This window comes from Physella acuta, unplaced genomic scaffold (genome assembly GCF_028476545.2).
Source record: "Physella acuta isolate Inbredline_101_S28 unplaced genomic scaffold, ASM2847654v3 ptg000139l, whole genome shotgun sequence".
NCBI classification, from domain to species: Eukaryota; Metazoa; Mollusca; class Gastropoda; family Physidae; genus Physella; species Physella acuta.
In genome coordinates, this window is record NW_026731658.1 from 212,019 (window position 1) to 284,107 (window position 72,089).

At 33.1% G+C, this 72,089-nt stretch overlaps 4 protein-coding genes and 1 long non-coding RNA gene across 8 annotated transcripts in view; 1 reads left to right on the top strand and 4 right to left on the bottom strand.

Annotated features, from left to right (window-relative positions):
* Window positions 1–3,909: 3,909 nt before the first annotated feature.
* Window positions 3,910–10,496, bottom strand: LOC131935251 (uncharacterized). Its single transcript, XM_059291612.1, has 6 exons — window positions 10,488–10,496; window positions 10,189–10,348; window positions 9,698–9,857; window positions 7,556–7,779; window positions 5,688–5,735; window positions 3,910–5,143 (listed from the first exon to the last, which is right to left on the bottom strand). Exons 1-6 carry the CDS (start codon window positions 10,494–10,496, stop codon window positions 4,305–4,307), a joined length of 1,440 nt encoding a protein of 479 aa, XP_059147595.1. The 3' UTR covers window positions 3,910–4,304.
* Window positions 10,497–11,094: 598 nt separating this feature from the next.
* On the bottom strand, window positions 11,095–25,110 carry LOC131935252 (putative serine/threonine-protein kinase DDB_G0270146). Its single transcript, XM_059291613.1, has 13 exons — window positions 25,050–25,110; window positions 24,579–24,721; window positions 22,107–22,229; window positions 21,434–21,569; window positions 19,489–19,663; window positions 18,011–18,234; window positions 15,534–15,700; window positions 14,817–14,936; window positions 13,790–13,919; window positions 12,575–12,785; window positions 11,825–12,052; window positions 11,351–11,477; window positions 11,095–11,133 (listed from the first exon to the last, which is right to left on the bottom strand). Exons 1-13 carry the CDS (start codon window positions 25,108–25,110, stop codon window positions 11,095–11,097), a joined length of 1,884 nt encoding a protein of 627 aa, XP_059147596.1.
* An 8,488-nt stretch (window positions 25,111–33,598) lies between these two features.
* On the top strand, window positions 33,599–37,953 carry LOC131935242 (uncharacterized). The gene is made up of 5 exons (XR_009385912.1): window positions 33,599–33,629; window positions 34,964–35,124; window positions 35,983–36,108; window positions 36,444–36,603; window positions 37,899–37,953. It is a non-coding gene; the product is annotated as an uncharacterized LOC131935242 (long non-coding RNA).
* Window positions 37,954–45,342: 7,389 nt separating this feature from the next.
* Window positions 45,343–57,439, bottom strand: LOC131935257 (uncharacterized). Its single transcript, XM_059291625.1, has 9 exons — window positions 57,400–57,439; window positions 56,906–57,025; window positions 54,030–54,224; window positions 53,384–53,516; window positions 52,946–53,254; window positions 51,425–51,514; window positions 49,927–50,036; window positions 49,464–49,664; window positions 45,343–47,792 (listed from the first exon to the last, which is right to left on the bottom strand). Exons 2-9 carry the CDS (start codon window positions 57,023–57,025, stop codon window positions 46,152–46,154), a joined length of 2,799 nt encoding a protein of 932 aa, XP_059147608.1. The 5' UTR covers window positions 57,400–57,439; the 3' UTR covers window positions 45,343–46,151.
* Window positions 57,440–60,065: 2,626 nt separating this feature from the next.
* LOC131935258 (putative PE-PGRS family protein PE_PGRS24) overlaps window positions 60,066–72,089 on the bottom strand; it is a 12,561-nt gene continuing 537 nt past the window's right edge. For 2 of the 4 annotated variants that reach the window (XM_059291627.1, XM_059291626.1), the window contains exons 2-17: window positions 69,350–69,466; window positions 67,603–67,689; window positions 66,911–66,940; window positions 66,521–66,538; window positions 66,230–66,256; window positions 66,038–66,076; window positions 65,440–65,487; window positions 64,721–64,768; window positions 64,380–64,394; window positions 64,162–64,188; window positions 63,561–63,584; window positions 62,510–62,722; window positions 62,325–62,378; window positions 61,416–61,555; window positions 60,814–60,922; window positions 60,066–60,191 (exon numbers count right to left, since the gene is read on the bottom strand). In XM_059291627.1, coding sequence (XP_059147610.1) covers window positions 60,187–60,191; window positions 60,814–60,922; window positions 61,416–61,555; window positions 62,325–62,378; window positions 62,510–62,722; window positions 63,561–63,584; window positions 64,162–64,188; window positions 64,380–64,394; window positions 64,721–64,768; window positions 65,440–65,487; window positions 66,038–66,076; window positions 66,230–66,256; window positions 66,521–66,538; window positions 66,911–66,940; window positions 67,603–67,689; window positions 69,350–69,377 — 912 coding nt within the window. In that variant the 5' untranslated portion in view covers window positions 69,378–69,466 and the 3' untranslated portion in view covers window positions 60,066–60,186. Of the gene's footprint in view, window positions 60,192–60,813; window positions 60,923–61,415; window positions 61,556–62,324; window positions 62,379–62,509; window positions 62,723–63,560; window positions 63,585–64,161; window positions 64,189–64,379; window positions 64,395–64,720; window positions 64,769–65,439; window positions 65,488–66,037; window positions 66,077–66,229; window positions 66,257–66,520; window positions 66,539–66,910; window positions 66,941–67,602; window positions 67,690–69,349; window positions 69,467–69,866; window positions 70,012–70,051; window positions 70,169–72,089 lie in introns of those variants that run through there. The other 2 variants (XM_059291630.1, XM_059291629.1) reach the window with 2 other exon arrangements.

Genomic DNA, 72,089 nt, shown 5'->3' on the forward strand with positions numbered 1-72,089 from the left:
TATATATATATATATATATATATATATATATATATATATAAATATAAAAACTTTAATCTGTAAGGAATATTAATTAAGAGTCTATAATTTCTACGAGGTAAACTCTTGCTGCCATCAGGCAACAATTTCTTTTATATGCTTTTTTATTTCACTCTTTTGTTATGCATGTTGTATGTGGCTAATCAATAACTTAATGTGTGACCTCTTCTCATGCAGCAGTTTTGTTCAAACTTTCCAACTACGTTTGTCTCCAGTGACGGTTCAAGGCTTGTTATTTTTAAAATTATTTTTTAACAGTAAGTTAGTCATCAGAATTGCATATAACATTACTACATTTATAATAAAGGGGAGATAATTAAATTACATACTAACGATTTAACTGTAGGTTGATTTATTGCCTGAGAGTCGACCATGGACTAAGAAGGGGCAAATAATTGTCTAAAATAGTTCGCTATATACTAATTTGGATTTTAAGCGAATGACTAAACTGTGAAAAATAAAACAAGCATAAAAAAGATGTTAATAAACAAGCGTCTTATTTTTTAAAATTTAGTAGCTTTTGGGATCTCTTACATCTTTTAGAGACCAGATCTTTTGCTTAAGGAAGAACGTTTGTTCTTTTTTTTTACTTTCTAGTATGTGAAGTATAGAGGAAGCATTGTAATCGTGCAAAAAAATCGAATTTTATTCTCGACGTTAAACATCTCCCTGCAATTTTTCCGTACATCTCTGTGTGTGTATGTGTGTCTGTGTGTATGTGCGTCTGTGAGCACGATACATTGAGTACCGTTACAGCTAGGTTGATGAAATATCATATATAAATATCATATCAAATTTGAAGTTCTGTATCAACTTTTCTGCTATTTCCGGTAACCGAAAGTGGAACTTAAAATACTTTATAATTTTTAAAAGCCTATCACTTGAGTACTTTTACTGATAGATGAATGAAGTTTTACATGTAAATAAACGATTCAATTCTCTACATTGTATCAAATTTTGAGTAATTTCCATTGAACGGAAAACGTAATTAACGCTATTTTCGATTTCTCAAAATAAAGTACTAATAATATTGAACACTATTATACACATTGTTTGGCGTTCACTTGGTGCGCAATTCTTTTTTCTACGAGATTCTGTTCTACTAGCCGACGGTACCCGTTACACGTGAACCATAAGCCTATATATTTTTAATGTTAAACGTGTTTGAGATGCATATTTTATAAAAGAGTTATTGATCAAAACGCAGTATGATTTACTGTACGTTTAACGATATTATTGACAAAGAAAATACTGAACCAAATATCTAAAATTCCGGCACATTTTAAATAACATAGGCTACCAATTCTTATTGGAAAAATCAAATTGTATACATTATTAGTCAGCACAAAACCATATTAAATGAACACACTGATTAAGAGATTTAAATGACTCCTTTTAAAACCCGGCTGTTCAATGGTATTTCTATTGTTTTTTAAAGTAATTTGTATTTCTTTGGGCCGAGAAAATTGTATACAGTTCATAGCATACGTCCCGATAAGTTGATCTATAGAACTAAATAAATGTTTTATTAAATAGTTCATTTCTTTGCATTCTAAAATTGGAAGATGACAACATTTTCTTTGTGTTCTTTACGTAATTTAAACAAGTGGCATGTGATGTCATTGTTTATTGTGTTCTTTTCACAACAATAAACGCTTTCCCGGTTGTATTATGCCTATATTTTTATTTTCCTTCTTTAAAAAAAAAATTAGTTTATACATTTATAACATCAGCCATATTAATTTCAACAAAAGCCCGTATCTACAATTTTTCCATACTGATCACATCGCCTAAAAAACGTGCAGACAGACAGAGAGACATACACTATTTTCCATGTAAGACTCATTGTAAGATAGAGTCAATCAAAAAGGAAATAATTCAATTCGTTTAATTAAAACAGCGTTAAACGTAGTTATTAATTCTTAATTTCTTCAGCGATTGATACAGGACAAATGATCTTAGGACAAATGATCTCAGACAAAATATCTCACGGACAAATGATCTCAAGACAAATGGTCTTAGGACAAATGATCTCAGGACAAAAGATCTCAAGGACAAATGATCTAACGGACAAAAGATACCAGGACAAAATATATCAGGACAAATGATACCATGGACAATTGATCTCAGACAAAATATCTAACGTCTTCAGATGCCTCAATATGTTTAACCACTATAAACCTCAATTGGGGGGGGGGGGTTGTCCAGGAGGTTTATATCGCGGGGGGTTTTTGTCCAGGGGGGCTTATGTCGCGGGTGGTTATGTCCAGGGGGTTTATGACTGGGAGCCATTCGCACGGGGGGGGGGGGGGGGGAGAGAGAGAGATAGCGAGAGAGAGAAGTACGCACATGGGCTTTTATATATTAGGATTTTAAAAAGTTTAAGCAATTCAAAATGGATTTTAAAACATGTCTATATTCCGAGTTGCATTCTTGTTTTTTTTTTTTTTTAGACAGCAGACTGACGAGGAAGTGAGTGTAATAAGAGCTTGTATATTCAATATATATGAGACTATATGCATTCCCCGTGGTGTTGTGTAAGAATATTCGAGAAAGTTTAGGAGAGATCACTCCCGATTTATTTTCATTGTATTTAAAAGGTTATTATTATTGTGGTTTTATGTTAGTTTTATTACAACTCAAATCAAATGACACGGATCACCGGCTCAGGAGTTGTGCTCCCATTAGCCAGGCCGGCCTCCACGCACCGTACTCCGACTAACTGGCTTTTTGCGAGTTGTGGGCAGCTCGAAGATGTCGGGCTAAACACTGCGCTTCGGTCGCTTCCCTTCCGTGGGTTCCCACCGGGCTTGCCTTCCCCATCACCCGATGCAGGACGTCGTCCCACCATCGTGGTATCCAGCTAGATCGTGGATGGCATTATTACAACTAAACGGTTAGACGCCATTTTTTTTTAAAATTTATTTTATAAGAGCACTAGAAAAAGTACTCACTAAATTCGGTGGTATGAAGAGTCACCGATTAAGACAATTTTTTTTATTATTTGTTACAATATTTCCAATATTTAGTTTATTTGTTTATTTTTTTTTAAGATTCCTGTTTTAAATCGCTACCATGACAATTCATTTTTTATTCTTATCCGACTAAAATCAGTTGCTACCAATCACTATAATAGATACACCTTTGCTAACAATAAAGCCATATCAGAATCTTTCAACTGTGTTTTAAGGTTTGTTTATCGATTTAGAATTACATCCATTATTCGTTACATATTAATATAAAATATTGCAACATTCACGCACATGTTGGTATGTAATAAGCTTGAAAGTAAGTTTGTGTTAAATTATTCTGTTATTGTTAGTGTTCCTGTTAGTTAATAGAGATAACTCAGCATGGTATACTATTTTTACGGAACTACAGCCCAACACGAATTACAAATGGATTACAAGCCTTGAGATCAGTTGATAAGAGTGGCAGGAGACAGTTAATCAGGCCCCATGTTCTGCAAGGAGCGAAAAGTTAAACAAATCTAAATTGATACCATAAATGACTTAGAGTTGGTTTAATTTTTTAATTTTAATTTTATTTTTAGAAACAGTTTGAAACGAAATCGTTAAAAGATAATGACAATCGCGTTTTTTGTACATGGACACATTCTTATAATTATAAGCAGTGCTGTATTTGTAACAATAACTTTGTCGGAAGCATTGAAAGGAAGCGTAAACTCTTAAGTAACAAAATAATGACAAAATGATTTGGAAAACAGAAAAGTGAGTATTTTATTTATGATGTGCAAATAGAAACAAAATTTCTTTGGAAGAACTAAAAAATATTTGTAATATTACCTTATATATATATATATATATACATATATATATATATATATATATATATATATATATATATATATATATATATATATATATATATATATATATATATATATAGGCCTATATGTTAAATGCATGTTTACAAGTATACATATTACACGTTTTGATAAATGGATGCACTCACATAATTTCCTCGCTTTTGTCCGTTTTGTATTTTGATTTATTCAAAGTATACTTCAAGACAATTTTTAGACATATTTTACCTTCTCATATTAGTAATCTTCAATTGATAATTAATGCACATGATACAAAATTTTGTTAACTCTATTGATATCTTATTTGTTATTTAAATTCTAACACATATCAAATTGAACAAAGATTGTATCATTCATATCAGAAAATGTGCACTGCAACATACATTATATTTTAATTGTAATATTAATTACTTGAAATAAGTTAAATTTTGAAGTAATGTCAACAATACCATGAGCTGCTACAGTTGGCGTCACGCTCCTTAGTCACGCCACTGTGGGTGTAATTAGTTGAGTAAGGTTTCAAGCCTATAACATATACGGGGGCTCCAACACAACCGTTACATGAAGGGTTGGTATAGTACAGTCGGGAGCTGAACTTCTTTTGTTGTTTCTGTCTGTCTGCCAACATCCCCAGCGTTAAATGTTTTGAAGCACCATGAGGATGTGAAATCATTAAAACAGTTTTATTCACAGTTTCATCAGTATTGTATTTCTTATACATTTTCTTGCATAGACGGCTGTAATTTCGAAGCTTAAATTTTAACGTGTACGCCAGTTGAATATCGTGAGAGTAACAGACCATTACACATCTGTCTCGCTTCTTTGATGTGATGGACGTTTTTAGTCCTATAAGTTCTTTGATATTGTGAGAACCATCGTGATTAACAAAGCAGGTTGTATGTCGAGCTTCAGAATCACCAGACACCAGCTGTGTTGATGTAATGATGTAAAAAATTGCCCACGATGTTGAAGGCGCTGCTGTTTCACAACATGCCGGACATGGGCATTTGTCGTCATCAACGTCATTGTAGATATCGACAGAATTGACGAACCCAGTCCCATATTTATCTGTATCGAATAAGACTTGTACTTTGACAGTCAAGGCTGCTAAATTTTTAACAAGTTTTAGAAGTTGAGTATCTTGTGCGGGCAGTTGATTAAGTGTTAACCTTTGAACTTGAATAAAATCTCTGTGATCTGGATTCTTATTGCATAAATTAAATCGCTGTAACAATTTGCAGTGTACGTGTTGGTTCTGTTTAATATCGTTTGAAGCATCTAAAAAAAAAAGATTGAAGACGTGGCTGTAAAATATACCTTGTTATGTTCAGAAATCGAGTTAGCATGTCTTTAGATCTTGGCATAGAAATAAATATTGTGGTTAGAGTAAGCTTAACCATCTTACTTTCCCCAAACGTGAGTCAGGTACCCATCAGAGCTGGATAGACTCAGGGACGTTGACCTAGCAGTCGAGTGCTCTCTTCCACTCGACCACGCCGTCCACACATTTAAAAATGCTTATATGAAAATATCAATATATTTATTTAAGACAACTGAAATGTTTATATATATATATATATATATATATATATATATATATATATATATATATATATATATATATATATATATATATATATATATATATATATATATATATATATATATATATATATATATATATATATATGCGTGTGTGTATGTGTTATAAAGCCTTTAAAATAACATAAACCATTCTATTATACATACATTTTCAATTTGATAAACACTCTAAATTTACATACTAATATTTGAATTTCAAATTTACAAAAAAAAACAGTACCTAATTCTCCGTCAGAATCGTTGCATTCTTGATTGCACTGAGAGAATTCTGTTTAAAATAAAATTAAAGGAAGTAGATTAGCATCATTAAACAATAGTCTACAGTAAAAAAAAAACACATTTTCTGATTGAGAATTATAAAAATATGTAATAGAAACCATCATAGTACACAAAAACCAAAACACTACTCAGAGAAATAATAGTCTACTATTAAATACTCTGAATAAGTTTATAGATCTAATTAAGTAAGCCAAGCAAAGATTTAATTGTGCATTAGAAAGCTTTATATTAAACATGCTGTCAAATTATGTATTTACAAATTAGATCGGTTTTTGTGGCACTATGTTGCTGTTCACTATAAATGTAACTTACTACATGCTGATAACTAATCGATTCCATTACATTTAGTATCCGCCTATAGATACATTTTTAAAATGTGTACGTCAGGGACCAACATTTTTAATGCCCCACATTTTCTTTTATGATCGATAATTAAATCTTTTCCCCTAATTCTTATTTTTATTTATAGTTATTTCAATAGTAGTGTATGATTTTTTTTCTATTTTTAGTGCATTATTGCATTAAAGCTTGTTATTAAAACGTTTTTTTTTTCAGTAATTTAAATATTTTAAATTCACAATAGAGTTGTTTGATTAAAAACAACTGCGCACCTAATGAACATGATGACGCGTGTCTAATAGTGCGGAATATTTAAATTGGACAGCCCACTAATTTGGACAAAATTTTAGTTTATTCATAAATAAATTAATCGGCAACCAACAAAGTCAAATTAAATTCATGTTGCATTGTCTTCATGTCTTGACCCAAGTACCAACTACGAACCGTATCTGTCAGTTAGAAGTGCCCGTAATTTTGCTCGGGCGTTTTGATCTAGACAGACTTACGACAGACAGAGGAATTGAGTTAAATAAAAGCTTGTAAAAAGGTTTTCATAAAAAACGTTTTTAATAACAAGCAGTTATGTAATAATGCACTAAAAATAAAAACAAATTATACACTACTACAATTATACAAATAACCATAAATGCAAGCGTGGATCGCTTTAGTAACTATTGGATACCTTTAATAATATTTAGAAAGAGACCCACGCTTTTCTTTATAGAAATGTAAATAGTAATGTATAATTTATTTTCTACTTTTTAGTGCTTTATTACATAACAGCTTCTTATTAAAACGTTTTTAATAAAACAGTTTTGGTACTTTACATGTTTTATTTACACTACTGTGGCATGAATAAAGACCATTGCGCACCTATTGAACGTGATGTCGCGTGTCTAATAGCGCGGAATAATTTGATGAGTCAGCCTTCTAATTTGGACACAATTTTAATTGATTCTTAAAAAATTAATTAGCAACCAATTATGTCATATTCAATGTCATGTTGCATTGTCTTCATTTCTTGACCCACGTACCATCTACGAACCGTATATGTCAGTTAGAAGTGCCTGCATTTTTGCTCGGGCGTTTGATCCAAACAGAAAGACTGACGACAGACTGACGACAGACTGACGACAGAGGAAGTGAGTTAAATAAAAGCTTGTAAAATTCAAACTTCATGCTGTGGTTTTTAATGCATATAGCATGCATACTTTTCTTGCAAGTTAGTTGTTCTTTTATTTAAAAAATAGTGTTCATTTTATAAAGTCCAACGAGTATTGCAAAATTAAAAAGGATTGCAAAATAAAAAAACCGTAAAGTAAGTCACCCACCATGGAACATGATGATAATATATTTTATGAAACGGTTAAAATATTTTTTTATAAAATAAAAAAGCAACAAAATGAGCATATTACATTATTTAGTATGAAATCTAGTAAATTACGGTAACTTTACATCAAATTCACATACCTAAAATAAAGTCATGATTCAACAGTTCTTCAGCGGTAGGACGAATATTTGGATCGACTTGAAATGTTTGAGTCAAAAAATCTTTGAGTGAACCAGACGTAGATCCTAACAGCTCTGATGGAACTTGTGTTAACGTAGATATTTTAAATAACACGTTTGCTGAACTACTTTTATGGAATGGTTTGTGTCCTGTAACCATCTCAACAACTGTAGCGCCAAGACTCCTTAAAAAATAAAATGTACAGAAAAGTAGTGTAATTATACGAAAGCGTAATTATAGAAAGCAAGTTTGTATGCTGTCAACGATAGTAAACAGTACAACTGTACCGTTTTATGCTATAATAATAGCAGAAATAGTATAGTTCAAGCTGTTAAGGGTCAGAGAAATGTTATGCTGGAAATATTTAGTACAAGTGTATATTTCCAACCGCTCAGTACGCTGATACATGGGCAAAATAAAATACTTTTATGATAATTCATATGTATAGTCTACTGCCACGTGAGCTCAGCTAAGAGCAGTACAATTATTAGTAAAGTAGAGTAATGTCTTAAAATGCAGGATGAAGTAAGTCACGGGTAGTACGAGCTTTTAAGGTAAAGATTATAATTGTAATAGACAGCAGCGCTTAGTAATTTAAATCAACATGTGGCATTCTTTGTAAAATCTTCAGGCCCCATGATTAAGCTACAGCTCAATGCTTTATAATGATAATGTTTTTAACCAGGTCCGATGAACATTTGACTTTGAAAAGATTTCACGGTCGGCAAATGATATTACAAACAGTTCTGTTAACTACGTGACTATTTGATGTGCGGAATTTACGGACTACAGTAAGATCAGTTTAACGACAACAATACAAGAAAAAATTATCATACATTTTCTGAGTTACAAATAAAATACTTAAAAAAAACTTTTTAAAAAACCACGTTTTTCTTGTGGACTAAAAAGTAGAAAATAAATTTTTCTTTTGTGCTTCCTCGAGCTGTGCAGATTCTTGTGATGACTGACAAAAAAGGTGGGTACGTTCACCATCAAATTTCCCGACCCATCTGCCCGACCCACGTTTTTTGTCAGTCATCACAAGAATCTGCACAGCTCGAGGAAGCACAAAAGAAAAATTTATTTTCTACTTTTTAGTCCACAAGAAAAACGTGGTTTTTTAAAAAGTTTTTTTTAAGTATTTTATTTTCTCCTTTTTAGTCCGTTGCTACACATGAAAAACGTGGTTTTTAAAAAAAGTATTTTATATAGTTTATTTTCTACTTTATCTAATGACTTGATAAAGTATGACTTGACTAAGTGTTTATAAATACACGGACTAAAAATCTTGAGCGACCAGGATTCGAACCTGGGTTGTCGCGGCCACAACGCGAAGTACTAACCACTATACGATCACGGCCAGCGCGCTCACATCGATTGGGGCCGAAGTAACTGTGTCAATAGGCCTCCAGTCTTGTCGGTATCTTTAGAAATCATGTCCTCAATTTTATGGTCCTTGGGGCGTAATTAAATTAAGCTAATTACGGTCTCTAATTGCTAGTTTTTATGATTGCATCTGAAATTGTTAGGCGAAAGTAGCCTGCATGCCAAATTTCAGATCTGTAGAGCAATCAGAAGTGGGCTAATTTTCGATGTCAATTTTAACAACAAACAAATCCACAAACGCGAAGCTGAGTTAAGAAAAACGTGTTAAAAATAAATAAAATGTCACAAAAGTGAGAATCGTTCAGGTATCCGAAGGTCTACGATTGTTCACGTGGAGCAGCCACCACAAGTTACAGGACTATGTCGGTAGAAAAACACAGTAGTAAAACAAGTGAAAGATGGTGAGACCGAGCAGGTCCTTTTATCGCCTTCCCAGCGGACCAAGCACCTTTAAGACTCGGAAATTTGAAATATCGTTACTCTAACCCGGCTGGACGGACTAGCGGAGTCCAGTGGCAGGTTTAGAGGTCGCTGCAGCGTGCCATGGAGGGAAGCAGACTGGGATCAAAGAGTGAGTATGTGCGCAGGTAGTAGTGGCATTTGCAACATAATTATTATAAAACGTGTCCCGTTAAATAGTCAATTTCAATTAGCAATGTATTTTATGTACGACCGAAATTTAAAAAATGCAATCAATTGTTAAAAACTCAAATTACCATACATCAACCTTGGAGTCAAAAGGCAATGAATTTATTATCTCAGGAGCCATCCAATGTGGAGTTCCATTTTCAATATTTGTTATTTGTAAGCCCGTTTGTGAGACCCCGAAGTCAGCAATTCTTATTTTGGAGTAATTTTCCATTAAAATATTATCAGCTAGTAAAAAAGAACATAAAAAATTATAATGAATGTAATAAATTTCTTACGTTTTCTGTTGTTGTTTCTTTGCTAAATATTATATTTAAATATGAGTCTTAATTAATAGTCTGTTCTCTTATTTTCCTTTAAATTGTAATAATTCAAAATTGATTGTTGAGTTTGCTGAGTTAAAACATTAAACTATACGAGGAATTAAGATTCACATATCATATCATTGAAAGATACACTAAAATAATTTTATTTTTCTGCTATATGTTTGGAACAGCGTATAATATTTTTAATTTTTAATTGTTTCAAATGTCTTAAATTTAAGACACACAAATGTAACCTTTTATATCCATATGAACTATAGAACGTTCATGAATGTATTGAAGTCCATCTAGTATCTGACAAATGTACAAAGAGATCTGTTTCAAACTGAGGACTGGTTCTAAATTGTTTTCTTCCTTTGGGTCACATTTCTGTAAGATTAAATCTTTTAAAGTGCCCTAAATATAAAAAAGCTTTAGTTAAGCATGTGTCTATTTTTCTAGTAAATATGTATCGACATTTTGACAAAATCAAATTTTAAATTCCCGTACAACAAATCTAAAAATAATTTCCTCAATATAAAATACGTCAACTAACCAAATACATGAAATCCATCATAATTAAAGGTTCAGCACCGTGGTTACAAATCCCGTAAAAGAGAACTATGTTGCTATGTAACAAACGTCCGAGAGTTGCGATTTCGTTCATAAAAGCAACTTTTTCCTGAGAAAAACACACACACATATATATATATATATATATATATATATATATATATATATATATATATATATATATATATATATATATATATATATATATATATATATATATATGTGTGTGTGTGTGTGTGTGTGTGTAAGTGCCTGTGTCATTGTACGTGTGTTCGTGTGTATTTGGTTATATGTGTGTGTCTGTGTACACATGTGTAAGTTTACCACTATTTTGCTCTTCTCATAACACCTGAGAGCTTTTATAGCAAAACATAGTTGATTAGATGTTTGTGTCTTTTCCATTTTGTAAACAACACCGTTGCCGCCTTGTTTAACAAATGCCAACGAAGCGAGCTTTATATGATTTATGGTTGATGCTACGTTAGTTATGTTGTCCGTAGTAAACACCTAAACGAAACAGAATAGTTTATTATGATTTTAGTAAGTTACAATAAATTACAAATTATTGTTGACGCTTCTAAATTGATAATTTAATGTTTCTTATAGTTGGATAGGTTTACATTTACAATCTGCAAATATTAATTATTATGAGTTACAACGGTTTGAATTTACTAATGTGCTTTGTCAAACGTCACTTATAAATATACGACACGTAGCCACTGATAAAAAGAACACTGACACGCTTACCTACTGCTAATAATTTGAAAACAATTCATTATCTAAACCAATATATTCATGGTATTGTTTACAGTATTAATTATATGTATAATTATATTTTTTACTAACCTGTGGTAACTCTTCTGTTTTAATATTTATAGTGATCTCTATATCGGAAAAACAATCAGGTGTACATGTTATTGAAAGATCGGGCGAGGAATCTGCTACCCTATGAAAAAATATACGTCCAGAAACGCTGTGAAAAGTGAATATTGTTTAAAAATTCAATTAAAATTAATTAAACATTTGTAGAATTTTTATTCAAAACATTAATGTAATATATATATATATATATGGTTTATAACCTTACATTTTCAGTACAATTACAGTTGAACAGGTGTTGCAACTCACGTTTTTAAATAAGTACATATTATTGGGTTCGAAATGAAGCAAAACAGATAACCATATAAAAATTTCAGACATTTTCGCAATAGGGATCAAACTATTTTCTGAGATCATAATAAACTGTTTTCACTTTTTTTTAATACTGTTCAAAATCTGTTTATATATTATTTCGCAACATGAACATTAATTAAAACGTACTTTTTTAGAAATGCATGTTTGGTTAACAAATCAGTGGCTGAAGGTCTTAAGCTGGGCTGAGAATGGAACGTATTTTGCAGGAAGTTTCTGATGGCTGGGGAAGATTGTTCTGGAAGGCTGAAGATTGGAGGCTTGTCTGAGGCCAGTTGAAATGTTATTTGTTGCTCTTCCAAGTCTATAAATGGTGGGTTGCCAGTGACCATCTGGACAACAGTGCAGCCAACACTCCTGGGGGTGGGGACAGTAAGAGTTTTATACCAACTAGTAGCAAATTAAGTTTAACATAGAAATAACTTGTAAATGCAACCACATGCAAGAGATATACATGTAGTAATAATTTTTTTTAAAATCTGTTACATTAATATAAATTAAAACAATATTTTTATTGCAATTGCACAAAATTAATAAATAATTTTCACGAGGTAATCACTTTATTTTCAACAGAAATTATAATTTCAATAAGAGACAAACACAAGCTCATTCTGATTTTATTTAAACACTATTTTTTAAACTTTCAATAAAACAATAACATAAATTATATATCGTTACTCAAATTGAAAATACTATACTATAAAAAAGCAATTACTCTTCATGACGAGATACAGATAGTATATTACTTAATCCCGTTCTTTTAAACGCAATGCTAAAAATATGTTACAAAAAAGTATGCTTTGACATTTTAAAAAAAAATTGTAATTCGAATTACAAGTTACAATGTTTGTTTCAGAGTTGACTTAAAAATCCACTTACCATATATCCACTTTTTCATCATAAGTACTGCCATGGTCATCCATAATTGCGGCAACCATTTCAGGCGCCATCCAGTTGATGGATCCAGGTGAGATCAAATCAGATTCCTGCTTCAGTAAAATTTTGACATTCCAGTCATTACGGAGATTTTTGGACACACCAAACCCTCCAAGTTTGACATTCTCCTCAGATTCAAGGAAGATATGTTTACCTAAAGAGTTCAACATAAAATAAGATAAAACTCAAGACAGTGTAAAAATATTCATTATCATTTGTCAAACTATTAACTCTAGATATTACAGCATGGTTGAATGTTTGAATGCTCATTTTCTAACCCAGAAGTCTAGATTACAGATCCCGGGCTTGATTCAGTACAGTATACATGAGGCCACCCACCTCTAATGACGACCTGAATCAAGTCAGGGAAAATAAAACTGGCTGGCCACAGTGCTGACCACACAATCTCTTAATTAGCTGAGCTCAAGGAACAGATAAACATCACTTGATCTACCCCATTGTTAGACAGGTCTGATAGGGAAACATTTATATCATTGTATAAATTGTAGCGAGCTATAAATATGACCATGACTCTTGTATTAAAGATGAAGATCTATTATATTACTTGAATGTAAACCAAGAGAAGAAAAAAAAGAATACAGTAACATAACAGAACATTTTTTATAAAAAAACACAAACCTTCTTTCATTATGACCTAAAAACTAATTAATCAAATAACCGTATGTTTTAACATTTTAACTTTATCTATTTATTTATTGTTTTGAGTATAATTTAGGATGTAAACTATTTATTTTCCAGTGCGTGTATATATATATATATATACACGCAAACGCTGGTCTAACATAATCTCAATTGAAAAATTAATTGGAGAGTATGGAATCAGTTTCCAAGTTAATTGAAAAAAGAAGATGGCAATTGGTGCGGCACATCATAAGAATGAATCCAGAAGACATCACAAGAATTGTTATAAAATCATGATTTTAAATTTGTGTGTTTGAGTTTAAGGAAGGTTCATATTTCATGCCAAATATCCTGCACGAAAAAAAATGAGGCATAATTACTAGACAGAAGATAACAGAAGAAAAAGATTATGTATATGTTATTTGCTTATGATTCATTAAGTGTTTAATGAAATAAATGAGAAAATAATGAGAAAAACCCTGGTAAAAATATTATCTAAAAAAAACAATTAACTACCAGAGATATCCCTGTGAATGACATTGTTGGCATGGAGATATTGGACACCTTCCAGGATGTCTTTAGTAAACTTCTGGGCCTGTTTTTCCTTCAATGGTCCTTTGGTTTTGATGTAGTTCTCAAGAGACCCCTAAAATACATTATTAAATTATTTAACTAACTCAAGAACATAATAATATGATTGTTTTATTCCTCTACACAAAACGGTATAATTTTTTTTTTTTATTTAGCTACCTCAAAATAATTTTTATAAGATGACTTTATCATAGTTACTTCAGTGTGGTAAGAATTGTTCTTTCCCAATGTACTGCCTATCTTTTTTTGCTTAAATATCCAAACAATTCAATAATTATTTGCCCATTAATAAGGAAATAATTGAATCAATGACAATTTTGGGGAATTCAAGAAGATTTAATTGTCTTGTACTTAATTAATTTGTTACATTGCAGCTGTTATAGTATGTGTTAATGCATTTCTCATATGCCTAAAGGTTTATAATGCATCAGTCTTGTAAAGAAGAGACTTTCACATCACCCACTTATAGAATTAACAACACACTGTCATGTTTTGGTAGATTTAATGTTAACAGAAATATTAAAACTACTTCTGTTTTCATGTATTATCTATAATATAAGCTGAGATGGCAAGTTCCCTTGGTGCGACCTTATGTTCTTCTGTCTTCGGTATTGCCACTGTGTCTTCACTTTTAGAGCTGGAGAATGTGGTCATGCGTGGGGAGTGATCTCCCTGGGCGTGGATGCTCGGGAAAACATGTTCAACATGCATGGGAAGGATGAAGGCTCTCCTTGGCGCAAATGGCAGGGGAAGCATGTTGCTCAACAGCGATTTAAATTACACCATGGAGAAGGGTGAAAGGGAAATTTGCCGGACAGCGTTGCATAATTTCTAATTGCAGTAGCGAAGCATGGGTTTAATCTAGTCAAATATAAAACTAAACTCAATAAATTAACTAACATGTTACGACAATTAGAACTATCACTGCAGATTTATGTTAAAACATTTCTACCATTTTCATATATTTCATGAAAACTGACAGTGTGATTCCTGACTCGCAGAAACCGTAAAATGTGACGATCTTTTCATGTTTGAGTTTGGTCATCACATCTGTCTCATTTCTGAATAGTTTCTGCAACACAATAAAACATATTAATTAATTATCAAACCTAAATCTAATTCATTAAATTTACTTGCAAATAATTAAATACATAGCAAAAATACAGTATCATAGATAGCCCTTAGTAAACACATATTGTTATAGAATGTCTACAATTAGGTTTCCCTTCATCAAACAAAAGCTCTATTGTAACATGTAAATGTGGGGTGGCGTGGCGTAGCAGTAGAGCGTTAGACTGCTAACCCGAAAGTCTCGAGTTTGAATCCAGGTTCAAGTCAGTAAAACATCCCTGAGTCCACCCAGCTATGATAGGTACGTCATCCACCTTAGGGAAAGTTCAGGTGGCTGGGCATACGGCAGACCACACTATCCCTTCATAGAGGTCAAACAAACAGGTGAACTATAGTGTCCTTGCCTCATGGACCGTCAGTTTATAAGTGGAAACTATGTAACATTGTTGTAGTACGTTTATAAAATATTATGTTTTTCATAATTTTAAACTATAAATGCACATCTTTAGGTCTTCACATTTGTATTCTGTAAAATTGAGATAAAAATATCAGATAGGAGTTTCACAATAAAATTTGAGTCACTGACGCTAGACATTACCAATAGCAAATCTTTAGATGTGATGGTTGTAATCATCTCTTTAACAACAAAAGATTCATCGTCTGGATTGTCCTCATCTTGTACAATATAAACATCACCCTGTGACCCAGTACTGACAAGTCTGCCTTTTGTCCACTTTTTGGGAAAATCCTCAGATAGGTTACTCACTGTAGGGAATTTAAAAAAAAATTAATGGAACGTAAAACTATCATAAGTATGGTGTGACGGTAAAACCATCTCGTGCAAGCACCTCTCCCGTCAGGGGCTATTATAATTTCCTTTCTCCACCCCCCTCCCCCCAATTGGCTACATGACAGGATGTGTGTGCAGGAAGTGCGACACGAGAACCCGTGAACGATGTTACAGGGTCGAGACTCGGAGCTCCACACAGATCGCCTCCTACCTGGTTAACGACCCCAGCGGTGTATGAAATGTACCAGTAGTATCATCGTATAAAGATTGATGACATCTTTCTATGTACTCTTCATGGAGAAACCTACGTGTTAAAGCGGAGACTTTGAAAACCAGACTGGATATCGGATTCAGCAATAAGTATATCATTGTTTATACATTGACATTTGTTCCATGTATGCTTCATGGCGACACTAACATGTTAAAGCGGAGACTTTAGCGAACCAGCCTACACCTACATGCTAGAGTGGAGACGTTAAGAAACCAGATACAGGAGACTTGCTTTTTGAAGTTGAGACGTGGTGTGCTGAAGCGGCTTGTGTCGGAACCACTGTGTCGGGACCACTCAAGCCCTGTGTCGGGACCACTCAAACCCTGTGTCGGGACCACTCAAACCCTGTGTCGGGACCCTGTGTCGGGACCACTCAAACCCTTTGTCGGGACCACTCATGGCTGTGTCGGGACCACTCAAGCCCTGTGTCGGGACCCTGTGTCAGGATCACTCAAACCCTGTGTCGGGACCACTCAAACCCTGTGTCGGGACCACTCAAACCCTGTGTCGGGACCACTCAAGCCCTGCGAAGAGACTGCTGCGTACAATCTCTGTTTGTTAATCAGACAATGTGTTATTCTAGTTGATAATAAATTTTGACGTTGTACCCGTAGGAATTATTAAGTTTTTTTTTCTTTTCGGTATTATCTACCGTTAACATATGGTACACTTTTAACACCAGTGTGCCCATCCGGTAAGTGAAGTTGAATATTTTCAGTTTATGTTACAATTAGTGGTGCCAGTATGCTTCAACACAAGGTTAACTTTTCTCGACCTGTCTAAGACTCCGCTAAATGGACACCAGCGAGTTGACGAGATTCCTTCTATAGTGTTGTTGACATGGAATAAAAACGTGCTTTTTAGATTTAGACTGTAAAAAAATAAAAAATAAAAACTTAAGCCTAAAATTTATTTAGAAATTTTATATTTTTAGAATAAATGCTATGAAAGTTGCAAATCCAGAGAACTTGAAAATAATTTGTTGAGTTTAAGGCTACATTTCTATTTATTTTCATCAAGCCTAAGTTATTACCGAATGTTTCACTTTCGTAAGGCAAATATTGATTGGCTGTACAGTAACTTAGTGATCGATAACTATTTGTTTACACAACTTTACAGATCAAGTTTTTTAATTAACAATGCAAATTTAAACCCCTGACCTAGATTTTCTATTTTTAGCTTACAATGTGTACAATAAAATTTATGGCGGCCTATCGAATAGCAGGATGTCATGTTTATGTCGCCATAACACGTGAAAACCAATCTTTAGTAAAGTCCGAAAAAAACCAGACAGACAAGATTTTATAACCATATTAATTGTAACTACGCCGTGCATGATTTTTTTATTAATTTATGGACCTCTCAAAAACCTTTGAGACTTTTCTCGCTGGCGTCCATTGACCCATTGGTTTCCTAAACATTGTGCCATTGAGCGAACCTGGAGCTTTTTAGTTATGAAGCCACAGTGTCTACCTGTCTATAGGTTGACCACACTATCCCAAAATTATTTTTTTTCTTAAATCAAAAACTAATATTTTACTATTGCCACTTATCCCACAGGTAAACTCTTTATTTTGCCCATTAAACAGTCAAGTTCAAAGGTGTAACTCACATACATATGACACGGATAATTAGGTTACCAAATGATCGAAAAAAATATGGCGCTGGATGGGGCACGTCCTAAGAATTAATTCCAATAACATAGCAGGATGGCGCTAAACTGGACTCCTCAAGGAAAAGAAAGTGGGGAAGGCCAACGGGTACGTGAAGGCGCAAGGCGTGAAAGAAACTGGCAAAGGCAATTGTCCAAGGGGATCGTCTCGAAAATTGCGAAAGATAAAAGTAGAGGGAGCTGTCTGTATGGCTCCATGTGTCATTCGATGAGTGCGGTGTTCACAATATATGATTTTTTAAAATTTTTCCAGTTAAATTAATATTTTTTTTCAAGACATTAACTACAGAAAACATGAAAACTTTTAAGTAAAAAGCCAAATTTAAAAAAATGATTGATTACCTGCTATAAATGTGTCTTTTAACAGTTCCTCAGATGTCGGACGTTCCTTGGGATCTAGTTTAAATATACGATCGAGAAAGTTTCTTAAAGCTTCTGAGGAATTTTCTGGAAGTTTGTACTGAGGGTGATCACCACGACCTATTTTAATCAGTGCCTGAAAGGGGGTTAACTCTGGGAATGGCGGCGACTTGGTGGCCATCTCTACAACTGTGCAAGCAATGCTCCTGGTGATTTCAAACAAAACGAAATGTATGAATGAAAAACGCTTGTAGATTTGATAAATAATAATTTCAATCGAATAAATTAATAGTAGTAAATTAATGATGTTTTCGGTAAAAAACGTGGGCCTACACCTCCGTTTTTCGCAACCCCCAACACTCTACTTGCGCATTACTTCCTTACCTTTGTTAGTTGCATGCCAAGGCTGCTGCAGTGATCTCTAACCCGGCCTTTATTCTGTCTAGTCGGTTTTGATCTACAATTTGAACAATCCCAGAAACGAAAAAGTCCATGGAAAATATCCACCGTCATAAAAGGGCAGATAACCAATAATTCTGCCTTTTACTCTGACCATTGACTTGCTCAGCGCAATGCACCCCAACCCCATTATGGGTATAGGTGCGCCTAAGACACACTCTGTCACGTGCAGTAAATTCTTCTTAACAGAATGCATTTAAAGATAACACCCTTTTATTTCCATCTACTTTTTATTGTTAACATCTGCTGTATTGTTGCAATTATTCACGCAGCAAGTAGTTCTATATCTCCCTCAAACTGAGTTTTGTTAAATGATTATCTTCTACTAATATATCATAACAGATTATTAAATAATACACATTATGTAATGTTTTTATCTTAGCGATAGTAGGCCATGTATTCTATTACATCGTAGTATGTTGGGACGTATCCTACCCTGTGGCAACTACAAGGCTAAGGTAGTGGGTACGCGCTGGAGCTCTGAGCTATTACTAAGTTTTGAGTATGTATAGCCCTAAAAATCTTTAACTGCGGTATCAATTACTGTGTGCAACACCTGTTTATAAACGTTTATATGTTATGTCATAAAACAATCAACACATTAACCTCTAATGGGTAACTAATGTTTCTATTTTACCATTAGTCTCACCATTATATTGTTCTGTTACACTTAAGTGTAGGCTACAATAGAAACGTGTCTACGATCCTATCGGTTGAATTACATTATTTTAATGATTGTTAACTAAAATATTGTGATGTAAGGAACTGTCCTGTCAAAGCTAGTCAAATAAACCATATTGCATGCTCAAAACTAAGGCAGCGGGCCTATACTAATTTGCTCATTGAATATGCCTATAGATCTATAAAGTCAAACTACGAATTAAATAAAGTATAAATATTTTTTACTTTTGAAAATTATTGATTTTCGGCTAATATTTGTAACATTGAGCCACATTATGCATACTATTTAAACGTATAATAGAAATATCAGCACAAGGTACCAGATATCAGCTTTGACATCATGGCAGATTTCTCCAACAGCACAAATCACTTCTGGTGCCATCCACTTGTACGAGCCCATATTGGAGCGAGCGCTGGTGCTTTCGTGCAAGATTTTTGATAAACCAAAGTCAGACAAGCGGACATTATTCTCATCCTCCAGAAGCACATTTTTACCTGTAATAAAGAGTGCATAGCATCATTCTAACAATGGGCTTTTTCAGTCAATAAATGTTGTTACATAGTCAACTTAGAGTTGCATTGTTGTTCATGTGTGCAGTCTCTGACAGTGTATCGTTTCCCGACCCGTATTCAGGACGAAATCATATCCGCATGTAAATGAGCATCGAGATTTAGTTTAAATAGGTTTTCATTTCCACATATTAGATATATTTAGTTGAATAAAAAATAAGGAAGGGGAAGTGTAAAATAGTGAAAAATGATATTTTAGCTGTATAGAACAGAGTTTGAAAAGATTTTAAAAGAATTTCGGAGAAAGGCTATTGAAGAGTAGAGGAGTAATAGTATTCTTAGTTAGAGATATAATGAAGTAATCTGACATATTTAAAAAAAACAGTCATTTCTGTTGTGGTACTATTGAGTAAGTGAAATATATGCATTTAAAAAAAAATATTTAGATTTAATTGTATAATTTAAAAAGACCCCGGCGTGAATTTTTCCATAAATGCATTAAATATTTAACAAATCATGTACAATGTTATAAAAATATATATGTTTATACACAATTTAATGCACTATCTTTGTTGTACCTTAATAAAGATTTTCGTCTTTGACTTTTTAAAATAATTTACGTAACTGGACAATTTTTAAACAAAGGCAAAACAATTTGGCTTTTTAACGTGGTTAAGGGGGTAGGCTCCAGAAAAAACCAACTTCTTAAGTAAAACCTTTTATTGATTCATTTGTGTATATCCAACTTAGGGTACTTGAAGGAAAATATTTCCATGTATCAGGGACTTTTTTGAAAATATGGTTGCCATGGCAACGGCGGCCATCTTGAAAAAAACATCATTTTCTGGAGTTCTAAAATTTCATAAACTAACATAAATATCGGCTATATAACCATTGATCCTTCTTGTACTAACGCTAATAGAGTCAGCTGGCTAGTTTTTGTAACAGAAATCACTCTAGAAATTTTTTTTTTAATTTTCAAAGTTTGGTGTGACGAAATTCCAATGAAAATAATGCTAAATTCAATGGAATTTCACCACATATTTTTTTGAAAATTTGAAAAAAATATCTCTAGCTGTTTTTTGGTTACAGAAATTAGCCAGCTGACTCTATTGGTGTTAGTACAATAAAGATCAATGATTATATGGGCGGTTTATATGTTACTTTAGGAAATTTTAGAACTCCACAAAAGGTAGTTTTTCCAAGATGGCCGCCGTTTCCATGGCAACCATATTTTCAGAAGAGTCCCTGGTACATCCAAATATTTTTCCTTAAGTACCCTAACTTATACATACACAAATAAATGAAAAAGGCGTATTACTTAAAAAGTTGTTTTCTCCGTTTTTTTCGGGAGCCTATCCCCTTAAGTAGACATAAACAAAAACGATTGGCTAGTATAAATTTCAAGAAAAGTAAAGTATTATTTTTATAAAATTAGTGTAAGCAGTAACAGAAGCTATACTTTAAACATTCTTTTTAACTTTTTTTTTGTAAATCAATTGCACTCCGCTATTAAAATTATAAAGTGCATTTATTTTTATATTTTAATACCTGTTCTCGTGACATTGTTACACACGAGACAGATAATTAAAACACGCTTCAACTGAGTTTAGGTTAGGTTGGTATTTAAGTAATGTTGAAAATAATTTGCTAGGTGGAAATAATCAATTAAAAAACAAAAACCCACAATTTAGACATATTTTACGAAAGGATTTTTCAAAATGTTTCTATATTTGTATTTTAAACCAGTGTTACCTTTTATGTTTCTATGTATAATACTAGGCTTTTGAGCATGTAGATAGTTGACACCTTCCAAAATTTGCCTGGTGAAAAGTCTAGTTTTCTCTTCAGATAATCCATTTTCTTTCGCTATATAATCAGCTAATGAGCCCTACAGATTAATATAAACATATCAGTGACATACAGAGCTTGTTTTTTATGAAAGTGATTATTAATTTTCAATTAGTTCCTTCTGCTTGATGAATTGATTTTTTTTTCGTTAACTAAAAATACAAAAACATTTGATATTATAATAAGGCTGAATTTTAATTTTTAGTATCTGTTTCGACGCTACAAGTCAACGTGGAATGTTAGACCACAGAAACTGTGCATAATGTTTTTGTGTTAAATCAAGCTTAGAGAAAAAAAACTTTATTATTCAAATGAATAAAAGCAGGACTATATTTTTGATTATATATAAAGGAATAATGTAAAATTGTTTTAATCACAAACAAGCAAATTTAATATGTCTACAAATCGCAACTTGAATAAAAGTAAACATGTCTTTAGTTCTTTAAGCATTATTGTGATAGTTTTATTTTTTAAATAATTTAAAGAAAAGTGTTACAATAAACGATTTAAAGTTTCACTATTTAAAGTTCAAAGACTGAATTCTAAAAAGATGACCTTTGCGACGGTCATTACCGACCTTTTCCATGTAGCCAATAAACATGTAAATTGTATCTTTCTTTTTGACCGAGCCATAGAATGGAACGATTCTTTTATGGTTGAGCAACCTAAGGATCTCTATCTCTCTTAAGCTCTGAGTTTGCTGAAAGTGAGTAAAGAATTGCTAAAATCATCATTGCAAAACATTATTATTTAAATTAATAACATTCTAATAACATTCTAAAATTAATGTATATTAAATGTATATTGAACGTATATTACAGTAAAAATTTTATATATGCAGTTTTATGATTATCATACTCAAACAATTAATTTTCACGATTAAACCTTTTACCATCTTAATAATTATTATTGTACAATTAGCTAAAAGAACACCGTCTAAAAGTCAGCAACTCGATAGAATAGAAAGAGTATACCTTAAACCATAAAGTAGAAATTATGTAATGGATTTTAAGTAAAATTACTATTATCTTACCAAGACTAAGAATGTACTTTAGTTTCTTAGTCTAATGAGGGGATGCTAATTCAATTCTACGTTTTACAATATTTGCTTCTGTGTGATTACCAGTATGGCTATATCAAAAGTTAAATTTAGCTCGAAGTGCTAAATGCACATGGGAACACACAGACTCAGCCATATGCAAATACACTACAATCTCTATTCCCACCCACCCCCACCCGGTAATTATAAAAATTCGTAATGTCCAGGATTCTCGTCTTTGCAATAAGGTGCTGAAGAGGGAGTATTTATACACCCCCCATCGTAGAGAACATGTTACCAAGTTTGGGGAGGTCTTAAAAACATGGAGTTTTATTTGGGGCTCTTTGGGACACAGAGGCCAAGGCCCCGGTACGTGAATTTGGTAGTCCAAATCAAGAAACAATACAATGTAATGCTAGTCTAAAAGGTTGTGCGCGCTGTGATAAGGCAGAGAGACAAACGAGTCGGCAACAATGGATCACAATTAGCATATGAACATAGTGGGAACATTGTACCAGTAGTCCACACTACACAAGATCCAACGGAAAGGCGTAATCAATCGGCATGGGAGGTCGATAAAAACACTGGTTGTTAAAAAATGAGGATCGGTGTCTGGCATTGTTACACCAGCTTGGTCAAGCGGGTACCAGCTCCCGTACAACCACTTGTCAGCAATGTTACCAGCTTCCCAAACCCTGGGAATTGAGAAAGAAGTTAAGCGAGACATAACACAACTGCACAAATGAGTCCAGTCAGTCCGTTACGGAATAATATGAACACATTTTGGTCTGGAGGAGAGAATATTCCTCAAACGATAATGTGCAATGAGTTACTAATGATAGTTTGTTTAATAGCAAGGTATATGAGCAGATTTTTTTGCAATGAGTTCTAACAGAATCTGCTAATGTAACACTTGCTAATACTTATTATACAAGTTACTGGCAAAATAATACGTCATATATGCTATTGACTCCATTTTCGCACATGGCATAGAAATTCTACAGAAGCCAAAAAGAGGAATAGACTAAGTTTAGAATAACATTATTCCCTCCAGAAAATTTTCAAACCATAACAATACCTAACTGGCTAAGTTACGTATGTCAAACTCAATTTTTTGTTAAATGGTCTCAGGGCTACTATTACTACAGTTATTATGTTAAGAACTCTAGATTCTAAGATAGTGGATACCAAATTTGTTCGTATATCTCAAGCTGTAAAAAAACGTTATGACTATTTTATATGTATTCGTAGTGAAATACGTTTATTGGTCAAAAAAGGCCCGGGGGTTGAATGGCAGGATGGGGGGGGGGGGTCAAAATCCGGTGCCGTTGAAAAAATATCTACTTGATAGCTTTCAATCGATAAATGAGATATGCTGTGTAATATTAACCTCTATAAATTGTAGGCAGAATTAAAGGGCTTAAAATGTACTTTTTAATGGTATTATTACTTTATGAGCCATTTTTATTATAGAAAAAAAAAGAAATGAATAGCTGTTGTATCTAGGCGACGCGGGCGAAAACGCAGTTTTTCAGCTATTTGAATTACCTACTAAAGTTAAATTATAATCTAATAACTTTTATTCATTGGGTTGCGGGTGGACAAGGGGCATTGTCTTCTGAGATAATATCAGCGTGAGACAAAGGAAAAGGGTGAATTGACCATTGGATAATGCCCTGCTATTGTCTAAATCCTTACCCATGACACTAACCAGGACCGTACTAGAGCCCTAACCCTAACAGCAATATTCACAGAACAAACACCATAACATATAATACAGCGTCTATGTATATATATATATATATATATATATATATATATATATATATATATATATATATATTATATATATATTATATATTATATTATATATATATTAATATATTAATATATATATATATTATATATATATATATATATTAATATATATATATATATATATATATATATATAGAGAGAGAGAGAGAGAGAGAGAGAGAGAGAGAGATCAAAAAAATAACATTTGCTTACTTTTTCTTTGTCAACCTGAACTTCTTTCCCTACAAATTTTTTATCTTGTGGGTGATCTTTGTCCACTACAAGAAACACAACTCCAAATTGTCCTTTACCAATAAACTCCCCTTTTTCCCAGTTCTCTGGGAACTCGGGAGATACTGGTTAAATAAAAACAATATGTTGTAAAATACAGACCCCAATATACACGTCCTATTAAGATAGGCATTAAACAAGTAATTATGTTATAAAATATATTTTAAATCAATATACACAGACCAATTTTCTATTAAAAACATAGGCTAATAATTAAACTTTTTTTTTATTTAAGCCTAACGCCATTTTAGAGTGTATATGTGCTATTAAACTTTGAAAACTACAAGTTGTCTACACTTTTCCTGAAAAGTTCTACCCAATTTAAAGTTTCTCAAATAACTGAATGTGAGTTAGTTCATTACATAATTGATAATTGATTCATGGACTTCCTACTGGCGGGAGACCATAGCTCAAACCTAATACTTATATGATAGTACGCTCTACTATTGACCATACTATCCCGTAATAAATGAAGTGGTAGATACATTGCTTTAATGTTACGTATGCACATAACCAACCTGATGAGGTGTCAAACATCTTGACCTTTATAAGTCTTGTCTGAGTATTTGATGAAACATCCTGTAGGCTGTTTGAAAAAATGAACTGTTTAGAAGTGCAGGTTTGGGGTTATGTGGAACAGCAAATTACGAAAAGGAGCCATATATATATATATATATATATATATATATATATATATATATATATATATATATATATATATATATATATATATCGATGGTCTCGGTCGCAAACCGTCTAACTCAAAAAAATTCGATTTTCTTTTTTTTACATAAATCAAAAGCCAATATGATTCCCCATAATGCCTGAAAATATTAGAGAAATCTGTAGAATGATTATTGAGATATAATCATTTGAACAAACCGCCTATTATTTCTAGCGCTAAAAATCTCGGCGCAAAACGAATATCGCTATATTTGTCAGTACACTTTTGATCGGGAACGCAGTCGCACGCCGTAATCACACAATTTTACAGCACAGCAGTCACAGTACTTATAGGTAAGGATATTTGATTAATTATGTTCAACTATTCTATTACATTTTATTATTTTAAAGAATAATAAACAAATAGTATTTGTTTAATATAGCCTACTTCCAGATTTTCAATAACCAAACTGATTTGTTTACATTTTTTAGGCTAACACAATGCTTTGAAACTAGATCTTTATTCTAGAATCTAAATATCAATCAAAACAATATAATTCAAATTATATTTCTACAAGACTGTGCAATAAATTTAATAATTGTTGATTCACTACTAGCTTTAGATTGAGGGTTTAGATACGTGTTAAGAAATGTTTATATGGTAGGTTACAAAATGTTTGGCGTACATGTTCAACGACATGGTTAGTTGTCTTTAGTAGATGCTTTTATGATTAATTTTAGAACAGACCAGCCTCTCTCAACAGACCAGCCTGTCTCAACAGACCAGCCTCTCTCAACAGACCAGCCTCTCTCAACAAACCAGACTTACCACATAACAGACCAGCCTCTCTCAACAGACCAGTCTCTCTCAACATATCAGCCTCTCTCAACAGACCAGCCTCTCTCAACAGACCATCCTCTCTCAACACACCAGTCTTACCACATAACAGACCAGATTCTCAACATATCAGCCTTTCTCAACAGACCGGCCTCTCTCAACAGACCAGCCTCTCTTAACAAATCAGCCTCTCTTAACAGACCAGCCTCTCTCAACACACCAGTCTTACCACATAACAGACCAGCCTCTCTCAACATACCAGCCTCTCTCAACATACCAGCCTCTCTCAACAGACCAGCCTCTCTCAAAAGACCAGCCTCTCTTAACAGATCAGCCTATCTCGACAGACCAGCCTATCTCAACAGACCAGCCTCTCTTAACAGACCAGCCTCTCTCAACATACCAGACTCACCCGACAGACCAGCCTCTCTCAACATACCATCTTCTCTCAAAAGATCAGCCTCTCTCAACAGACCAGCCTCTCGACATACCAGCCTCTCTCAACATACCAGCCTCTATCAACAGACCAGTCTCTATCAACAGACCAGCCTCTCTCAACAGATCAGCCTCTCTCAACAGATCAGCCTCTCTCAACAGATCAGCCTCTCTCATCAGACAGCCTCTCAACATATCAGTCTCTTTCAACAGACCAGTCTTACCATACAATACACCAGCATCTCTCAACTGACAAATCGTAATGGCACCAGCATCTCTCAACAGACCAGCCTTTCAAAACAGACCAGTCGTAACATTAAGGCACCAGTAACTCACAAGAGACCAGTCTCTCTCAGCAGACCAGTCGTAATATACAAAAGACCAATCTCTCTCAACTGACCAATCTTACCCTCCAAGATACCAGCCTCTCTCAACAGACCATTCTTACCATACAAGAGACCAGCCTCTCTCAAAAGATTAGTCTTATCCTACAATAGACAAGCCTCTCTCAACACACCAGTCCTACCATACAATACACCAGCCTTTCTCAACAGATCAGTCGTAACATACAATAGACCAGCCTCACATAACAGACATTAGACACCAACCTCTCTCAAAAAGACCAGCCTTACCATACAAGAGACCAGCCCATCTCAAAAGACCAGTCAGACCTATCAAGAATTCAAAGCGACAGATATTCGTGCACTGCAGTACAAGCCTGATACTACTGTCTACTTCAAAGTGAATTAGCAGATAGCAGGCAATTGCTAAGCTAGGGTCGTAAGATTATGATCTCATCTGTAGCCCCTGCCAAGTTGTACAAGAGCAGAAAAAAAAAGATAAAAGCTGTCATATATGAGCACCTAAAAGCAAGTCATAAACACACCTTTTTATGATGATTTCCCTGATTTTAAAAATATGTTGCCATTTTAATGTTTCTTTATGTGACGTTTATAAAATAAATTTTAAAAATAAACACATTTTTTTGTGTTACATTTTGTAAAATAAGTAAACATTAGGTCAGTATTAATGTGATTAGTGTGTTATGTCTCATTCATAATATATCTGACAATACGGTTTCTGTTTTTACTATTATCATTCTACAAACCCAGCCACCACCAGATTTAGTAACATAAACTGTGAGAATAGAAAGATGTAATAAATAAAGCATAACCTTCAACAGTTAACAAGTCTAGTGCTAAATAGAGACATAATGAATACACTCGAAAGCGATAAAGCCATACTAAAAAATCACTATTAAAAATTAAACTGACCCCATAATGTAGAATAAACTCAAATAATTAAAATATGAGCCCAAAACTATAATCTAAATATTATGAAGTGTTAATTATAACTTAAAAACATAAACATAACTAAATCACGTTCATTGGACAAAACGAACGAACACGCCTAAGACCGAAATTCTCGGCTCAAAACAAATAAGTCTGCGCGCGCACAGATAGACGGTTTGCACCGAGAATTTTAGACCGAGCAAACCGTCTATCTTTTTAAACATGCTATAATTTTGGAAATATCAACAAAACCCATTTTAAAACGCAACAGTATAGTCGGCAGAGAGTTTCTTCGTAGATATCTTTTTAAAAAATTTGTATTAGAGCGATCGATAAGGAAATAATCAGTTTTTTTGTCTCTCCTGTAAAATTTACATTTTCGGAGTTAGACGGTTTGCGACCGAGACCATCGATATATATATATATATATATATATATATATATATATATATATATATATATATATATATATATATATATATATATAAATATATATATATATATATATATATATATATATATATATATATATATATATATATATATATATATATATATATATATATATATATATATATATATTGTTACGACCCTCTTCTCTAATCCTTTCGAACTAGTCAGGGAATCGTAAACAAAAAGAAGAAAATAAAAATAAATAAATGCCAACTTCAGTGATCTCTATTTATTTCCACAAATTACAACAGACATGTATATATATATATATATATATATATATATATATATATATATATATATATAGGCCTATATATATATATATATATATAGCCTATATATATATACATATACATATGTATATATTATATAATTATATATATATAAATTTATATGTATATATATATATGTATATATGTATATATATATATGTATATATATATATGTATATATATATATATATATATATATATATATATATATATATATATATATATATATATATATATATATATATGTATATATTTACGTATAAATATATATATATATATATATATATATATATATATATATATTTACGTTTGAATACATATATATATATATATATATATATATATATATATATATATATATATATATATATATATATATATATATATATATATAACTTTTATCCTGAGGATTTTCAATGGTTTTAACTAAATGTAACCGGTGTTTAAGTATATGCACGTTAAGTACATCTGTGCGTGCTGATTATCTTGATTCATACTAACATTCTTAAGTTGTGTAGATTTTTCAGTACATTTATTAAACTACCTTCCACGTACAACACGTTTATGCGTTTGTGCTCAAGGGTTAGTGTAGCCACGCCTATGCTCAGCTGCCCGTGCTTTCTCTACCAGCAGATACTTATTGTAGTTAAGGGAGTGGGGGGGGGGGGTCTCATAAACACAACATCAAATCTTCTATTCAAATAACCTAAAATACATATTTTAAAATACTATTTTAACACTGACTCCGTAAAAAACGGAAGAGAGGGCGCCCAAGACAGACCTGGAAGCGGAGTCTTCTTGAAGAACTGAAGCCAACAGGGATGTCTTGGAGACGGCAAAATTAATAGCCGGGGATCGGAAGAAATGGAAGGAAATGGCGGAGGCCCTATGTTCCATAAGGAGCAAAGAGTACTAAGTCAAGTCAAATCCGTATACATTAATTAGTAAACAATGCCGTTTTATTAGTTATTTTATTTTTCAAAAGCACATTGCCTTCAATATGCAATTATTAATTCAGAAACTTATACAGTGTTTTTTTTTTTATTTTTTACCCGATTATTGTTTTAGAAGTATAAAAACTAAAATAGCAAATGGGTTCATTTGTTATAGACATTTACGTGGCTACTGTATTGTAGCTCTGCTGAACGCGCTGTACAAGAGCAAAATATAAGGGCGGGAATGAGTTCGCCATTATGGAAGCTACTATTTGTCTGTATCGTCGTCCCTATACTTGTGTCGCCCGTGTGGTCGAATAATGGTCCTTGTTGTGTTTGAGGCTAACGGTCAGTCCCATTCGCGGTTCAAAGGTCACGCCAGCCCGCGTCTTTCGTGCATAGGTTGTGATTGTGCTCTGCCATGAAAGCTTTATTTTTTGTAGAGCTGATTGGCAGAATCGGTTGCACGTCTGACTTGATGCATGGAAGGCGAGGCGATTCGGTGCCGTGAGGAGTGGTAGGTTCGGAACCCGTCGGGTCTGTCTGTTCTGTCTTAACTTGGACTATATTCTGTACCTTTGTCTACCCTTGGCGTTGAAATAACACTTTCTGTTTACATTGCTATTTCAGTCACAACGCCTGCTTCCACCCCTCACCATGTTTACACTATACCCATTAAGGAAGCTACTATTTGTCTGTATCGTCGTCCCTATACTTGTGTCGCCCGTGTGGTCGAATAATGGTCCTTGTTGTGTTTGAGGCTAACGGTCAGTCCCATTCGCGGTTCAAAGGTCACGCCAGCCCGCGTCTTTCGTGCATAGGTTGTGATTGTGCTCTGCCATGAAAGCTTTATTTTTTGTAGAGCTGATTGGCAGAATCGGTTGCACGTCTGACTTGATGCATGGAAGGCGAGGCGATTCGGTGCCGTGAGGAGTGGTAGGTTCGGAACCCGTCGGGTCTGTCTGTTCTGTCTTAACTTGGACTATATTCTGTACCTTTGTCTACCCTTGGCGTTGAAATAACACTTTCTGTTTACATTGCTATTTCAGTCACAACGCCTGCTTCCACCCCTCACCATTATGGCCAACATAGATGTTTGAAAAATTGAAAACAATTTGAAATTTCCCCGGAAATTAGCCAGAAAATGCGCACAAACACTCCTAGATATAAAACCATAAGTGGCAAAAATGAACTCGAATCGTTCGGGCGTTTAGATTTTCTTAAAGAAAAAGTCTAGCAACAAACATACTTTCATCAGCTAGTGTATGAGATCCGCCAGTTTGCTTCCTGCCTATACATTACGCCTCAACGAACACACTGTGTAATTTTCTAATGTTTTGACAGGAAAAACCCAAACAGCGTTGTAACTTTCACGATGTCTCTAGCACACGCACTTAGCTCATAATATCAAACACATCCACATTACACAAACAAACCTCACACACACATAGTCATATATATATATATATATATATATATATATATATATATATATATATATATATATATATATATATATATATATTTAAACATAGGTAGAAGTAGAGCATCCGTTTAATTATCACCCAGCCCTGATGGGTACCTTTCTCACGTTAAGGAAATTTATGAGCAGTTAAGTTAAGCAGAGAGATATGTGTGATGCATAGCACGGCTCAGCTAGACATTGGTCAATAGAATGCAATGAAAGAACTGTGCGATGGTCATATGACCAAATGAAGCGTGGGGAGCAGTTGGAGATAGTTGGAGGTAGCGTTAGAGAGAAGGTAAGTACGGTGTTTAGCGGTTAGACGTGTTAGGAAGCAGTTACAGTTAGCCATTGTTAAAAGATAGTCAAGTTGGACCTGTAGATTAGTTAGGGTATAGCTGTAGCAGTAGAAGTTGTAGAGTAGGAGTAGGAGATGGCTTGTTGTGTAAATAAAAAAAACTATAGAATACAAAATTGGACTTGTGTTTGATTTCACACACTGTACCAGTCATACATAAGAAGAGGCGATCCCCGGAATAGAATATATTATATTAGTGTACATTACGGTATAGGGAATTAAATATACAGACACAAAACCTACACCACCACAGTATATCTGTAATTTGCACGTTAAATCTAAATATGATGTAGTTTCCTGATCTAATTTAATTTATTATTGTACATCGTGTGTTTAATATATAAAAATATATAAAACCAAAACCAACCTGAGTTGTGCTCAAAAGCCAAGTAGCCTACACACCAAATGCATCGAGAATAAGGCATAGCTCTTACTCACTAACAGCCGATTGGCTGCTATTTGCACACGGTTTTTACTTTGTATCCTATTACACAGTGTAATTTACAATGCAACTGATTTGGATATAGCGTAAGTTTACAATATAGCAGTCGCTCTTCAGTATCTAGCCGGGAAATTGTACTGCTGACGTTAAGGCTTGTTAGCGAGTTCTAAACACCGCGCACATAGGCAAAATGAGGCTGTGGGGAGGGGGGGGGGATTCTCACTATTTACGGGGTGGTTCAGCAAAATGAAAAACTTAAAATCTACTGTAGATAAGATGCGTTTTTTCCAGTTTAAATTACTTAATGGAAGGGGAAATAGGTGACAACGCAGTAATAATACGAAATTGTTTGAGGTTGATGTAGTGAAACCCGACCTACTGACCTAATGGCACCGCATAATGTACTTCTATAAAAAGAATGTCATGCCTTTAAAATAATCCAAGGTATATTCACAATAATGTGAGGTATTGAAGTGAAAAAAGTCTATCAGCAGAGGGTGTGTGATTACAATATTGTTCTAAATTATGGCAGAAATCGATTGGTACATGTTTCAAGTCGCTAAGTGGTCTGGTTGCCGAGATATGGGCCAAAAACTGCATTTTTTCAAGGTTTTTTAGATTTTACGGGAAATCCATGAAAGAAACCCGGAAATTTTATGGCCTATGTTCATCTTCGTAACTTGCCTAACATAATTGCTTTTGGAACTAGTCATCGATATTGCTTTGTTGAGGAGGAGATACGACTTAAAGCTGCGGACACACATTCATACATTCATCCATCCATTCATCCATCCAGAAATGATGGGTTAATAAACGCAATTCTCCAGAATGGAAATTGCGCTAAAAAAATTATAAACGATTTTAATCTCATATTTCCTTCATTAAACAAAAACAAAATATAAATCAGAACCACTAGAGTCGAATTTCAGATTTACACTTCATCTTTAATATTGCTATTATTGTGTCTTATTAAACGGCGAATTCTTTGCAAATTATTAATTTAGTTAGCTTAAAACTAGGTATATGTATCAATTTAACAACAAAATCAAATGCAAACTTACTTTAAAATGAAATTAAAATTATATGTCAAATTTTTTTGTTTATACAAAAAAGTTGCTATCACTTTCTGGTCACACTCCTGAATATTTGTGCACTTCATAACAAATGTTCAAACGTCGTTAGTAGAATGCTGTCATGTATGTTCCATATTTCTATCAGTCATTATTGTAAGTATTGACATAATATCATAGGTTTTTAATTAGTTGGAAAGGTATGACAACCAGCTCTGAAAATAGTCTGGTGATCTATTTATAATTCTCTTCAACGTGAGTAGATTTTTTTAATGTATTTGAAAAAAAAGTGAAACTAAATAAACTCGTTTTCTTACACATTTTCTTTGTTGCTTTTTAGTTAAGAAAAATAGAATGACAACAATGATTTAGATGTGATTATGCATTTAACCATGCTCCTCCCCTATTCGTCCATTGCATAAAAATTTTCTAAAAGTTTCAAAAATTAAATGTATATCAAAAAAGCATTGTTCAACTCCATCTAGTGAGTTTCTAGAAAGCCTATTGTCGTTAAAAGGTCAAATACTTTCGCTTCAAAACATTGCTACCACTTAACACATCTCTGACCCTATATATATGTCGGCGTACTTTGGCCTACTACACACTGACACGTAAAAATTGGGGAAATTATTTTTACGCTGCGGCGCTTTTAAAAGTAAAAACAGTGGATCTTTGATGTGTTCTAAGGAACATGTTGTGAAGTATTCGTAGTGGGCTAAAAAATGGATGATTTATTTAACCGTGATAGGCGTAAGTAATATACTAATTTACCATTAAACTTTTTAGCGCAATTTCCATTCTGGAGAATTGCATTTATTAACCCGTCATTTCTGGATGTATGAATGTATGAATGAATGGATGGATGGATGGATGGATGGATGGATGGATGGATGGATGGATGGATGGATGGATGGATGGATGGATGGATGGATGGATGGATGGATGGATGGATGGATGGATGGATGGATGGATGGATGGATGGATGGATGGATGGATGGATGGATGGATGGATGGATGGATGTGTGTCCGCAGCTTTAAGTCGTATCTCCTCCTCAACGAAGCAATATCGATGACTAGTTCCAAAGCAATTATGTTAAGCAAGTCACGAGGATGAACATAGGCAATAAAAATTCCGGGTTTCTTTCATGAATTTCCCGGAAAAGCCAAAAAACCTCGAAAAAAGCAGTTTTTGGCCCATATCTCGGCAACCAGACCACGTAGCGACTTGAAACATGTACCAATCGATTTCTGCCATAATTTAGAACAATATTGCAGAAGAAAGTTTTAAAAAATATTCTTTCGTTCGGTCACAAAAAAATTTTGAATTAATTAAAATTTGGACCGAATTATTAGACATTTTATGCAACCACACCACACGCGTCATCACGTTCAATAGCTGCGCCATCACGTTCAATGGCTGCGACGTCACGTTCGGTAGCTGGGCGCGCAATGGTTTTTAGTCATGTTACTCTATTGTAAATAAAACATGTAAAATACTGAAAAAAAAATTAATAAAAAACGTTTTAATAACTAACCAATGGTTTTACTAACCCTGCTCTTGATTTATGCTAAGACAGAGCTATTTTTAGATAACACAAGGAAATTGCGCTAAAATTGTCACTAGACTTTTTTTAATTACTTGTTTTTCCATTTTGTTGTGTAAAAATTGTTTTGACAAATGTATGACAAATAAATACTTGTCCAGTATCTTCTTAGCAAATAATAGTGATTGTATGAAACTACATACTACATGGATGTCAGTGTTGGATTTGTGTTAATACAAATTATTTATACCTCTCAACATTAGTCAAATTCAATTCATCAAAAAACCTACAATGCTTATTTATAACGCAGAAAGACCAATGGATTATAATATCTATAAATGTCTACCGCTTTTCCTGTTACAACTAAGATTAGCCCATTTTATGGTAGTATTAATAGACAGTAGTAAATATTTGATTATTACCATAACCAGTTCGTTAATGTTTGGTAGCCGTCCAGCAAATATGATTCTTTACTTTCGCTGGACTATATTTGAAGTATTTAATTCCAAATGTCAACTATTTAACTGAAATAATTTGCAGGTGCCTTGATATCTGCTGTCATCCCAAGTGAGTTTACCCTTGGTAAACGTTTAGGTAGTGGAACTTTTGGTGAAGTGTTTTTGTTGCAAGATCCTAAAAATAAAAACAAAGAACTTTTTGCTGTTAAAAGAATATACCTCGATGGCATTGACATGGAAAAGGTAAATAGTTTCTTTTTTAACGTCGTTACATTTTCCACAACCTAACTTTTACTTGGTTTTTATTTATTTATTCAAAATTTTACTCTATTAGTTACAATATATTTTCTTTGTTTTATTTATAAAAATGAACATTATGCGTATTTAAATAGATTGGTGTTAATATTTAAAATATTTTAAACTGTTTACTTGTAAGAATATTTGAACTACCTTTAACCAAGGGTGCAGGCTGGAGTTTCTATGTAAAGGTGTTTACAATACTCAGTGCAAAATTGCTGGCTACTTCACTGACTGTATAACACTAGATCAAAAATGAGGCAAATTCGTTCTCAAAGGGATCGGCGTGGTCGAGTCGGTGAAGCTCATGGTTGCTAAACCCAAAAGTCTTGTTCGATCTCTCGGGCAGATGAGGCTCATTAGTTGGGGACAGTCAATCCTCTAGGAGAGCCAACTCCAAAATCAAACAATTGCTGCCTTGTAGTTTGTTCTTGGTTGGACAAAGGCTACAGAAGCAAATACAAACAGAAAAGGAGGCTGAAATCGGCGCATAACCAGTTGACATGTATACCTATGTGTGTTGGAAGAGATACCTTCCAACAATAAAATAAAGAAGAAGCTTAAGAAGTAGATTAATATTCATCTCTAAATAAATACAAATTAATTTGAGCCTAATAAAATTGCAGAAAAATTAAATATTGTCAAAACACTTTAAATACTAAACGACTTTTAAGTTAAAGTGTGAATTTTTGTATTCTAGCTATGCCTAATATTTTATGAATTTAGCTCATGTTAAAAAAATTAATTCTGTAAAAGTAGGGCATATTTAAATAATAATTATTTTTTATCAATGACTGTCCACAGGATATTATATTGCTATAAAATGAAATAACAATTTTAAAAAGAGCCGCCCATAGCAGCATAGTAACGTTCCACGGATTTTCTATGCATGAAAATGTGCCTTGCATTTTTATGGAATACATGCCAATGGTAATTTTTATTTTTGTATCTTTTTTATTATAGACAGTTTCAAACCTACATATTTAAACAATGCAAATGTAGACAACTAGCGCCTTTATATTTTTATTGTCAAATCTATTAATCTCAATAGCATTTCAATATTTTTATAACTTTAATAATTATGTTAGTATTAAAAATTCTTGATTAAAATCCTTATAAAAATATAATAATTGGCAACTATTTTTCTATAAACCAGATATGAGAAAAGGTACACTAATGCCAATTCAGTAATTACTTGAGTTAAGACTACAAATTATTAGCTACTGCAAGTACACTTTGGATTAATAAATAATGTTTTATATCAGGGATCCTTACGACAAATAATTGATTCTAACCTGGACATGTATGAAAGAAATCATCTGGAGCCTGTGATAAGTGAAAACCAAATTTCTCTGTACACATGTCAAATACTTGAAGGACTGGAATATCTTCATGATCGCAGGATCATCCACCGTGATATTAAAGGTGAATTACTATGACCGATGAAGCTGATATACGATGTATTCAAAATAGGCTACACAATGAATGCGACTAAGTCATCATCTATATATACCCCATATTGTACAACCAATAAATATCATTATATAGACCTGGTGAGGAAAAACTGCTGATACGATATTTCTTACACAATAGGCTGTTTTGTGTTTTGTTTTATTTTGTGACAATGAAATTTAATACATTTTGAATACATTTGATTGAACATAATATTGTTTGTTCTAGAAAATCCAGTGAGCTGGCAAACTGTAAAAACATTAAGAGAACATTTGTTATTCAAACTTTAATAAGTTTGGAATTAACACAATTGATATAAATATGGATGATAAATTTCACAAACGGCTTACAATATTACAGTACATCAAAAATAATATACTTTTTAGAAAATATTTAGAAGTTTTTCATCAAGAATATTTTTTGTGATTACAATCCACACGCGACTAACATATTTTTAAATTGATGTGTAAAAGATTATAAAATGCAACTGCAAGCTAGAGTTAGAGTGACAATTAAGTGGTTTTACGTCCATACATTTTTTACTTTCTCGATTATACAAAGTATAGAGAAAGTCTTGTAATCGTGCAAAAAAAAAATCGAGATTTTTACAAATCTTGACGTTTTACACCTCACTGATACGAAAAAACATAATTTTGCAATCTTGTCCGTATGTCTTTGTGTCTGTCTGTCTGTGTGTGTGTGTGTCTGTCTGTCTGTGTGTAAACACGATTACTTGAGTACCGTTACAGCTAGGTTGATGAAATTTCATATATAAGTATTATATCAAAATCGTAGATCCGTATCAATTTTTGAGCGATATCCGATAACCGGAAGTGGTACTTGTTCTACTTTGAATTTTTCAAAAGCCTATAACTTGAGTACTAATTCAGATAGATAAATGAAATTTCACATGTAAGTAAAAGATCTAATTCTCTACCTTCTATCACATTTAGTGAGTAATTTCCGTTGACCGGAAGTACTAATTTACGCTATTTCCGATTTCTCAAAAAACGCATGTAAATTTATAAAGTACTAATAACGCACATTTGGTTTTGGTGCTCGCTTGGTGCGCAATTTTTTTTCTACTAGATTTTATTCTATTTTTAAAAGTTTAAGTAAACAAAAATCATGTCTATATTCCGAGTTGACATCCCACGTAGTGTTATATTAGAATATTCGAGAAAGTTTAGGGGAGATCACTCCTGGTTTATTTATATTTTTGTTATTATGCTAAATAATTAATATTTTTATTATTTTATTTTCAATAGCTGCAAATATTTTGCTTGAAAATGAATCAAAAGTCAGACTTGTTGACTTTAAAGTAAAAGTAATGTTTTCCTTTCAAACCTGACGGTCTATGGGGCAAGTGAAGTAGAGTTCACTTATTTCTGTGACCTCGGTATATGAAGAGATAGTGTGGTCAGCACTATGCCCAGCCGCCTTTACTCTCCCTAACGTGAGTTAGGTACTCATCAGAGTTGGGTGGACTCAGGGACGGTCTACTGACTTGAACATGTACACTAACACAGCTGAAAAGGGTTCAGTACATTGGATGGCTCCAGAAATTTTTATACAGCTGCCATACAACACTAAAGTCGACATCTGGTATGCTTTCTATTTTTACAACATTTATTGAATCTGTCTTTTTTATTAGTAGGTTATTATGTACTTTAGAATATTATAAGATAGTTTGAATAAAAATAATTAGTTAAATATAATAGTTGGTTTTTTATTTATGAAGGAGTGTTGGTGCTACAGTAGTTGAAATGGCCACTGGTCATCCTCCGTCATGGAAGCTAACAAAGTATCAAGTCATCTACAAACTTGGATCTGGTAAACCTCACGATTTCATTTTACCATAATCCACATCGGAAAGTTTAAAAGACTTTGTGGCTCAGACATTCATAAAGGACCCAGAAGAACGACCTTCAGCAAAATCGAGAATTAAGCATTCGTTTGTTGCTGGTAAGTTTTATATTTTTTTTAAATATGCCCTATTGATTTGCGAAATATATGTTATTGGAAGTTGTTTCTTATTTTGTTAAACCAAATTAGACACTATCATTTTTCTAAATATATTATTTTAGTTAAACTTATTATTATTATACAATTCTTTAAAAATTAAACATTGTGTTTTATTTCTTCTTAGTAAAAAACAGGTAAATGCTGCTTCTGTTGTAAACTGTCGTGATTTTTCTGAAGCCCATACTTACTACTTTAATCAATTAGATTTATTAGAGAAGACTTGGCAGATGTATTTATAAAGTCCGAATAAACAGACTACACAACACACCACATGTATAGCCATATTGACCTTAGGGTAAACGGTCCTAGGTGCTTTGACCACAGGTGCTTTGACCATAGGGGGATCGACCACAGGGGGTTTGACCACAGCGGATTTTCGGCCATAGGAGCTTTGTCTACAGTGGCGCTTTGACCACAGAGGGGTTAACCTTAATATATAGATTTTAAAATAGTAATTATAAAGTGTTATTTGATTTAAACTTATGATACAATTAATTCGATTTCAAACATGTTTCATGAGAGTCAATTAATAGAAATTAACTTAAAAAAGTAAAGATAGATATTTTAGTCTCAACATAAAGGCTGCTGCTAGGCCTCATAGATTTATTTTAAATATAAATGGAACACAAATAATGCGACATATAACAAGTTTCACAAATAAATAATGTAGATGTACTTGAAAATACATCGCATATATAAAGAATAAAAAAAACATGCCAACAGTATTGTCAGATAAATAATACTTGTATGGTTAGCTAAATGACAGACGAATTAACATATTACATCCTGCCGCAATTTAATATATAATTACACAACATTTAAAATTAGTCTTTACCATATTTGGACAAAGCGCTTGTTATGAAACGCCAGATCAAACACCCATTGACAAACCACTTGTAATCAAAGACCCTCTGCTGAGAAAACACCTGTGGTCAAAGCCCCGTTATGTTCAAAGCCCCACTGTGGTTAAAACCCCTATGGTCAAAGCCCTTATGGTCAAAGCCCATCCGTGCTCAAGCCACCTATGGTCAAACCCCCTATGGTCAAAGCACCTGTGGTCAAAGGTCCGCGCACCGGGCAAACAATGTTACACGGACTAACAACAACTCACACACTCATTATCACAGGGAATTCAAATTAGCACTAAAAGAGATTCGTCACACGTATTACTTAAAAATATAGAAACAAATGAAACTACATTTTAGTATGAAATATTTATTATATTACTTTACAAGATACATTCGTGTTTTAGAAAGTATGTAATGTATATTGAAATGCTTGTTTAATTAAAAATGTTCTTTATCTTTTTTTTATTATAGCACACATCAGTCTACCTTTAATACATGTTACGCAAAGTATTCAAGTTTATTATTTATCTATATATTGTTCAATGAATTGTACTATTTAGTCTAGGTATTAAAAGTTATGACAAGAAATGTCTTTTTTAATTTTCAATTAAAGCGTTTAAACGCTATTTATCTATAATATAATCGTTTAAAGTAGGTTATAATATTATTATTTTTTTTCAGATTGCAACCAGTCATCTGACTTCGACTATGAAACAATCACTTCCCATGCAAATCGATTAATTAAATGTGTAAAGCATCCTGGTCGTACAGGATTTATTCCAGTAAGAGAACTGACAATCGACCGTATTCCAGGAGAAGACACTGACTTGTACAATTTAATCCTTACATTAGCAGATTTGACTGTCGTGGTAAATTGCTCTTCATTATTTGAATTTAAATACAATTTTTCAGGATTTATAAACTCTGTAGACATTTACACTGAAGATAAAAATGTAAATTGTTTATGTCCATTATGTGATAAATCACAGAAACAGACACAGTCGTGGGCATTGGTTCATGTAATTACAGCAGCTAACCAATATGATAAGATTGATGTTGAGAAAGCTAAATGTTGTGTTGGTTTTGACGATGATTCGAGCCCAAATATTAAGCTCCCGGTTCAAAAAATAGGCATGGCTGACATGGAAGGAGATAGACTAGTGATTTCATTCAGCACACATGATATTGGTTTAGCGAGAAATCTAAAACAGAAATGTCGCGAATATGATGGTCTTTGTAAAAAACTGCACGACAAAACTAGCGGATCAAGTGACAAAGATAGAAATGTTATTATTGTATCACATCCACATGGAGGTCCAAAGAAAGTATCATTTGGTAAATTGTTATACAAGGAAGAACAGGCAGATGGCAGTTCAAGGCTGAAGTATGATACGCCAACTTGTCCTGGGTCCTCAGGTGCTCCTGTCTATGTTACAGGCATGTGTGCATACGCTTCCAATCATACGCACAGTGGTTGTCTCAAGTACGAAAATATGAATTGTAGTGGGTTGTGGTTTATTTAACTTTAAAGTTATGCGGGTTGTCATAAATGCATAATCCTTTTGTTTTACATTGACATAAGTAAAAAAATCACGGAAACACAAGCTTATAAGCAACGTAAAGATTGATATAATTTAGTACAGCTTATTATAAAACGAGCATTATAATTTTACATTGGTTATGAAATTTCTATATGTTTTCGTTTATCTATATATTGGTATCATCAAAGTAGGAAACAGTCGATTACAATACTAAAACATACTTAACTTTTAATTGTAAACATGCTAATTCGTTATTGTTTTGTTTTCGAAATAACAGACAACTTAAAAAACAAACGATTGCGTATAATTACAAAATATGCTTTTCGATATAGAGATCACTTGGTAAGGTGAAATAGACTTTTTATATTTTATAACCTCTGCATGTAAAGTGGTATGTAGTCGGTTTTAGGCTAAATCTATTTAACTTTCTGAAGTGAAGCCTGAGAGAATCATGTCTGGGATTAAAACCTCGAGACATGTGTTTCACACATACACATGTTATAAAACAGTATTAATTTTATTTTTAATACACTTTGTGAATTTTTTTAAATCTTTAATTTATTGTTGGAATAATCAAAAACATGTAATTAAAAATAAATTAACTATTAGCTAGTTGCACATCATGAGGTTTATGTATATGTTATGTTCAAATGCCAATTGTGTTGATGAAAGGGCCTCAGATTTTTAAAATACACTTTTTAAACTGTCCTTCCTTCAATGAGCATTGTTGCTTAAATTGCTTATTCTTTGCCTGTTAAGGTATGTAGAAACACATGTAATATAATATTGTAAACTTTATATCAAATAAATATTGCATGACAGTGTGTGTGATGTGTTTCAATGTTGTTATTGAACTTGTTGTGCTAGTCTAAACCTACGTGTAAAAAAAATTTGTATCTTATAAAATAGTGTATTTTTATTCTTTATTCCTGTTTGGCCCCTTAAGAGCAATGGGCTTTAGGCAGACCTCTCCATCGGACTCTGTTTTTGGGCAGGTCTCTTTATTTGCGCCCTCGTAAGCCCGGCAGTCCTTGACTCTTCTTCTGTTGTTTATCTCCAGGACTTCCTTTGCCGTCCTACTTCCTCTCTTCACCAGGGTATTCCAGTCTACCATTTTCCTTGCGATATTGTCCTCTCCCCTTCTCAGGTTATGCCCAATCCATTGCCATTTGCTGGCTTTAATATAATTGTCAATTGGCTGTTGTTGGTGTTACTACATTTTTGCATGGAGATAAATAACAAGAATATTTCCACGTGCGTTTCTGAACACATAAAAGAGATCAGGTACTTTTGCCAACATGGATACTATCTATTTATATAGCACATTAAACTGAAGAAAACGTGATTACATTATGTTCACTTTTTTAAAACAGTACTTCATATAGAGTTAAGTTGATTTACTAATTACATATTGACCTTTGTACTTGTGCAAGATAACAGCTAATAATAAGCTCAGCGGCTTGCTGTTAGTTATCAACTCTTACACACGGAAATCAGAAGCATTTCTAAAAATGGTGTTATAAAGAAGTTTCATTTAGATTTTTAAAACTTAAATTACAAAGATATCAAAGAAGTATTTTAAAGTATTTGAACACAGAACACAATAGAGACAGAGAGTGAGAGAGAGACATGTGACAAAAACACGCTTTTCATTTAGCAAGGTTAGAAGCACTATTTGTTTTTTAAATGTTGCTTTTAAATACACACCTAGTAATAACAAGTCTACGTTTACAGTGGCGTAGCTAGGAGAGGGCGGGTGGGGCGGCCGCCTCGGGCGCCGACCCCAAAAGGGTGTCAAAAGGGGTAGACAAATTAATTTTAATGCTCATTTTAAGCTGAAGTATTGAAATTTAAACAGTTAAAGTTACGAAAATAAACGACTACAAGATTTTTACACACTGATTTAACTGTTTTCTATTTCAAGTTGGTGGCACCGAAATAGAAAATGTTACGGGATAGTAACAGGGAAGAAGCGCCACAAACCTTTCATACTGCCAAGGAAGGCGCTTTTTTACAGACAGGAATAACTATCGGAATAGGTAGCTACGCCTCTGAACGTTTATGTTTGATTTTTTTTCTTTACCATGTTGTAGTGTATGTAATGTTACTAGTTAGCCTCTTTACACTTTTCTTCAGCATCTATGATAACTTTAAAGTGCTGTAAAAATTATGTCAGTTAATTCATTGTTATCGCTTTCAACGTTACCCCGAAAAATAATAAAATAACACAAAAGTGTAAATATTTTTAACGTTAAAGGAGTCCGTATTAAAACTTGATAAAATTGTGTAAAGTACTAATCTGAAGTAACATGTTTCCGATAATAGGAGGCTAGTGGCAGAATTATTGTTAAGTTTTGATGTACGCCGTTACACACCTAAACGTTCCAGAAAATATTTCCTGTTTCCAGCCTCGTAAATGTACTTGTTCTAAAGGCAAGGACCAGTATTGTCGAAAAGAAAATATGTTTCTCTTATCAGATCATTAGGAGGGGTAGTACTTCCAAAACTGTGGAGAGTGTATTTACTTTCCCAGACTCAAATTCAGATGCAGATCAGAGCTGAATTTATTCAAGAATGTCTTACTGACCCGAACTTGAGACTTTCGTATTAGGAATCTTGTGGACGTAAAGTTTCTTCTACCAGCTACAACACGCAGTCAATATGTCGTGTCCGCTTGTGTCAACCAGAAAAACTTACTGAATCAACATTAAAAACACTCAATAATATACAGCAGCATTTTGACATTAATACTGTCATCTATTGTTTGGCTTCTTTGCACCAATTAACTAGCTAGTTCTGCAATACAAGTATTTTTCAGAATGTGGGAGTAAAATACTCCCGTGTGGAAATCCGTCTGCAATAAAAAGAATAAATTTACAGAAAAACTGTGGTTTGAAACTACTAATATTTATTAAAATACCACTAACATCGACTAACACAAAAGCTTTACAAATTGACACAATCATTAAAATAAACTTTAATATAACAGAACACTCCAAAATATTGAAGAACTGAGATTTAAACTAGTCTAAAGATTTAATTAACTACGCAATGTTAAAGCAGATAAAAGGTTCCACGTTTATTTGAAGAAAAAAAAATACATTTAATTAATAAATGATACACACAAAAAAGTATATGATTAGTATTTTGTTAAAGAAAAAATTACACGCCAAAAGTTATTACAGTATATAAGCATTAACAATTATTTTGCAATTTTAATCAAGGACATCATATAGAATGGAAAATAAAACGAGTCTTATTTGGAATTGTGAAAAGAGTAACTTTTTAATATAATATTCGATAATTAATATGTGTTTAAGTGTGCAGCATATTAATTTATACTAAATATATGTTTAATGAAAATAATTCTAAGTATATAATCCATCCATTCCTCTTTCTCGCCCATAATGGGCTTTGGCCTGCTCCTCTACTATATTCCTTTTTGACTTGTCTGCTGTCTTGTTTTTCCATGTCTTCCGTGTTTTGACACCAAACTGCTTGAGGTCTGTCTCACGTTAACTTAAACCTGCCTTTAGGTCTTCTCAGTTTAATGTTTTGATTGGTTTTAACTCTATCCCTCTATTGAATGTAGTTCTTTCGTAGTCGTCCTTTTTTTACTGCCATTACTGTTGGGATTTTGTACAAGTTATACAAAATATTTGAATCATTTGGTGCAAAGAAACCGCAAGCTACCGATGTCAAAATATCTAATTATTTTTATCTGTTAAACTAGAATAATTTTTGTTTTTTTTATGTTTGTTATGGATGTACTAAATAAAGAACAAACTTTAAATTATATTGTATTGTTAAAATTAAAGTATAATCTAAATATTACTAGGTACAATTATTTTAGTGAGGAAAAATTGTGCAAGATACACATAACGTCACCAAAACAAGTGTGAAGACTTTAAACTCTACAACAATTAAAAATTCCACTTATTGGTTTTAAACGTTTCAGTGTGGATTTTTTTATATCCAAAAAAAATTTAAATATATCAAAGTCTTTACTTTAACACATGAACTGTCTCTATGTATCATTTTTAATACAATACAAATTTTAATACAATTTCACTAAAACGCATAAAAACTTTTTTAAAAACTTGTGACACGTCACAAATAATCCTTTATAGTTTAAAAAACACATATCATTGGAAAAATGAAAAAAACAATGTAATGAATTGAAACATAAAAATGCAGTCATTAGCATAAGTTAATTTAAAATTTTAAAAAAATATTATTTATATACAAAGAATGTAACTCTAGAGTTAAGAGTAAAATAATAATAGAAAAATGCGCTAAAATAGTGACAATTGTGACATTCAGTACTTTATTACAATATGTTTGCTTAATAATTAGTTTTGTATGGGTACATTGGTTTATACAAATTCTATTATTTATAGAAACAAGTTTAAGATTAGTTATTTTGTAGGATAATATCACTTACTTTTATTATATATTTAAAACGGCGAATTATTTTAAAAAAATTAGAAATAAAATTCCCGCTATACCCCACATTGCATAAACAGTGAATATAGATTGATGATTTTACATGCAATTTAGTCTAAAACAAAACTACGTTTACCATTACATTTTATAAGAAAAATTGTTGTAAAAAATTGTTGTAATTTTTCAGAGCTTCCTTCTTCAATAAAACACTAAAAATGGTATTAATTTTTTAACTGTGGTGAACAATTAAAATAAACAAAAATAATACATATACGTCCGATTAATATGTTTAGTAAAAAAATAGTTAAAGGCTTAACACGAATATTAATACATGAGTTTTCATTGTAAATGTTTATAAACCGTTAAAAAACTGTCTAACATACAATTAATATTTAACTAATAAGCAGAATAAACGTGTTACAATATATTTTGTAGGGATTTGTATTGCTGATTATTTACTTTAAAATTGTATTCTAAACGTACATTCCTATTTCTAATTATTTCAATGTTAAGTTTTTCTTTATTCATGTATCAATACGATGAATATCAGCACAACAAAAATTAAATTCTTGATTTAGAATTGCTTAAAATACTAAAGGGTTTTGTTTCCAATGGTATTCATTTTAATGTAACAAAACCATAAACGTATGTCTTACGTTTTTTAAAGTTTACCTTTTTTGGTAAAGTTAACCAAATTGAATGCCAAGTTCGCCCATTTAGGAATGGGCTGTTTGTCTGATGTGCGATTAATTTTCTCCAAACCTTTTGGCGCCAGTCTATGCAGAGTTCTGATGGGCCACAGAAGTCTGTGACAGGCTTGATGTGTGAGCACATCAATGTAGCAGGACATGAGGACGCCGTCCACAACAATGGTGCCGCTTCTGGTGAAAGGTGCAAACAGACCTTGACGGTACTGACGTGTGACGTTTGTAACACTGGACCAAACAGGTTCACCTGATTCCACCTGCAGGATCTCATCCCCAACGTTAATCTTCCCAGCCGCCAGGTAATGTTCTTTGTTTTTCTTTCTGCATAAGATCAGGTGGTTTTCCGTCAAAGTAGCTTGGTTGGATCTTGTGTGGATAACGACAAAAATAGCTCCACGGTTTTCGTCACTGTGTCCAAACATGAAGACTTCGTCAAACACCAGCTCGTTTTGTTTAATCACTGTAAGTATTTTTTCTCCCAGTCTCAGCTGGCTAAGCGTAACTAACCTACCATCATGTAACTGTACAATTGAATTACCAGGAAAACATCCACCACTTTCCTCGACTTCTGCATGAACTTGTTGCTCTACCTTTTGCTTAATTTCTTCGTCAATTTTCATTATGTTTTCAAGGCAAACTTTTAACCTTTCACGCGTTTCTTGGCGAACAGTGTATGTTTGGTCTTCATTGCTTTTCTTTTGAGCTTCATATATGAACACTTTAAGGGCAGCTAGTAGGTCGTTAAAAGGTTTATCATTAACAGCTACAACATTTTCTAACTGTCTGGTAACCTTTATTGATTCGCTTAGTAATGATGCATTGGCAATTTTTGTATCTACTTTTATCGCAGTAAAAATTGTCTGTACTTTTTCAAAGATAGAGCTGTCTAAAAATATTGCGCTCTTGGACTGCTCTTTGATAACTTTGGAAAATGTCTCATTTGCATTTTTTAAAATAGGACATGTGTACGGCTTAGTGTTCATTTTTTCAATTTCTCTGATTAAAAGTACAACCTGCTCTTTTTTCAGTTTAGGGTCTTTCTCGTTATTGTTGAACAACACAATTCTGTAATTGCATCTGCGCATTAAATTTTTGAAAAATTCATGATCTTGCTCATGAACCCAGGTTTTAAACGTCCTATATTTTTTACGATCGAAATTATCACCACCAGTTATAACAAATATACCATGGGTGTCAATAAATTTTTCCCCTACTACATTTTCCATCATTGCTATGCAGTGTCTTTCTTCGTTTGTTATTCTAGTACCGAGTTTTAAAACCAGTACAAAGGCATGCACCCCCCGTATGCACTTAGTTATGCCAGAACTAATGGATTTAACTAAATCTTTTTTTATCTCATCAGGTTTACAGAAATGTGTTGTTTCCGCACCTGGAACATCTACTACAGTAATACAGCGGCCATCAATGATTGCACTTTCACAAGAAGCTTTAGTTGTAATTGAAGACATGCTATCTCCATACTCAAAAGCATGTTTGCCTAATATTGTATTTCCTGTTGCACTTTTACCATGTCCAGTCTTACCAAGTAACATTAACCTCAACATACCGCCATCAGGAAGTGTTCTTGTTATTTCCTGTAGTTAAAAAGCAAACAAAAAATATCATTTATTAAGATTGAAACTAAAGTTTTAATCTCTTACATCTTTTGAAAAGGATCAATATGTATTTTTCACACTGACTTAGCATGAGTTAGTAAGGGTAAATCAAAGCACTTGCATAATCATAGCATTAAGATATGTAAATAGTGTGGGTATGTATGTGAGTATAGACATGGACATGGGCAATAGCAGGGACATAAAAATGGACATGGGAATATGGATAGGATTAGATATAGATAATTGGTCGTAGTGGTCGTCTAATAGACTGACTACCCGAAAGACTTGAGTACGGAACTCGGTATTTTGTTTGTAGGATGTCCTTTATATATATATATATAGATGTTGATGTGGATGTGGATTTGAGTGTGGGTGGGGCTATAGGTGAAGGTGTAGGTGTAGTTGCAGGTGAAGATGTAGGTGTAGGTGTATGTGTAGGTGTAGGTGTAGGTGTAGGTGTAGATGTAGGTGTAGGTGTAGGTGTAGGTGTAGGTGTAGGTGTAGGTGTAGGTGTAGGTGTAGGTGTAGGTGTAGGTGTAGGTGTAGATGTAGGTGTAGGTGTAGGTGTAGGTGTAGGTGTAGGTGTAGGTGTAGGTGTAGTTGCAGGTGAAGATGTAGGTGTAGGTGTATGTGTAGGTGTAGGTGTAGGTGTAGGTGTAGATGTAGGTGTAGGTGTAGGTGTAGGTGTAGGTGTAGGTGTAGGTGTAGGTGTAGGTGTAGGTGTACGTGTAGGTGTAGGTGTAGGTGTAGGTGTGGGTGTAGGTGTAGGTGTAGGTGTAGGTGTAGGTGTAGGTGTAGGTGTAGGTGTAGGTGTAGGTGTAGGTGTAGGTGTAGGTGTAGGTGTAGGTGTAGGTGTAGGTGTAGGTGTAGGTGTAGGTGTAGGTGTGGGTGTAGGTGTAGGTGTAGGTGTAGGTGTAGGTGTAGGTGTAGGTGTAGGTGTAGGTGTAGGTGTAGGTGTAGGTGTAGGTGTAGGTGTAGGTGTAGGTGTAGGTGTAGGTGTAGGTGTAGGTGTAGGTGTAGGTGTAGGTGTAGGTGTAGGTGTAGGTGTAGGTGTAGGTGTAGGTGTAGGTGTAGGTGTAGGTTTAGGTGTAGGTGTAGGTGTAGGTGTAGGTGTAGGTGTAGGTGTAGGTGTAGGTGTAGGTGTAGGTGTAGGTGTAGGTGTAGGTGTAGGTGTAGGTGTAGGTGTAGGTGTAGGTGTAGGTGTAGGTGTAGGTGTAGGTGTAGGTGTAGGTGTAGGTGTAGGTGTAGGTGTAGGTGTCGGTGCGGGTGCGGGTGCGGGTGCGGATGCAAGTACGGTTCTGGATACGTTTCCGGATAAGGGTACGGGCACATGGACAGGTATATTGATAATAATGATATGGACACAAAGACAGGGAACTGGCCGTGGACAGGCACAATTACATACGCATATTCAGATGCAAATTCAGATAAAGATGCAAAAACAGAGGCAGAGAAATATGTACATGGAAAAGCACATGCACATGTTCTTACACAATTGCATATCGATACATATACGAATACACAGATGAATATACATACCCCGATGCATCTGGGTATGCATATGCTGATTCAGATGCAGATGAAGATAGTGATACAGATACACATAGATGTTAACATGTTTATGATAATGAAATAATTAAAATAACTTACTTCGTAGTATTGTTCTGCTTCATTTAGTAATTGTCCAGCAGACTGATAGTTGGGTTGGAACTCTTTGGGATGGATAAATCTCATATCAAGTCCCGAAATAAAATCTTTGCTTAGTTTCAGTAAAGTCTCCAGATTTTCTATGGCTTTTTTTATCAGCTTAGTGTTGACGAAATCGCCAAAGTCCTCATTATGCATTAGGCCCTGTATTAAAATGTAAAGACCATCATCAAATACATGAGTGTGTGCGTGCGTATGTGCGTCCATCCGTCCATCGGTCCATTCCTCCCATCCATCCATCTGTCCGTCTTTATTCAGTATTATTGCATATTTATCCATCCATAAATTAATTTAGCCACAAATTCATTAAACCATTATTTCACACTAACAATAATGCATTTCTCCATTAATCCACCCGTTTATCCAAAATTACATCTTAAAACCATCCACCCACCTTTTCCCTTACCTGATATATTTCAAGAGCTTTTATAATGTTACAACGGCTTGAAAACAGGGAACAACAGGCATCAATGGCTTCTTCTGTGTACTGTTCAGACAATGTCACGCATGGTAGATCTATAAAAGTGTTAAATATGCTTTACAATTGTTATTATTTTATTAAACATCTGACATTTAACATTTTCTCTCTTTTTTTCCTCTATACAGTGTATATATATATATATATATATATATATATATATATATTTATATATATATATATATATATATATATATATATATATATGAATATATATATATATATATATATATATATATATATATATATATATATATATATATATATATATATATATATATATATATATATATATATATATATATATATATATAATCTACCACTTAAAGGTATACTTTTTTCCAGATACATTTTTAGTTTGTGTGAATAATAATAAATTTAGGTTAATTTTGTACTTTACGTTAATTTTTGTAACATTTTTTTTTTGAGACAGCAAATTAGATTGATGAAGAAAATTAAAACTTTAAAAATTGTACACGATGGTAATTAAGTCGCGTTTTTTACTATATGCACATCTATCACAAACAATTATGTTCGTCACCAACGAGTCTATTTTATCTGTATGATATATATATATATATATGGAGGTACCTCGACATACGAGCAATTAAACACGAGAGTTTTTAGAAACAAGCCGTCGTGCGTGCCACTTTTTGTTTTGCAATATAAAAAAAATAAAACACGAGGACCTCCCTTCAAGTGAAAGTGGGGAAAGAGTAGCGAATGAGATTTAAACCAGCGAAGAAAAATGCAGTGATAATAAAACGAAACTTAAAAAACAATTGTAAAGTAGCTGTTTTGTTTTTAAATGTAATGTTGAGGAGAGTTCCCCAAACACAATCAAGTCTTACATGTCAAAATTTTAAACGCATTGTGGTCCGTTGACTCCGATTTCAGCCTGCTTACTTTCTGGATTTAACCCCATAGCTTTTGTCCACCAAAGAACAATCTACAAGGCAGCAGTAGCAGAGGCGTAGCGACGTTTCCCGGCGCCCGGGGACAAACTTTCGATTTGTACCACCCACCGCAGAGTTTCGATTTGCACCCCCCCCCCCCTCAAACTTTCGATTTGCACCCCCCCCCTTAAAATTTTGATTTGCAACCCCCTCAAGCTTTCGGTTACTTTTTTCCAACCCACTTTGGCGCCTCTAAGGTCGGCGCCCGGGGACATATGTCCCCCACCTGCCCCCCCCCCCCTATCGCTACGCCTCTGAGCAGTTGTCAATTTTAAAATTATCTCTCTCCAAACATAGCTGTCCCCTACGAGCTAGCTTCATCTGCATGTAAGGGGTGAGGCAAATCAGGGAATTTTTTATGGCACTAGTTGGTGAATTTGGTTGTATTTGTGGCACTTCCTGTGCTTTTAAGCATGTTGTTGTTATGTATTGCACTGATATAAGCACTAAAACAAAACACTAAACGTTACCTGCATTATAGTTTACACTTTGAAGTGTCATCTTTAAAGGATAAAATGTAAGCTTGCTAGGTTGAATGCACCTTACATTGCCAGATTTCTCTAGTTAGAAATTATCAGTAAAAATAGAGAACGTTAGATAAAGTGAAAACTCTGATTGATTTTTAAAGGAAGGATGATTGATCCTTTCGTTAACAATTTTGCAATGTTTTTTTTATATTTTAAACGTTCATATATATATATATATATATATATATATATATATATATATATATATATATATATATATGTTAGGCTCAAACTGTCTGTTTAATTATTTAATTGTAAGCGTGCAGGTAAAATTAATTTTGTTATAAATGTTTCATAATCCTTTATTTTTATTACTCGATTGATCAATTATTTTCTTCAATTGGAATAATTTTATATCGGTTTCTTTATTATTAAATTAATGTCTATAGAAGACATGCAGCATATTCGAATGACTACGGCTGCTTAAATTTAAATAAGTATAATTTGTTTTCTTCTATACAGAAACAATACATTTTGTCTTACAAACTATAACAATTAAATACTAAAAACAAAAGACATTAAGAATTATTTTAACTGTAAATGCAAAATTAGCCTACATTGATATAATCTTATTCCTAGAACATATTACATTTTATAAAATTTGAATTTCTTACTGCCTCCACTGATTTTAAGATTTGCAAACCTAATGAAACACCGTAATGTACTAAACTTAAAATCAAATTGCGAAAAAACAGTTGAAGATTTTTACATATTATCCCGTCAGTTTTTACATTTTATTTTTAAATACTTAAACAAAAATCATGCGTTTATAAAACAAAAACCTTAACCACGCTTTCATAATGTACTTGATAAAAAATTGATAGTTTATAAATTGCTTTGCTATTTCACTTCAGTTATATACATTTAGCTTCAAGTTCTGTTATATCATATACACCTTTGCTCTAACGTAAAAGCATTTGACGTGGATAAAGACAAAACTACCCGCACTGAGTTACAGAAAGCACTCTCTCACCGTGGCCGTCCATTCCCCCTTATTAAAATATTATTTGTTTTCTACGTCAAGCAGCATATATTTACAATTATGCCAATTTAGTATATTACAGTTTTCCGATTATGTTGAAGCCATTTAATATAGCAAATGTTATTATCCACCAATTTTAACGCAATTTGCATTTTATTATTACTGAGGTGTAACCTTTAACATGTAATTTATTACTGTAATATGTCACACAACCAATTTAACCAATGATGAAGAGCGTTTGGAATTATGCATTATTAATGTAATAGCAATGTAGGCATAGAGACGTTATTTTAATGCACAAGACACAAGACAATAAAATCATAGGGGAATAGTTATTCTAAATATGTTTTAGTCACTTTATGCTAAGTTTTTTAGTGCAATGACAAGCGTATAAATCTAGATCTCTAAAGATTATAAAAATTTACGCTTTTCTTCCTGTAAATATAATATACAATTTTAAGCGTATCGAAGAGTATACTTACGAATTTCTTCCGAATTAAAACTGCTGTATGTTGGAGTTTGATCACGCACACAATCATAATCAACTTCACCTGACCACTTGTTTTTAAAAAAATTTCGGAGACATTCAATGACCCCAGATGGGCTTTTTGGACTGGTGGAGTCAAAACTGGCTGTGTTTATTTTAACTTGAATCTTTTTATATTTCTTATCAATTTTTAGTAAAAACTTTTTTAAGTTTTCTAAAACATCTTCATTTAGATCTCCTTGTTCGGATTTCAATTTTTTCAGAATTTTTTGTTTTAACTCGTCTGTCTTTTCTCGTTCTGCAACTAAAAATGGGTTACTTGTTTTAATCTAAAAAAAAGAATTTGTGTAGAAATTTTCCGAATAATCATTACACTGGGATTAAAGCGTTATATTAACAATCGTAAACAATCACAATATTCAACAAGACTTACCTTTGTGCTTAACTGTTACAGCTATCACGAGTTCATTTCCGAAATAAATTTCTTTAATCAAGTGAGTTACGTTCTTGTTATTATGTCCATCTTGCTCACCAACATCATCAACATTATGTAGAACTTCTTTTTTCTGTAATTTGAAAAAACTATAATTATATAATCAAACATGTAACTTCACTTTCCAAACATTTTCACAACATGGTTTTCGATTTCTTAACATTTCTATATTAAAGTGAACGTAAAGTGTTTGTAATAACGGTCAGAGATATTTAGACGAATTATTTTGTTTTCCGTGATGCATTTGTGGATTTAAAACACAACGGTGCATAAATCTCGAAAAAAAACGATAAATGGAGATTATATATATATATATATATATATATATATATATATATATATATATATATATATATATATATATATATATATATATATATATATATATATATATAATTAGTTAGTAAACCCACACCTAACGGAAACCAACCTGTCCTAGTTTAACTAAACCTTACTTAACAGCATATATATATATATATATATATATATATATATATATATATATATATATATATATATATATATATATATATATATATATATAATTTGCATAAGATATTCTTTTAAAAATTTAAACTATACCTACCTTTTGGAAGTTTAACTTTAGACAAATTGTTGTTGAATCTAAATCTTCGAGCTCCTTCAACAAAGATAACAGCCAATCGTTTTGTATAGCATTTATCCTGACTTTCAATGCGTACTCCATTGGTAATTTTAAAAATTGACATAATCCTTTAAAATCTGATGCCAATAAAAATGTTTTTTCCAAAATGTCAATCCGCTAAAAAAAAATAAGAAAAAGTTGAATTTATTAAAAAAATATATATGTATATATATATATATATATATATATATATATATATATATATATATATATATATATATTTATTTATTTATACATAAAATGTACATATTAAATAACAGCCTCGATGCAAAAGAGAAGAAGCATAGCATACGTGTAAGGATATCGACGTTCTCAATGGTATTGATATAATTCGTTACGTGACAAAGAAAGCTGTACGTCACGTAAGCTTTTATTAACATTTTATTTATAGAACTACACTGTTTCTTTAGAAGCCTACATATTACCTACCCGACTATAGGTTCAAAATTTCTCTAGGTTTGCTATTTCAAGAAAAATGTAGGACTTTGTCCGCAGATTCCATCCTCCATGAATCGAGCAAGGTGTCAACTAGAACTTGTGTACGAATGCACTATCACCATGAGCACCTAATTCAAACTCTATTCATTCGCATTCAAACATTATTTTAACAATGTGACACGTTTGCCAACAAGTGTTGTCAAATTAAAGGTGGAATAAAATCCAGAGAAATGTAACATTTCATACATGCTTATTACACAAACACTATTCTCAAGCATTTAAAGTGAACATATTAAACAACCGAAATTGTCATAACATTTTTTACAACAATTTTTAAACATAAAGACTGTGGATTACTTGCATCGTGCAACATTTTGTTTTGATTACTGTCACGGGAATTCACTCAGTATTAAAGGATAACAACTGTTAAAAGCTAAAAGTGATATACACAAGCGAGGGTCAGGATTTATTGAAAAAAATTCATAAAAAAACGTTTTAATAACAAGCTTTATTGTACTAATGCACTAAAAAGTAGAAAATAAATTATAGACTATTATTTAAATAACTATAAAGAAAAGAGTGGGTCACTTTAGTATCTATTGGATACCTTTACTAATGTTAAGGAAGACACCCACGCTTTTCTTTATAGTTATTTAAATAGTAGTCTATAATTTATTTTCTACTTTTTAGTGCATTATAATATAAACGCTTGTAATTAAAACGTTTTTTATGAATTTTTACCGCAATTTTTTTACGGACACTTGCGATTATTAACTCGTCATTTCTGGATGGATGTATGAATGAATGAATGGATGTGTGTCCGCAGCTTTAAGTCGTATCTCCTCCTCAACGAAGCAATATCGAGGACTAGTTCCAAAAGCAAATATGTTAAGCAAGTTCCGAGGATGATTGTGGGCCAAACAATTCTCCGAATTCCTTCATGGATTTCCCGGAAAAGCCAAAAAACCTCGAACAAATACATTTTTTGGCCCATATCTCGGCAACCAGACTACTTAGCGACTTGAAACATTTACCAATCGATTCCTGCCATAATTTAGAACAATATTGCCGAAGAAAGTTTTCAAAAATATCCTTTCGTTCGGTCACAAAAAAATATTTACTACTTTTTTAAACTGAGCATCATGTAGGCCTACTCGTTAAAATAAAACTATTTCCCTTGATATAGGTTAATATAGTTGTCTATTTTTAGCGCAATTTCCATACTGGTTTCTATTTTGTTTTGAATTATTAAAACTACTTGTGTTGCATTATTTATTTGCTGAATATATGATTTATCTCGATTTAAAGTTGTTATGGATAACATAAGGAAATTGCGCTTAAATTGTCACTAGACTTTTTATTAACTTGTTTATTTTTCTTCTTTAAATAAAATTGTGGTTATACATTTAAAACATCTAACATATTATTTTCAACAAAAGTCCGTAGAAAGTTCTTCATATATCGCTGCAGTTTCTGATGTGATGTCCGGCAAAAATATTTTGCGGACAGACAGAGAGAGAGAGAAGTGCGCACGGGGCCATTATATATTATGATATGCGGTTTTTGAGAAATCGAAAATAACGTAAATTAGTACTTCCGGTCAACGGAAATTACTCAGAATTTGACATTAGGTAGAGATATAGACCTTTTACTTACATGTGAAATTTCATTGATCTATCTGAAATAGTACTCAAGTTATAGGCTTTTGAAAAATTCAAAATAGAAAAAGTACCACTTCCAGCTATCGGAAATCGCTCAAAAGTTGATACGGATCTACGATTTTGAAAAAATACTTATATATAAAATTGTATCAACTTATCTATAACGGTACTCAAGTTATCATGTTTACACACAGACAGACAGACATGGAGAGGAACATGCTGATTTAATGTGTGCCATTGTATACCAAAATTTCGGAACATTTCCTAAATATTAATTGATCAAACAAGTTGTCATAACAAGTTTTATTTTTCGCACACTATGAAATTATTAGTGACGAATAAAATCACCACACTCTTTTGCATTTTTCTGCACTATAACCTTATGACTACAAGTCTTTAGTCTTTAATGAATTTATTTTCACTCTATTTTTTTAGATTTAAAAATCTTTTTGTTGTCTGGCACATGATCTTGCCTTATTGACATTGTACTTCAAAAATGTGATGTCACATTGAATTCTCTTCAAATCTTGACCCTCGTACCAACTTAGAAACGAATCTGTCAGTTAGAATTGCCCGAAATTTTGCTAGCCTGTTTCGACCTAGGACACCAGACTGATTGACTACAGACAGACAGATGAAGCAAGTTAAATAAAAACATGTTATAAAAGCTTGTAAAAAAAGTTTTATGTGAAGAATTACCTCATCTCTGTGTCTTGCTATTGAATTGTTAGTTTGAGTAGATTCAAATTTCCTTGCGTCAAAGAAATCGCCGAGGCGCGTCCCTAACTTAAATGGGGCTGATCTCAGCATAGCGGACATCTACAAATACAATTGTACAAAATTTTCAATAAAAATAAAATTTTCTCTCTTTACTAAAAGCTTTGGTTGCTAAAACGTGTAGGTTTCACCCTTACATAGAAGATATATAAAAGCAAAAACAGATCAAAATAATCACAATACAAAGTGTTTATTTGAGAATACAAAACATTGTTGATCAAGTGCAGTTTTTTATTACAAGCAAGTCTTCGACATTTCCGCTATCCACATCCACATATATATATATATATATATATATATATATATATATATATATATATATATATATATATATATATATATATATATATATATATATATATATATATATATACATAAATATCACACATATATCAAGGACCGAAAAATCTACTCACCGTTATAGTTGTTCACCAACATAAAATGATCGATGCACAGAAGTAAAATACAAGCTGCCAGCAATAGATATTTTCTAGGAAAAGAGAAATCCCCGTAAAAAACATGCGCTGTAGATGCTGGGGTTCTCAATTCTGAGAGAGAAGACAGAAAAATAAAATTTTAATTAAACAAATGACGTATATGTCTGAATGATACTATAAAAGAAAAAACATACTTGCAAATTTAATTCTCGCTTCAATCAAACAGTGATTACAAACATACATGCCCAAATTCGAAAAATGTCATATTGCCACAGATTTAATATTAAAGATTTAAACTAAATCTATTTAAACGTGATGAGTTATTTAGTACAGAGATACAAATTCACACAAACTCACACAAATATTAATTTACAACTTGCATTACTCTTTTTTAAACTATATATATATATATATATATATATATATATATATATATTGCGTTGAAACAATAACATTAGAACTGCTCACCATATCTAACAATATTTTTATTATTCCCCTTTCTCCGCGCAATTTCTTTGTCATTTTCCTTCTCAGAAAGTCCAAGTCAGCTATTTGTAACATCGGGAAAATCCACAATTACGTAATTACCTCCCTCAATTTTCCATTATTTTTAGTTTATTTAATGCAGCTATACACACAGTATATGTTGGCCTATATAATAGGCATACGTATTTTATATATAATGCATACATATTACATGTATATATAATGCATTTATAATAGAATGTTAGCTATGAATAAAAGTATTATTTTATAACTTACAAAAATTTTAAAGATTGAAAATTGAGATCAGTAGTAAACTCTTTGGCTTAATAGCCTAGCATCATCACCAATATGTTCCCTACAGTTGATAAAAAAAAGTTGATATGATACTGATTCTCTTTTTTTAACCAGGTAATACGATATACAGTGAAATATAACGTTTTTAACTTTCTTTTATAAACTTGAAGTATGTGCTAAGGGTTGGGTCAAAACAAGAAAGATTGTTTAAAAATGTAATTGATTATTGAGTAACAAGCTAAAGTAAACTAAATACGCAGTAGTCAAACGCTACACAGCAGAAAGACAGAGAATGGAAATATAATGAATATATTTTTAATATTTCGCACTGACCACTCATAACGTTGAATGCAGCAAATGACTCATGGTTTTATTTTTAGAAAATCATTATTTTAAATGTTAGCGTTTTAGTAACATTTTAAAGCAGTTGATGATAATTCATAAATCCCCGTTCCATTTCTTGTATATTCAAATCGACTCTAACATTCATCGAACATAGTTGGTAACTACTTAGAGGTTTATTAATATCTAGCTATAACTTTAGCCGTACAGACTCTTGATTATGAGCTTGTGAATCGAACGTATCAGTTATTCATAGACAAGCAATTAATCGAATGAAAACATTTCCAGAAAATATTGTAAGCGAATTATGTTTGATGTTGTCTCACGTAAAGTGTGGCATGGTCAAGCTATAGAACGCTGACTTGTAAACCGAAAGGCATGAGTTTGGTAAAGGGCTATACATCTCCACCTGACATATCAAATGCTAAAGAGATAAAAGGAAATACCTGGCGGAAAGAAACAGATCAACAAGGCTGGTTACATACGTTTCTAACTGCTCTATTCACGACCATACAGAGGCGTAGCGAGGGAGGGGGGCGGTGGGTGCGGACCGCACCGGGTGACACTATTTAGGGGGGGGGGGGGGTGATACCAAGGCAAAAAATAGCAAAATATATAGAGAAAATGATAATTCCACTTAATTAAGTGATTAATTCGAGTGTTAAATAGTGTTTTAAGAGGTGCAAATCGAAAGTTTGAGGTGGGGTGCAAATCGAAAAATTAAAAGTGTGTCCCCGGGAAGGATCGCTAAGCCTCTGGGGGTGACACCATTAAGTGCCGCACCGGGTGACACCCGACCTCGCTACGCCACTGCGACCATGTAATGGTCTGCCTGGTTTAAGAGGATTGTACAAATCGGAGATGAGCAAATCGGATGTTTTATTAGGTAAAACAAAAATTTTATTTACTATTTTATCTTGATTATGTGTTGATTGTTGTCATTGTATATCGTGAATGAAAATTGCAACATACTCAGTTTCTGAAGCATAAGTGTGTGTGCACAAACCAATATCATTAAAGCAAAATAACTGTACACTAAAAATGTAATCACCTCAAGCTTTTTGTTTCTATAGCGCATTCAATGGTTTATCCATAAAGTAAACAAGTATTTAGCTGGGGGGGGGGGGGGGGGGGGGGCTAAATATTTAACGGGATTTTTTTTTAAAACAATACCATCCACTAGTATAAATAATATTTTTTATATGTATGTTTAAAGCACTATTTTTTAAAACGAGAATGTATTTCGAGCCTTGCCGTGATTGCGCTGAGCATTCAAACATGTAAATGTTGATTATGAAGCTAGGAAATTGAGAATACAGTTACAAAAATGTGTTCGAAACAGTATTAATTGTAGTATGGCATGGATTTTTTAAATTTAAATTTGTCATCTATAATTTACTCTTGAAGACACATATTTAAAGTATCTTAGTATATCTCGATTTATGTTTTAATTATACCTTTTGTACACACACACACGCACACTCACGCATTATATGTATATATGAACAAAACTAACAAACAAGTGAATTTAAATGTAAAAATTTATTGTAAATTACACTAAACAATTGCTTTCGTCAGTGACTGCCTACTGCTCCAGTGCCTGACTCAACACATTAAATATAATAACTGCTGCTGGGTACTGGGTTAAACTGAAAGGAATTTTAAAAATAAACATAAAATTTTTTTTTATAAATATAGATTTAATGTATGCATGTTACGTTGAGGTTTCACAAAACCATGATGTAAGTTAGCATTGTGCCGACATTACAACATACAAACACAATGAGACTTATTATTTCAATTGACTTAAGTCTAAGTTATAAATGCAAGTCGGATTATCGATGTCATACGAACTCTAAAAGTTAGAAATGCTAAGATCTCGACAACCAATAACCATTATGTGTACATAAAACAGATAAAAAATGTATGCTTTGTAGTCACTATCGTAATATTGTAATTTACTTCTTTTTTTTTTTAATTAAGTAAGCATATTTTTGTTATATTGAATGCGAGAGAAGATAAGAACTAATACAACGAATATTTTAAAATGTAGTTACAGCTGTATATACTATTTACATGCGTTATGCTTACGTTTTGCCATGTATATTAAGTATAATTTAAGTCCTCACCCTTTTTCATGACTTTACTTTTGCCATTAAGTATTAAACTTAGCGTTTTTTTGTTGTTGTTGTTGTTTTTTTTTACTTTTTATTATTAGTTAATTTTTTCGTATGTTTATCAAAAATGTGAAACAATATTTTATGATCTTACAGAAGGGCGACATCCCAGGAAAACCTCCACCAAACGGCTGGGCGGGACTCGAACCTGCGGCGGGCGTCTTGCCCCCAGCTAGCTGTTGCATCATGAGTTGCTGTAATAGCTGAAATATGGCACAGTTCACTAGAGGTAAGATTATGTTACTGCTTAGACAAGAGGTAAGGTTACTTTATGTTACTACACTAAAGTTAAGGTAATTGTATGTTACTGCTAACTATAGAGCTAAGGTTACTGTATGATTCTGTCTCTCCTAGAGCTAAGGTTACTTTAGGCTACTGACTACAGTAGAGCAATGGTTACCTTATGCTGCTACCTACACTAAATTTTAGATTACTTTATGCTACTGCTTAGACTATAGGTTAAACACAGGTGAGTGTCAGGTAAAACACATGTGATGTCAGGTAAAACACATGTGATGTCATGTAAAAAACAAGTGAAGTCAAGTAAAACAACGGTGAGAGTCAGGTAAAACACAGGTGAATATCAGATAAAAAATCAGTGTCAGGTAAAACACAGGTGATGTCATGTAAACCACAGGTAAAACACAGGGGATGTCAGGTAAACCACAGGTAAAACACAGGTGTGTGTCGCCCTACCTGAGCCATCTGTGGGTTCTGGAACATCTGCATCATCTGGGCCATGTTGTTGGCTGGATGTGCAGGTGTGGCGGGTGTGGCTGGGGCTGTTTGTGGTGCAGGTGTTGCAGGCGTGGCTGCTGACCCGGTAGATTTAGGGGCTAATGAGATAATTAATGAACTTATGTACACATAAATTGAAGAGAAGTTCATTAAGATGAATATATATTTTTGTTTTTATTTCCATTATACGTTGCAAAAAAATGGAACAGGTTATTATAAAGCTACATGTGTCAAAATCATACAAAGTATTTTAACACACTACAGTCATAGCTAATGTTTGATTATATATTAAACTCGTGCAGTCAATGCTAAGTCCGTGCAGTCAATGCTAAGTTCGTGCAGTCAATGCTAAATTCGTGCAGCCAAAGTTCGTGCAGTCAATGATAAGTTCGTGTAGTCAATACTAAATTCGTGCAGCCAAAGTTCGTGCAGTCAATGATAAGTTCGTGCAGTCAATACTAAATTCGTGCAGCCAAAGTTCGTGCAGTCAATGATAAGTTCGTGCAGTCAATGCTAAGTTCGTGTAGTCAATACTAAATTCGTGCAGCCAAAGTTCGTGCAGTCAATGATAAGTTCGTGTAGTCAATACTAAATTCGTGCAGCCAAAGTTCGTGCAGTCAATGATAAGTTCGTGCAGTCAATACTAAATTCGTGCAGCCAAAGTTCGTGCAGTCAATGATAAGTTCGTGCAGTCAATACTAAATTCGTGCAGCCAAAGTTCGTGCAGTCAATGATAAGTTCGTGCAGTCAATACTAAATTCGTGCAGCCAAAGTTCGTGCAGTCAATGATAAGTTCGTGCAGTCAATACTAAATTCGTGCAGCCAAAGTTCATGCAGTGCCTAAGAAATAACACCAAGAGAATCTACCTGTGTTGCCTCCAAACCCAGGCATAAGGGCGGCCATTAAAGGACTTTGACCCACTGAAATAAGAACAATTATTTTTATTATAAACTTGTACAACTCTTTTTACAGCCAACAGAGTTGATTTTTTTCAACTAAACCTAAACAACGTGATTATAATGAAAAGATGTTTTGAGGTTTTTGAACTTACTCATCGATGCAAATGGGTTGGATCCTCCCATGGCTCCAGTGCCTCCCATTCCAGGCAGTCCTCCCATTCCTCCCATTCCTGAGAGACCCCCCATGCCCCCCATACCACCCATCCCGCCCATCCCACCCATCCCCCGCATCATTGGAGCGTACATCTGCATGAGGAGGACAGTGGGGTTGACCTTGCCGTTACACTGTGGCCTTGAGCACGGGTCTGAGAAGGCAATCAGTTATAAACGTGATCATATATCCACCACAACATATAATTATAATAATTTATTCCACACAAATTCCATACACTATCATTCATTCGTGAAAAACTATGCATTATTCTTTTTGGATAAACTATAAATAGATATTAGTTTGCTGACACAAAGCACTATCATAAAAATAAAACGATTGTTGAATGATGTACGCATATAGCAATAGGGCTTGTAAGTCACGGTCTCTTTCGATTAAAATTCGAAATCTTGTTAGCCAGGGAAAAAATCTACATGTTCGAACTTAAATAATTGTTAACATGATGCCAATATTTAAAAAAAAATTATAGCTATATGTTTTTAGGCCTCGTTCAAGATTTAATAATACCAAAAGTTCCAAAAAAAAGGCAACAATTATACATTGTTGTACTACTAATAAAAACAAATGAAGTAACGGTACGCCTACCGCTTGCACAGGCTGTCCGGTGACCTACTTACAAGCCCTATTACTTAAGCTGATGAAGTTTCAAAATAAAGGGCTCAGCGGAAAATTATACTAAGACCTAAGTGTAATGTGATTGTTTTGAGCAAAAAGAGATCGATTTGTGTTCAATGGTGTTAAAATAAGTCGAAGTTTTTTTTTTACAATTTTATTACATTCAAACACCTGGGTACTTTTCCCATGACTAAAATTTACAGGAATTGTTTAGGGGAAGTAATAAAATATTATTCAAGTCCTAACCCAATTTTTAACTGAGCCCCATAATGAGTAAACGTATTTGTAAAGATATAACAGTTTACAACATCACCACACATCAGTTTCAAAGACGGAACTTTCAACGAAAAACTCACCAAGGATCATTGGGTATTCGATTACTGAAATAAAAAAAGAAAGAAATTACTCGTACAAAGCGAGGAATGTTACGAATAAATTATTGATTTCGTCCAGCTTGCAGAGACAGCTGGTGAGTTACTTCAGAATGTAGGCAACGTGTGCATAAACTGGGTCGATTACAGTCTATTCTAAACCTGAGCCTATTACAATCTATTTTAAACCTAACCTAAACAAGAGTAATGTATAGTCTATTCTAAACATGGGTCAATTAAAGTTTACTCTAAATCTGAGCCTATTACAATCTATTTTAAACCTAACCTAAACAAGAGTAATGTATAGTCTATGCTAAACATGGGTCAATTAAAGTTTACTCTAAATCTGAGCCTATTACAATCTATTTTAAACCTAACCTAAACAAGAATAATTTACAATCTATTATAAACATGGGTCGATTACAGTCTATTCTAAACATGAGTCAATTACAATCTCTTCTAAACATGAGTCAATTACAATCTATTACTTTATGATAGCTAGTTTAAATAAACATACGTAAATTAACCTGTTTTAATTATAATAAATTTTATAAAAACTAAAATGTAAAACGTTGTGTTAACAAACCTGTATCGAAATAATCTCCAAACATATCTGAAAGTAAAACAGAAAGTGATGTAAGAATGTAATTTAGAAGAAAATTAATATTTTAAACGTATATATAGCTTTGTACATGAAAATTGTTTTTGTATATTTACAGATAGGATAATAGTTTTATAAACAGTGTATTGTTTGATAAAAGATTTTATTAAAAGAGTTTGTATCTATAAATTGTGAGAACTTACTTCCTGGATCTGTATCTGAAATTGTTGAATAAGAAAAAAAATTAATAGATTTGAAAAAACTGTTTCATTTTTTTTAAGTCAAATTTTTAGTCGCAAAAAGGGTTTCTTTTCATAAATGTATACTAAACTAAACTATTATTAGGAAATCGTTAGACTATTGAAATATCAATTTGATTTTTAACTAATGTTTTATTTGGTATGTTTGGTTCGATGTATTGAGCAAACTATTACGATGATGTCTAACTAGAAAAAAATTATGAACTATATATCTCGTGCACTGATTTAGGTCTGGAAAGGGCAGGTAACTGCACGTAAAAATGTTAGAGTAGTGTAGCACTTACTTCCCGCCATTCCTGGCATCATACTGCCAGTGGCTTGGTTGTACAGGCCTGAAATAAGAGAATGTTTTATAATACCCCGTCTGTAAGGAACTAATATAATTTAACAAAATTTATGAGCCATATAAATATTGCACCAATCGTCTCTTAAATTTAAAAGTAAACAATGTTTAAAATGTAAAATATAAAAATTAATCTAATATGGATAATGATAGAAAAAACATGAATCGATAAAGAAATAATATAAAAAATGTATATAATTTTTAACATGTTCACTGTTATTTGATTAAGGTGTCTCTTTTGCTGCAACCCATACAACAAAGTGTGCACAAAACAATAAGTTTGACTTGAAGCTAAATACCATAACAACTCAATACTAATATTATAATTCAAAATGGCATTTCACAGAAAAACAGACACATTAACTACTATCGCATTATAAAAAAAACAATTTTAAATTCTATTTTATCTATAGACATTTTCTTCCGCTGTCAGATTTATTATATCCGGGCCTAATCCCTCACCTCACAATTTAGTAATATCTCCTCCAAATTAATATGGATATTCAAGAATGATAATGAACTAATGCGACGTCTAACACACGCTCACATACGACAAAAGTTAAAACAAATCCACAAGTCTTACACTGCATCTGTGGGTCATTGTGACGTCTAACACACGCTCACATACGACAAATGTAAAAACAAAACCACAAGTCTTACACTGCATCTGTGGGTCATTGCCTCCAGCCATCGCTCCGCTCACTCTCTCTGTACGGAAAATAGAATTGTGTATATACAAAAACATTTAATGAAATGTATTATAATAATATAAGCCGCTAGGTAGTGTGTCAGTCCTTCCTTCCATCGACGGTATGGCGACTTTGTCTTCGTTTTTCAGAGCTGGAAGAGTGCGATCTTGCTTGGAAAGGGATAGAACGCCCGGGGATACGTGGCGATTTAAATTACACCAGGAATGAGGGTGGGGGAAATCTGTGAGGGCGTTACGCCATTTTTTTTACCGTAGCGGACACGGGTACAAGATAGTTGTAATATAAATTACAACGGTAGAGTGCTAGGCTGTTAACTCGAAAGTCTTGAGTTCCGGATCCAAGTCAGTTGAACGTCCCTGAATCCACCCAGCTATAATGAGTACCTAACTCATGTTAGGGAAAGTTTAGACGGTTGGGCAAAGTGCTGACCACAACTTCCCTTCATATGCCGAGGTCAAGAAACGTATGAAATCTACATAGTCATTATAGTGGATCGCTACATCTAAGGAGGATTCTTTTTTTATTTATTTTTACATCACTCTACTCACGTGTGTGGAAGTATTTAGAAGCAGCGCCCATTCCGTCAGCTGAGAACGTAAAATATATTCAAATAAAATTGTCATGTTTGTGTAAAATATGATTAATGTGTAAAGTGCTAAGTAGGCTACTCAATAACAACATTTCACATAAAAACACTTGCTTGTATTCGCTTATTAACTAAAAGGTAATCGAATACTTACACAAAGCTTCTTTGCCACCGAACATCACTGTGGAAAACATCGTTAGAGATTAAACACTGTGTGCATAACGTTATCAAAAGTTTGAGCAAATAGCCGTCGGAAGTAATTGTTTTAATTAACTTAGGACTTAGTGATGTTAATTATAAAATTTCTACTGACATTCTGTTGCAAAATGTATTGTTTTCATTTACATACCACTTTTTATGTTTACAATCAAATTAAAAGTGTAACAAATATTACTGAAATTACTTCCATTTGATATGGTGTTTAATCAATAATGTATCAACTTACTTAGCTTTCTGCAAATATCTGTGGAAGAAGAAAATATTAAAATGAATAAAACCATTACTAAAGTTACCGTCAGAGGAATCTGCTTTTGATTTTAAGCTCTCCACTGAATACATCAACATACAGTAAGTACCGCAGTACGTGACTTTCATTGTTCATTCCCCTTATTAGTAGTCTGTACACTTTAATAATCCTCAAAATTCTGCGTTAAAACGCAGAAATGCGCCAATTTTCTTTACTCTTAACCACCCCCCCCCCAAAATCTAAAAAAAATCAACTCTAATATACATCCCATCAATCTGTTCCCCAGAGCACCACCAATACCCCTTCCTTCTCGATATTGAATCTACTCCCTTTGTACCCACCACACCCACAATACAGAGAGGCACTTACCTCCAAGTGATAAACCTTGAAAGTTCACACCTACATAAAAACAAATAAAATAAAATAATTATCACAAAATGTATGCACAAAGAAGCGAACTTAATGTGTGAGAATAAATAGTTCGTTAAGATTGCAATATATTTGACTAACAGTAACAGAACTAGTACTCTAAACAAAGTATATATATATATATATATATATATATATATATATATATATATATATATATATATATATATATATATATATATATATATATATATATATAATATATAAATAAAATAACTCAGTGAAGAGTTTTAAGGACCTACCAAATTAATCGCACGTAAAACAATGAAAGAGACCTATATAAGTTTAAGCTGTTTAAAACGGTCCATAATTTAACACAAAAACTAAATTATATCGTCTCAATAAAATTATAGTTCTTGTAGTATAGCCAATAAAATTATCAGTGTACAGACGTCTGGAAAGCTCTTGTCAGCGGCCTATGTCCCAGTAGGGACGACAGGCAAACATGACATGACATGACAATAGATCTACAAACCAGGTACAGTAAGAAAAGTGGGATCCGGACAAAAGGCCGACATGAAGAAAAGGCCGACAAGACAAAAGGCCGACAAGACAGAAGGCCGAAATATGTCGGCCTTTTGTCCTACACCCAAGAAAAGTATTGGTGATGTAAATGTGTAACAAATACGTACGTCCTCCAGGGTTGAAAGCTGTGGCGGGGACGTTGAAGAACGAGGGTACGGGCAGCATTTGGGCTGTCGTACAGGCGACCAACAGGGCTGTTTGGGTGAGAAAAGTTGATGTCGTTATGTGTACATCACATTTTTACACATATCTCAACATCAATTATTATGTTAACTTAAAATATTATACAAGATTCAAACATTCATGATCATTAAATTCAAACAGAAAGTTGAGTTTATTATAATACAGATTTCAAGAGTATAATTATTTCTTGTGTAAGTAAAGCGTTTTAAACGAAGCAATGATGTATGTGCTTTAGTTTTTCAAGTAGGCTAGTCGGTCAATGGGGCATGAGATTTAAAATAGTTTATAATCTTATGCCGTCGTTCTAGTCAGTTGTCTGGGCATGTTCCTATGGTTTACGGCCAAAAATTTATTTTCGTGAATTTAATTGTCTTCTCTCGCCAACAATTTCTTCCAGGCATCTCTTCGGATGGGTGAAGGGAGGGCTCTCCCCTCTAAGAAAGTCTACCGCCCCCCCCCCCCCTCCAACTAAATGGATTTTATATAGAAAATATATACTTTTAACAGTGTCCGCCCTCGGAAATTTTAGTCCGCCCCCCGAAAATTTCAAGCCCCCCCCCCCCACCCCCTGGAGAAAAATGTCTGGAAGAAGCACTGCTCCCCAACCAGCAAATTAATAGTTTGTACCTGGTTAAAATTAGATTTCCAATGTTTATTTCCGTGATTTATTTAACCAGCAAGGCAATAATTTGTATCTTGTCAAAATTAGATTTCCAAAACTTATTTCCGTGATTTATTTAACCAGCAAGACAATTATTTATATCCAGTCAAAATTAGATTTCCAATGTTTATTTCCGGGATTTATTTACAAGCCCAAATTTCCGGCTCAACAGGTTGTTTACGGTAAACATTCCCCTGGTGAATAAATGACGGCCTAGAGGACAGGAAAGCCTGCTGACGTGTCACGATCTGGACCCAGGGGAGGGGCGAGTGGCCGGAAGCTGTCAAAGACGTCTGACACGTGACGTAGCGAGGATGTCCCAGACAGCACGTTTTGAACGTTTGTGATTTAACACAGACCGATATAACTTATCAGTCTAAAAATACACTGGACGAGTTCATTGTGATTTACCAAAGACCGATATAACTCTTCAGTCTAAAAATAAAATTGACTGACCGATATAACTTATGTGTCAAAAATACTTGACGATTTCATAGTTTTGATAAATATAGTTCCCTTGACTCCACTTCTGATATTAATCACCTCTCATCTCCCCCATTATTTGAATCTTACGTAAAATTTAAACGGTAGGGCCTATACGTTTTTAAAAGTTAAACATGTTGTTTTTTTTTAAACAACGACAATTAATTTAAGAAAACGGATATGCTTGTTGAACGAGTGTCTACGAAAACTTTTAAACAAAAGATAGTAGTTACAATTTCTCAAAGTTAACCCGGACTAACCGTTTTACTCCATAGACAGAGCCATAAAAAACACCTCACTTTTAAAAATTATTCTCAAAATTATATCATCCTACATTCAAAATCTTTAAAATGGCAAGTTTGTTAAAAAGTAAAATTTCAACTTTGAAAACATATTTTGATTCTGAGAGTGATGGTATGCACTCTTTAGTCACAGAAACAACAAAAAAATGTGTTGTAAGGTATTACATACGAAGGTCATTAAAATTTTAGAGACAGACGTGTTGTAGTTAAGAAATAGCAACTTACCGAAAACAAAAGGTTTCATTCCTAACATCTTAAGTTTCAGAGTTCACAAGAAGTTGATGTAGTAGTTTCTTGATGTCTAAACTTGATTGTTACTTGTCTTGGATTGTTACGTTAATACTGAAGAATAAAACATATTTTAATTAGATTGAGTAAAGTATTAAAGTATTTTCCAAAATTAAAAAGTTTAATAAACTACTTAAACAAGTGACAAAACAGTTAATGATAAATTTATATTCCAACACAAACCTAGAAAATCGACATTTTAAAAAACAATATTAAAGGTAAGATAAACAATAAATAAGTAAGAGATTAGAGTATATGTATAATTATTTAAAATCGTAAACAATTATAATGATAGAGTACAAGAAATTTAACACTAAGTAAAAATTATGATTTTTTTTTTAAAAGAAGCTTGCAATTATTATTATTTATTCCAATCGGTAACAGCTGTCCTAAATGTAATTTATAAATACAATAGGCACATCGGTATATGATTTAATTATAATATTACTACAACATTTTATAATTGTTGCATCTTGGGTTTTCATTTTAAAATCTTAAAGTGAGGCTTAGAAACAAATAGCCGCCATGTTTTTATGTTATTTATGAGAATCATCTTCACAAAAACAAATTAAGCTCGAAAATATATCTCTCCCTGGCTAACGAGACTTCGAATTTTAAGTGAGAGAGAACGAGTCTTACAGGCCCTAAATCAACAAGCACAAGAATAAATGGCTACATGACATGACATGTGGACAATGGCATCTATCTCTGTGGCGTAAACATGTTGTGACGTGTTCGTGAGGCAAGAGAGATTACGTCTACATTTATTTCTCACATTTAAAAACAAATGACAAATTCATTTGTCACTCCTTTGTTAAATGGGATGATTTACGTTCTAGGCATTTTACCGTAAACACGTACCGTAAAACACGTAGAAAGTATTTTAAAAAGTTGAAAATATTTCTGGTTTAATATCATCATCTTTTACCATTAGTACCGTAGACACATGGGGCAGAGTTTTAGAGACTTCGGCATATGAAGAGATAGTGTGGTCAGCACTATACCCAGCCGCCTTTCTTTTCCCTAACGTGAGTTACGTACCCATCAGAGTTGGGTGGACACATGGACGTTCTACTGACTTGAACCAGGATTCGAAATCGAGAGTTTCGGTTTAGCAGTCTAACTCTATACCGCAAGGCCGCGCAGTTTTTACTTCATGTATCCAAGGGCTTGTATGGGAAGCTCAGTTACGAAAAGTTTGTAAAACACGTCATTAACTCATTCATGCCCAAGTTGTATGCTCTATGAAACCTTATAATAGTTTAACTTGGCGAGTCCGCTGGTTGTTCATAGCTTGCCTTAATTACCAAACTCAGAAACAGCAAGGCCTCTGACGTAAGGCGTAATGGAGATTAAGTCTACACTTTCGTTTCAAGTTGTAATACAAATGACACATACATTTGTCACTGTTTGTAAAGGGGGATAATTTACGTTCATGGTATTTTACCGTAAGACATGTCGCTCGTATTTTAAAACGTATTCACTGCAGCTACGATTTGTATTTTAAAACGTAGGAAATATTTCCGTTTTAGTATAGTCACATGTTATTGTTCTTTGAAAAACAAGTTTATATTAGTTATTTTCCTTTTTACTTTCTTTCTTTTATGTAGGTTGCATTGTGGAGTTAAAAGGGGAGAAAATTGGGTTGTCTACCGTACAGTCACGGTGTGAGAGTTTTCTCCCCTGAGAGTTTTGACACTTCCGTAAACGCATCCACGACAACAAGGAAGACAACTCAGCCATGACAGGTGTGGAGTTAAAGGGGGAATACAACATTGGTGAATTTAAGGAATAATTAACATACAGCTCCACAATATAACGATGGTTAATTCACAGCAATGCGTTTATAAGCATTGTATGGGATGGTGAATTTGAATGGTAGAGTGCAGAGTGCTAAACGAAGGTCACAGAATTAGGCGAACTCTACTTTATCTGCATCATGGAAATATGCATTTATATTCTCTTCCCACTCACCCAATCTCCAACAAAATTATTACCTAGTTAGTTGTGAAACAATACAAATAAACAATAGTAAAAAAATTAAAAGGTCCCTTTTCGAACATGACGGTCAATGGGGCAAGTGAATTAGAGTTCACCTGTTTCAATTACCTCAGCTTATGAAGGGATAGTGTGGTATGCATTATGCTCAGCCACATTTGCTTCATATAAATAATTAGAGCTTTGAAAATATTAGATATGGAAAATGTTTTTATTGGTGTATCGTGTGATCCAAATAAAAAAAAGGAATGTAGTAGTTTCCCCTCTAAGCAAAGTTCAGCCATACTTGGCTTGCCTCCCATTCTAGTGTAACTGATATTAAACCCTCTCATTAAAGCCTCATCCTTGTAGACACGTGACAGTTATGTCATGGTTGTCATGGCAAGCAAAGCCATTAAAATTCACAGACTTAAATGTCTTTTAAACTCCCAGGTATGAAGTTTCCGACGTAAAACATGACGTCAAATTTGTAATTTAACGTGTGTTACGTCACAGTATAACACTTCTTGACAAAATTGCGCACCAAGTTATAATCATTTTAAACGAAACAAAAGTATTTTTTTTTGCATCATTCAAGATAAATATGTATAAATGTTTAAATAAATGTATATATATATAATGTAATATGAAATAACACAATCATATATATATATATATATATATATATATATATATGTGT

Coding starts and splice junctions, on each gene's coding strand:
- LOC131935252 (XM_059291613.1), bottom strand. CDS start 25,110: ATGGTCAATAGTAGAGCGTACTATCATATAAGTATTAGGTTTGAGCTA. Junction 12,053..12,574: donor GATGAAAAAGTGGATATATG/GTAAGTGGATTT, acceptor CCCCACCCCCAG/GAGTGTTGGCTGCACTGTTG. Junction 11,134..11,350: donor AAACAGAAGAGTTACCACAG/GTTAGTAAAAAA, acceptor TAATATTTGCAG/ATTGTAAATGTAAACCTATC.
- LOC131935251 (XM_059291612.1), bottom strand. Junction 9,858..10,188: donor AGTTCATATGGATATAAAAG/GTTACATTTGTG, acceptor CTTTTTTACTAG/CTGATAATATTTTAATGGAA. Junction 5,144..5,687: donor CGATTCTGACGGAGAATTAG/GTACTGTTTTTT, acceptor TTTTTTTTTTAG/ATGCTTCAAACGATATTAAA.
- LOC131935257 (XM_059291625.1), bottom strand. CDS start 57,025: ATGTCCGCTATGCTGAGATCAGCCCCATTTAAGTTAGGGACGCGCCTC. Junction 53,517..54,029: donor TAAAGTTAAACTTCCAAAAG/GTAGGTATAGTT, acceptor TTCAAATTACAG/AAAAAAGAAGTTCTACATAA. Junction 51,515..52,945: donor TTTTAATTCGGAAGAAATTC/GTAAGTATACTC, acceptor ATTTCTAACTAG/AGAAATCTGGCAATGTAAGG.